This window comes from Pelobates fuscus, chromosome 9 (assembly GCF_036172605.1).
Source record: "Pelobates fuscus isolate aPelFus1 chromosome 9, aPelFus1.pri, whole genome shotgun sequence".
Lineage (NCBI taxonomy): Eukaryota > Metazoa > Chordata > Amphibia > Anura > Pelobatidae > Pelobates > Pelobates fuscus.
The window spans coordinates 101658126-101713855 of record NC_086325.1 but is presented as its reverse complement, the minus strand read 5'-3'; the positions used below and the strand labels follow the sequence as shown (position 1 = coordinate 101713855).

Sequence of the window (55730 nt, the reverse complement as noted above, 5' to 3'; positions counted from 1 at the left end):
CCTTTTAACAAGTTTTTTTTTTTTTGTTAATTGCATAATTTTTTTAACAATGTTAGCATATCGAATTTTCGGGAAAACATATCCTCATTATTAAAGGTAATTCTAATTTTCAAAGAAGAACCAATATATTTTCTGAGGGCAGTAATATTCCAAAATTTTTCAGCTGTATTTTCAACAGGCCAAAGGGAATTACAAACAGACAAAGGAAAATGTACCTTTCATTCATACTATACATAAAGTGTCCCAGTATTTATGAGGGATGGAGAGGAGCCGGAGTCAAAACGCAATCTAGAGGACATGGGATATAAACACAAAATAGGAAAGGCAGCGGGCGGGATAGCAACCAAGTGACATGATGGGAGAGCAGCAGAATTGGAAGGTGGGAGTGGAGTGTAACCCTTTAAGAGAGGGTGAAGGATAGGTTTGTGAAATAAATGTTACTCTGGGAGGTCATAGGATAAGAGCCTTCATATACATTTGCCCTGTGTCCAACAATGTTTGAAAACCGAGAGTTAATAAATATTATTTCCTTTTAAAAATTGATGTAAGGGTTATTATATTAAAAAGTTTTGAGGTGATGATGGATGACTTGACGGCAAGGGTGAAAGGTTCCGTAGAGAAATTGGAGAAGCTGTGGGAACCGTGGGACAACTGTGACTTGGGATCGAACAGAGACGGAAGTGGATAGGCCCATGGCCTATGACCAGGTGTATCCAGGATGGAAGCCGAGCCTTGATCACTACTCGGTGGGCCCCCCTCCCCCCCTCCACCACTTATAGCTTCTTCGCTGCTAGCTGGTGCTTCGCCCTTGTCTTTTTCTTCTCCTCTCTTCTCTTATTCCTCTGGGAGGGTTACTCCCCCCCCCACCTCTTTGTACTTTTCCTATGTCTCTATTTTCTTTTTATTGCTCTTTACTCTCTTCTCTCTAGCCTGATTAAAGGGTTTGAAGGAACAGCGGAGCCTCTAGGCTACCTCACTATAATGCCATCGAACACTGGCAACCCTGATATTGGGCTCATAAAGCTCAAAGTTAAAAATTTCCTCGATAGGAGGCAACCCATGAGAGGCCCGGGACCGGGTTATAGTGGGGAATACCGTTATGTTTGACTATGTATCAGATTGAGTGCCTCATGACTGTACCCAACGAGGTGGCTTCTGCGTAAGCATCACAGATAAAGTACACTTGATCCACCAGATGAGCAAAATACACAAAAACCTTGATGGGAAGCAAGTTATGCAAAAGTTATACAGTGGTTTGAAAGTACGTTTGCTGTCAATTCTTGTGTGTATAAGCCTGATCATTCTGAAATCTGGCTTCTGCGCAAGCCTCATAATCGTGATATTCTTGCCTTACCTGTCGAGTGCAAAAATAAAGAATTGAAAAAAAAGACAGTTGTCCTTTAATGACACCATGGCAAAGAAAACAAAAAATGCTACAACAACATAGCAAAATAAAATAGAATAACAAAAAGGAGAAACATTAGGAAAATAAATCAAAACAAACGAATCTACTGATACTCGGAATGCATTCCTCAAAAACACTCTGTTTACAGGCCTCTGGGACACTCTGTATACAGGAATAAGGTAATAGGATACTCTGTGTACAGGATCAGATCTATGGGGTCGCAGGGTACATGGTAGACTTAAACAATAGTTGGGTCTTTGGCCTAACAGCTACTTCCCCTGCAGGTTGAGCCCTTGCGTTTGAAGGCTGCTGGGATGTAGACATGTGCAATTCGTTTCATTCCGAATGTTAATTCAGATGAATTCCGGGCTATTCGGAAATTTGGATACTCCCCTACGTCCAAATAGCTGAATTTCCGAAGTTGAAATGTCCTGAATGGCAGAAAGGGGAAGGGGGGGGGGACTTATTGTCCTCTCCCCCCCCCGGCCCCCACCCCCTGAGCGGTGGATGGGGGACCTAAAGTAGAATAAGGGGGGGGACCTATAAAAAAAACAGATGCTGAAAAAGTGATCCATCTTTACCCATGGAGGGCACCGCGCAGACTGAGCTCCGCAGAGCACTCTGGTTGGTTTAAGCCAACCAATCAAAGTGCTCTGACAGGTAAGTCTCTACATTTACCTGTCACAGCACTCTGGTTGGTTCAAAATCCAACCAACCAGAGTGCTCTGTGTCATTTTACACAGCGTGGGAAAGTTCTTTGGAATTTTCCCACGCTGTGTAATTTGACTCATAACTCTCTGATTTGGTTGCTTTCCCAAGACATGAAATGGTAAGATTCTTTTTTTTTTTTTTTTTTTTTTTACAGGTACTTAGTTATTGTTCCCACTCACTATTTTTAGGGTGAGGGGGTTAGGTAGGGGTTTATTAATTTTTTGGGGAGGGGGGTGACTAGAGGTTTGGGGATCCCTAGTCACCTGGGGGGGTAACATTTTTATTTAGGGCCCCCACCGCTCAGGGGTAGGGGCCGGGGGGGGAGAATAGGTCCCCCTACTTTATTGTTAGTTAGGGCCTCCACCTGCCGCTCAAGGGTGGGGGCTGGGGTGGAGGACAATATGTCCTCCAGCCAGTCACTCCTGTGTAGCGTGGCCGAGCCGCAGACCAGGGGGAGACGTGTAACCTCTGGTGCGGTCTGACTGGAAGTGCGTGCAGGGCATGCCAAACTGCTTCTTGTCAGACCGGGGAGAGGTTTTTGCCATGCTACAGACAATGGAGGTGAGGAGACACATGGGGAAATAAGCCCCACTGAGTCCGGTAATAATCCCTAGTTGAACGGGTGCCAAGATGGCGGACGCACCAGGCTCCCTTACACGCGGCCTGAAACGGATACAGCCTGACACAGAAGGCCCCGGAATCAAAGCAATGGACACTCTAGAAGATATCTTTAACAGATTCTGGGTTAAGCTGTCAGACGGAGCAAGGCAAGCAAAGGCCACACAAATACCACATACGGGGGAACAAGACAGCAACACAAGGAGGTCTGGGAAACCTCTCTAAAGGGCGCAAACTTGTCCCACGCTACTCTAACCAACACACGCTGCCGACCTGGGCTGAGAGCAAAGAGGGTTTCGGCCACACACCCAGCGTGCTACCAGGCGCATTCGGTGATATAGACTGACAACACGCAGTGCCCACCGCAACATCCCTAACGGGAAGACCCAGGACCACAAAAGATTCCAGGCTCATGGCAGTAAAGTACCTGCTCTCCCACAACCCAGGGCTGGAGGGGCATCCTGCCTCCCCAACGCTTCACTGCTCCTCAAAATGGACAAAGCCCACACCTCAGATGCGGCCCCCACAGGGGAATCGGATGACTGTCTGGCAAAATTACTCGCAGGGCAGGCTTGGCTACCCACGAAGTACGTCCACCACAAATCAAACCGGACTCAATTACCAAGCTCTGCTTAAAATGTCGCCAGACCGGGCGGCATACCTAAGCAGCCTGAATACATAACAGACCACACTCGCCCTAGTTTGTTCTTCAGCATATAAACCACACATGATGTTACACTTAAAGGGACACTATAGTCACCTGAACAACTTTAGCTTAATGAAGCAGTTTTGGTGTATAGAACATGCCCCTGCAGCCTCACTGCTCAATCCTCTGCCATTTAGGAGTTAAATCCCTTTGTTTATGAACCCTAGTCACACCTCCCTGCATGTGACTTGCACAGCCTTCCATAAACACTTCCTGTAAAGAGAGCCCTGTTTAGGCTTTCTTTATTGCAAGTTCTGTTTAATTAAGATTTTCTTATCCCCTGTTTATCACCTGTATGTGATTAAAGTTCAATTTAGAGATTGAGATACAATTATTTAAGGTAAATTACATCTGTTTGAAAGTGAAACCAGTTTTTATTTTTCATGCAGGCTCTGTCAATCATAGCCAGGGGAGGTGTGGCTAGGGCTGCATAAACAGAAACAAAGTGATTTAACGCCTAAATGACAGTGATTTGAGCAGTGAAATTGCAGGGGAATGATCTATACACTAAAACTGCTTTATTTAGCTAAAGTAATTTAGGTGACTATAGTGTTCCTTTAATTATCCTGTTTCCCCATGCTGTCAGATGCATAATTTTCTCTCATCATTATCTAAATCACTTCTCTACCAGCCTATATCTCAATGTATGCCTTGACATGCTTACCTAGCCTGATCACTATATCTCACATATGACTGACATCATGTCTTACATTATTGATAGGATGAGAAGTTTGAGCTACGTCTGTGGCCATGTTATTTTAGTTTGTCTCACATTGCCATGTCTGCACTTACCCCATGCCCATTTTATCATACACCTATGCTGTGGCTGAAAGGATTGCTCTGACATGCTTGTCTAGCCAGTTCTGACTCTCGAGTGTTTTCACTATTATTTAGTCTACTTACGTCAACGCCCATTACTATCAGGTAGCTTACCTACCACTTATGTTTTTTCTATCTCCTGTCGTATTCTATAATATATTATAAAATAGTGCACGCCTTATCTAATACTCCAAATGTAATAAATGACAAATGCCTGAGGATTGCAGTTGGGGTACCTCAAGCCTGTATGTACTAATCTGCTTCACTGCAAAAATACAAAATATTATTTTGTTTAAATTTAAAAAAACATACATTCAAACATACAAACACTGCTGAGTGCTAAATACATTTTTAAGAAAATGCAAAAACTGCTCAATGCTAAATACATTTAAAAAAAAAAAAAGGTGTGGGTATTTTTTACATTTTAAAATTGGGGGGGGGGGGGGGGGGGTAGGGGGGTGAAGGGGAGAGGATGCCAAATATAAAATCTGCCCCGGGTGCCAAATGCTCCAGGTACGCCCCTGAGGCTCACTTTACATTAGATCCACCACTGGCCCACACAACACTACTAGCAGCAACACATACTCAATTCTGTAAGCCGGCACATATAAATGTTACCTTAAACAAAATAAGGGTCAGCACCCTAAGAGACTTCAAAACTTTATTTCGGTATAGTGTTACCAAAAGGTTGCATACTCCTGACTCAGGAAAATATTTTTCCATGGAATCCAGACCAAGTGGAATAATGTAACATCCATGAAGTAACTGTTCAAGTGTTACATCCACTTTAAAAAGACACGCATCACTTGACATATTTTTATTTATTTTTTAAACCAGCAAGCAAACACTTTTAACCTTTTTACACTTGACACAAGCAATTTTGCGGTTTATGTTCAACTGCAATTTGTATCTCTTTCATTTATTGTACCAACATATATTATATACCTTTTTTTTTTTTTTTAAGACAAAAAGGGAATTAATTTGATGTGACAAACATATAGAAATTCTCATTTATTATAATAAAAAAATAAAATAAAATAAAAAGCAAAATAATGGGGGCTGGTCACGGAGCACAAGCTGGGCAATGATGTGCAGTGAATCAAAATCCCTCTCTTCTCCATCTTATTAGTTGTTGCAAGATGAAAAGGTCTTTCAAATGTACATGTGCGACTCTGTCAGGCATTCCCAATGCACTTTTCAAGCATTCCTAGGGATAAGACACTGATTGGATAGATAAGTGACAATCCTGGAGTGGGTGTGGGGGGAAATCATATCTACCGGTCATTTTTGCCAGATATTCTACAAGTGGGCCTTGATAAAGATAATAGCCTTGATACCTTGAACGTTAAGCTATCTGCTTTGTCAGCTCTTTAAGGCATTAGATGGGCTATCACTTCTGATGTGGCAAGGTTCATGATGGTTGTTTTGACAAATTTGACCTCCAATCAAGCAAATCTAACCTCCTTAGGACTTACCTCTCACAAAGATTCCAATTATGCTACTTCCTCTTAACATAATTTTGTTGATAGCGCTTACCTTGGGAAGGAGAGTTTTGGAATTGGGGGTTCTGTCTTCAGAAGATACTTATACCTCCTTCCAACAGGATAGAGTGATTATACGAACAGTACCAGATTTTAAACCTAAGGTGATGTTCTCTCTCCATTTCAATCAAGAAATTGTCTTCGCAGTATATGTTCCGTCTCCTACCTCAGATGAAGAATGTCTACTCCACAGTTTGGATGCCGGCGTGAGGTGTTTGTCGGTTTACTTAGACAGAACCAGGCCTTGAAGGAACTTTTCAGGCTTTTCATTCTACCAAGTAGTCATGACAAGGGCGGAAAGGCTTCGACCACAACTATTGCTAGAAGGATAGTGTCTGCAATTTGCAAAGCTTGTGATGTCAAAGGGGTTCTGGTTCCTAGAGATCTGAAAGCGCACTCCACTATAGCTTTATCCACCTCCTGGGTAGCTGTAACACATTTCATCTAATCAGATCTGCAAGACTTCTACTTGATCATCACAGAATAGGATTATCTGACATTATCACTTGAATGTCAGATCATGTAAGGATTCACTATTTGACTCCGCTTCTTAATTTGTTGGGTGTTAAAAAAAAAAAATAGGATATTCCTGCATTTTTAGGGATTCTGCTTACTCCCTTGAACTGATGGATCAATTTATTCTAGAACAATCTGGAAGAAATTGTTTACATCACCTGCCTGGCACACTAGGTGCTTAGATTTTGCTGATACTTTTCCTACAAAATGACTTGTCTGCCAGGGATTACAATACTGGAATGGACATTCTATAATTCAGAAGTGCCCAAAAAGGTAGATCTCCAGATGTTGTAAAACTATAACTAACATGATGGTTTGCAAGTCTTCGGAATTCCTTTATAATTTTAGCATAATGGAAGCAGTTGTTTTAAAACATCTGGGGATGTTACCCCTGCTGTAAATAAACACAAAACAGTTCCAAAGCTATATACACATTTAACAGAAGAAATACGTTTGTAAAGCCTTTAGAGAATGGTAGTTTACTATTTCATACATTGAGAGACCATTGTATGCTTGTTTGAACACTTTACTGCTGAAGATGACCTGTACCCTTATCCAGCTTAAATAGCCTTGGATGCGAATTTTGGCACTAATTGCTGAAGTACTGCACATGAGATGTACGTCTTTACACAAGCCGCAAATCCGTCTATTCATCACTGGATCATCTGAAGTGGAACCTCAAAAACGTGCTCTAGATCTAGCAAGCATAGACTTACACCTAATGAAGTCCATGCATGGTGCACACCTGGATTTGAAAGATCCATTATTTAGTTGTACACTTAAAAAACTAAATAAGATCACAGAATACACAAACAATACCCTTTCCCATGGAGTAGCAATAGCCAAAACCCCATCTCAAATAATTTAGACCCTGCAAAGTTAATTGTTTAATTTAGTCCCCCAACCTTGTGCAGTTCTGAGGTTACCTTCCTGGTGTCATTTCTTAGATTAATACTGTAATGACTATTAATCAACTGATTGCTGCAAACTCTTATGTAATATTATAGCTGCACTCTGCAAAAACAACAGTCCTCAGTTCCTATAGCAAAAGTAGAACACTGATTAATCTCCCTCACTGAATCAGTGAAATGCTTCCCAATTGTTCCTCCTTTGAACTCCTCCTTGAATAAATACATTTAAAAACCTACACAGAAAACACATTACATTTTTTTCTTTAGCATTTGGTTTAAAAACTTATGTTTTTCTGTAATTCAGCATAGTACAAAAACAGTGACACTTTCAAAACAGATTATTTTTGAACACATGGGGACAATAACACAAACATGTGACAAGCAGCTGAAGTGAACACTCTCACTGCTATATTTAAACCACATATTTCAAATATTCATCGGGACTATTTCAGTTTACTTTCAATATTTAACGAAACAAAAAAAATATATAAATAAAAAACAGCAATAACCAAAATATATTTTTTAAGCATAAATACTTTATTCCAAAGCATAAAATACACTGAATGTCTGGTGTTTTAATTCTTATTAGCAGTAATGTCTTCTATTCAGGGAAAAGAGCTTGAAGTCACAGCATGATTCAAATCAACCCAAACGTAAACACAAGATTACTAACTGCCCAATATATTGTGAGTAGGGAATATAAGACGAAGACTAAAATAAACTTGATGTCTTGAGATGGTGAAATCAGCGTGTTCATTTTAACAGAGTTCAGGGACCAGGAGCAAAGAGTAGAGATAGTTTCAGATTGGGAGTATACTAGTTATGAAGATGTAACAAAAGGGTAAGGTATCACTGTGTTAAGGTGCTGTGCTCAAGATTAAGGTCCAGCCTGGGTGGAAAGTCTCTGCTGAAGAAATCTGAAAGGGATATGTGTAGAAAATATCCACAACAAGGCTATGACGAGAGATTTGAAGGAGGTTCAAGGAATGGAAACTGAAAGATGTAGTGGAGATCAACTCCGCATGGAGAGTCATCACAAGACGATGCTGGAATTGAGGTTGAAATAACACAAGTTCTGTTCCATTAAGGTGGCTTAGCAAGAAGAGTGGCCAGCCACAGATTAAGAATCAGCGCATCAGAAGGCTGTGTTTTGGACCATCCACACGTTCCAGCTTCTCAAAATGTTTCCGGGCATTGCGGATATTGATGAGCGTTGCAGCAGAAGCTGTTGGAAGAAAAAGAGTATTAAAGCACGCGTGTTACAGTGAACAATAGAACAGATGACAAAGAGATAAAAAGTACAGATAAAAATAAAAAAATAATTAAATCACAGGAGGTGTTTCTTGTTGAAAGGCAGGCAGACAGGGATAATGAATTATTACATAAAAAGATTTCAAAATCAAAAATGGGCTTTGACTCACGGATAGAAGGATCAGACATCACAACCATAACATAAGTGTTGGATGTGAAGATGTCTATGAAGGCAGCAAAGTTGGAATTTCGAACCTCCATACTCTGGAATGAAGCAGCCAGTTTACTGTGCAAAAAGATAGATACATATGTGTTAAAAGTGCAAATGGTGACAACCTTTACTAGATTCTGCAAACAACAGCTCTTACCTGCAGCTCAGTTTGAACTGTTTAATGATATTGCTGATCTTTTCGAATCTGTGGATATCCCTCTGTTCCCTGCACTGATAATGGGATATAACCTAACAGACACAGACAAGCAAAACGTTATCTCTCTTCTCTTTCAAGTAAAATGTTATTAACCATACAGTTTTGCACAAAAAGACCAGTCTGTCAAGTTACCAACTCTTACCAGAAATGTTGCTCTTTCAAACAAGAGCACTTCATCCGCCTCAATGATCTGAGCAAAGCTCCGCAGGTTTGATTCTAGCTGCTGCACATTTGGAATGAGCTGATAAACTATGCTGGACCAAGCCTACAAAGAAACACATATATGAAGGGACTACTTTTTTTTTAAACTCTTATTAATGTTATATATCTGACGGAAAAACAGCCAGTTAAAATTACCTTGTACAATGTCTCATCCCAAATAGATGTCCTAAAGCAAGCACAGTCTAAAGGTCGGGATAGACGCCTTAGATCATCCTCCCGCTCCTTAAAAATCTGTAAAGATATAACAAAAATAATGGCAAACTACGTCAGTATAGGTAAGGCAAAACATTTTCCACTATCACCCGTTTTATACATAACACAAGTTGTCATCTCCCTTACGAAAATACATTTGATATGACGTGAAAAGAAATCAGTGGTCTTGAATGCACGGGCGAGCCTCACACCAAAATGCACATTAAGTGCGGTGTCACATAAGGGGTCACGTAACTCTTTAGCAAAGATATCAGTTACCTTTCAGTTGGCCTCCCAGCCTCGCTTTAAATCACTGACTGCAGTGAAATCTACTGGCTTCACTAAGAAAAGCAGTAGTCAGCTGTTATGACAGCGATAGTATCAAATGGAACCACTTACACAATTTGTAGCTTTTTCCTAATCTAAAAATCCTACTTAATTAGTACTATAGGCTTCTAACATGCAATGCAAGAAAAACTTAACCGTGATTTATTCCCTATTTAATACAATTACAACATCTTAACTTACATAAAATGGGGAATGAAATTATACAGTGTTTGTAGTGGAGACGGATATATATATATATATATATATATATATATTCGCAGACCACATTCTCATCTCTTATTTAATAACTGGCTCTAATGATGTGAAACGGTAATCACAATGAAGTTTTTTTTGCTTTAATCCTTACAATATAAGTTTTAGTGAGCTTATCAGAAAAAACATTTACATATAGAGAAAAAAACGTTAAAAGTGCATGTATGTGTATAACACAATATAAACAGGCTGGATTAATATAGGAGCTGATGGAGCTCCAACTCCAGGCCCAAAATGGACCCAGTGTTATTCCATATAAATGTATCCCTTCATTTTTTTTTTGTGCTATTGCCTTGACTGTAAATACCCACGGGAATGAGGTCCTCAACTCCTGTTCACTTCACTTCCAAAAACGTATATGCATTATATGTGAAAGTGAGTAGAACAATAGATCAGGGTTTTGAAGTTGAGTGATCTGCCTGGATTTTGCCAAGTCATTCAATGCAGTTGGACAAATAATTTTTTTTTTTTTTAAAAGTCAACATAAAAGTCAGAATTTTTTTGGGGATGAAAATATTTGCCAATGGATTAAATGCCAACTTAAGAGGACACTAAGCAACAGAACCACTACAGTTTAATTTCCGTGCAGTGTCTACAATGCAAACACTGCCTTTTCTGTTAACAATAAAGCAAAGTCAGCACATAACACTGACTTATTCACCCCCACCCCCAAATGTTATGACAGTGTCCAAACTCCATGCAACCACCTAATCCCTGTGTAAACTAACCAGATCCCGCTGATCCTCCTGCACAAGATCCATTTTGTGCACAAGACAAAACACTTTGGCATCAGGAGAGTTTTGAAGGATGGCTTCCAAACAGGACTGATAGTAGTGCATGTCCTTTTCCAGCTCCCTGCTCTCCACATCAAACACATAGATCAAGACCTCTACATTGCGAAAGATGTTATCACGTTGACTCGTGAAGTAGTTCTCCATGAATGTGTCCTGACTGTCAAAGGAAGGAATTAAGTGAAAAGGTTACAGTGGATATAATTGACAGTTCCAATTAAACAGAAGAGAATCTCCATGAAACCTATTATGCAGTGATTTAGGTGTAGTGACAAATCACCTTTGGAACATACATTAGAAAGTGCTGAAAGTGATTAAACAAAACAAAAGAGACTTACCCACCACAATCCCATAAGTTCAGCACCAGATTCCCCAAAAATCGCACATGTGAATGCTCAACATCAACTGCAAGAGAGATATTAGAGAACAGAACATTATAATGCAAACTAGTAGAAAATCTTGAAACTAACCTGCATAACATAGCCAAAGAATGTTCTTACTAGTTGCTCCCAGCCGACGTGTATCTCTGGCAATGTAGTTTGCAAAGATTATGGATCTCATACTGGTCTTCCCAGATCCACTTTTTCCCATTAACAACACCTGTTTAAACACAATATGATGTTTGAGTGTCTTTTGTTTGAGTGTCAATTTGGTATTATCACTTGTAATGATAAACAATGTATGTTTTTTCTTTATAGGGAGTTGATTGGACATGTACACAAGAATGCTGCTGAAATAATGGTAAAGCTTGTAACTCTAGACTTTATATGATGCTGCATACAGATACAACATGCTCAAAAGCCAATGCAGGATAATAACACAAACCTTAACACATGATCGCACTAAATATCTTGGGATGCTACAAAAAGGATCTGGAGATGGAAGGTAGCATATTATTCTGCTACATCCACTGCCATTAGCCATTTGGAGGCAAAAAAAAAAAAAAAATTACCATAAGCATATTTTTCATCTGTATGCTCTGGAAATTTTCTAAAACACACAGTATACATTAATTAGTGACTACCTGAAGATTAATGTTTCATCCCCGTGATTTGATGAGGACAGGTTTAATTTATCTTTTAGGATACTAGCAATGTCAATCTAACAGTCTTATTCCTACATCTAATAATATGTGAATCCCACATAAAAAATTGAATGAATACCATCCACCAGAATACCCTATAAATGAGTACCTAAACTAGGAATTACTTTTATAAGGAAATCCAACCAAAACCCTTTGTCACAAGAAAATTAACAAACCTGCACTATATAATTACACTGAGGAAATATTATTTTAAATGGACACTATAGTCACCAAACAACTTTTGCTAAATTAAGTAGTTTGGTGTATTGATCAAGCCTCTGCAGTCTCCCTGCTTAATTCTCTGTAATTTAGCAGTAAAATGACTTTGTTTCATTTGCACTTTTATAACTGGGAGCATAAACACAGCCTTGACTGTTAGACAGCCAAGGAGGCTGTCTCTTATAGAGATTAATTAAATCAATGAATCTCAATGAGGAAAGTTCAGTGTCTGCATGCAGAGGGAGGAGACACTGAATGTTTGGATGCATTTTAGGCAGCCATGACCCAGGAAGGATCTTTAACAGCCTTCTAAGGAGTGACCAGTGAAGTTATCACTAGGCTGTAATGTAAACACTGCTTTTTCTCTGAAAAGACAATGTTTACAGCAAAAAGCCTGAAGGAAATGATTATACTCTCCAGAATAAATTCAATAAGCTGTAGTTGTTCTGGTGACTATAGTGTCCCTTTACGTAGCAGATGTACTGTGCACACACCTGGATTCCCCCTTTCCCATTGAGCCATACTACAGCTCTTTGAGAAACATAGGAAAGCTGCAATCGTGTGTGAAGGATCCTCAATGTGCTTGCAAAGGCTGCAAACAACATATCTGCAGCTTTGCAAGATGGTGTTTCCTATATCCCCCAATAATAAAGGCATTCTTTCTTTGAAGGTATACATAGTAATTGTTTTTTTTTCAGTTGAATGTTCCTTTAAATTTCATATATAATACACAGATTTATAAACAGAAAACAAAAGAAGATCTACAGATATATGATGCCAATTACCTGCAAATTGAGATATACGCTCAAATTCATCTAATTTTGGGAGTGCGATCTAAAGACCAAATTTACTGGTGTTCATACAATACCACCCTGTGTGCTTTTTATAGCTGCAGATTTTGTTTAGTTTTCTGTAGATGAATATTGAAGATTAGGAGGAATCATGAGATCTCTATAGATTTTAGTTTATAGGTACTTAATAGATCTTCTTACGTTTTTCCACTGGTGACCTAATATAAGGTGTTGTATATTCATATACTTTTTTTTTTTTTTTTTTTTTAATTATTATTTTACTGCATTGGTAAACATAATTGATAATATTTATTTATGAAATATTTTACCAGGAAAGATACATTGAGATTTCTCTCGTTTTCAAGTATGTCCTGGGTCCACAAATCATTGCATTGTTACAGTTAGTGTACAATAAAATACAAAAACAATATTAATATACAATATATACAAAATAATAGTTTTTTGTTTATAAAAATAAGAAACATTACCTTCTTCTTCATGGCTGCACTTGGGACAAAATAAATATGCTGTATCTATAAAAATAAAAAGTGCAAATTTGGTTATGATATATTTATACGGTAATTAAAACAATTCCATGACTTCGACGTAGAGTCTGGTAACTAAGCAAGAGCATTAAAGACACCGCCCAGACTGGTCCCATTTAAATTTATAGCAGCACTTGCAGTCCGTAACGTTCCGACACTATTTTTTTCTATTATCTGCTGCCCCCTTTTCTTACCAAGTAACTTTACGATTACAAAATATAACCAACTGACTCAAAATAATATAAAACTCCTGTTATCTATGTTCAGCAAAGCAAGCTACAATTAACACATTACTTGTACCAACCCCTGGATCTCAGTACAGTTGGGTACATTTCACATCTTACAAACTATGTTTTGTTGCATCAATTTCAAATCCCAATAAAGATGATCAGGGAGACAGAAAAAAACAACCATTTTTTTGTTCTACCATCCTTGCAATAAAACAATGTCCCCCTAAGATGTCATTGAGCAAACTGCAGCTAAATACTGAAACCTAATAAACCATTCTATCAGCCCTGCCCTGCCTCATTGTATTGGGCGCCATTATCAGACCAGATTCACCCCCAGACATCAGAGCTCCCACAATCTCACACATACCAAGATCCGGATGTTCTACAAATCACATGACCGGTCACATGAAAGGCTGCGGAAGTTGAACCAGACGCAGAACGCACGCAATACACTACCACCTTCCGTCTGCAAGGCGCATGCGCCTGACGTCGGTACACGTGACCATTGTAGCCCCGAGACATGCCGGGAATTGTAGTCAGGCGAGTACTCTTTAAGCCACCTAACAGACAAAGTTATGTTAGTTAAAAAATAAAACAAAGTTAGCTAATGTAAAATTATATGGCGATGGAATGAATTATACAAAAAGGATGGTGTCTGCATCAGTATAATTATAGTTAGATATTTACATGTATGTCCCTAAACAGCAGTGTATTACCATGGCAGTCAAATTATTCAGCTTACAGCTATCGATCACCGCAATTAGTTCATACTGTAATTTAATACAATATGATTCTCTCCGTAATAAGTAGAGAGCTGTGAGGGTCCGACACAGTGACAGCTTCTAAAGTACTGATAGTACTGCCCAATGTATGGCCTCCCATATGGTCTAGCGGTTAGGATTCCTGGTTTTCACCCAGGCGGCCCGGGTTCGACTCCCGGTATGGGAAGTTTCTATTTTTTTTATTTTTACACAATAATTTATTATTGTGTTATACTGATACTTAAACATGCATAATTTTATTTCTCCACATTAAACCCAAACACCCAAAGCCTTTTTTGTGAATTAAATTTTTATTCAGATTTTCAATAGTATACAGACAAACAAGAATAAGTGTCTCGAAAGTGGTTCGGTGAAACTCGCAGGTTTCAATAAATGGCACATGAATGTTGTCAGATACAGTACTAGAGAGCCTCGAGAATCAATAGACCAATACAGGGAAACACGCAGGTTTTGGCATAGCGGTGATCCGAGGGGTTCCAGTCTGGCTGCGTGGCCCGCGAACCCGTTCGGTAGGGGGGAGGGGAGGGGAGGGAAGGTCGGGGAATATGCTTTGGCGGCACGGCATACTATGCTGGTCAGCTTGCACAGTCTCCCAGATGCGGGGGAGTGTGGCACCCCGGAGTCGCGTGAATGTCTGCTTGTCGGTGAGTGTGAGGACCTCCATGTTGTGGTCAGAGCCGAGTTCACCTGCCTCGAGTCAGGGTAGCTCCAAGGTCTCCTACCCGATGTGGTCGTCTCTCTGGGTTGTGCACCTCGTGGTGTCGCTTGTTTGGTCGGGCTGGGCTTGCCCCTCTGAGTCTTGTGTCTCGGGTCGAGTCGCCGGCGAGGGAGTCGTGGAGGTACTGGATTGTTGTTGCTCACCTTGCGCATTTCTGAGAGAGCCCTTCGCCGGAGCTGGGTGTTCCCGGTTGCAGTAGTAAGGGGAGCTTTTGTTGTACTCCGCTGGGCTCCTCGTGGTGAGTTGTGTGGCCTCTCAGTGATCAGTGGTGCGTGCCCCTGAGGCCGCATGCGAGCCCTCAGCTGCTTCCAAAAGGAGGCGAAGATAACATTCAACCTGCGTTCAGTGTCCAGCCATATGCTTTGTGAATAGGCTGTGGGGACAGCGTCCGCCATCTTGGGAGCCTGCATACCAGTAGGTTTGGGACCCTGTGTCCCTTTCGTTTGTACACCGCTTCGTAGTGGGAGTTGATGGGGGTGGACCGGGATGACCCCCACCGGTCCAGAGGGGGGGAGACGAGGGCCCAAGTCTTGGCTCTTTACCAGTCGTGGGGTCAGGAGAGCGGCCGTCCCTCCCGCACCCGCCATGTTTGTAGGCCTCACCATCGTGTCGGGTGATTGGGGTTTGATGTGTCACTCGATTAGTGCACCCCGATGTCACTGCTCTCTGGGTGGCCTTTCTGACTCGGTTATGTGCCATTAGGGCTATGAAAATCATAGAAATTTGCTGATTGCAGCGGGAGCTGCTGTAGTGTGCTTCCACTCTGCTCCGAGGTCAAGCCCCGCCCCCAGAATTTAACTTTTTTAAAGGGACATACACCGGTTTTTTTTTAGCGTTCAAACGTTTTAACATTGAGTATAATAAAAGTAAATAATTGAGGTTAGGACTCTATCAAATATTCTATACTCTGCCCTTGGGTTTTTACGTCCAACATGCATTATCTTGCACTTATCCACATTAAATGTCAGTTGCCACAACTCTGACCATTTTTCTAGTTTACCTAAATCATTAGCCATTTGGCTTATCCCTCCTGGAACATCAACCCTGTTACATATCTTAGTATCATCAGCAAAAAGACAAACCTTACCATCAAGACCTTCTGCAATATCACTAATACAAATATTAAAGAGAATGGGTCTAAGTACAGACACATGGAGGTACCTGGGGGGTGAGACACATTTAGGGCTGGGTGGGAGGAGATACAACACTTATGGAGACACTATGTGTTTGCTTAAATGGAATCTAGTGTGTGCATAGGGGATGTCAGAAATGTAGTGTGTGTGTAGGTGGTGCAGCGTCTGTGTGTAGGGGATCTAGTGTGTGTGAAGGACTCAGGAGTGCGTATAGGAGATCTAGTGAGCGTGTGTGTGAGTTGTGCAGCGTGTTTGGGGGCTGCTGTGTGTGTGAGGGGTGTAGTGTGCATTTGTGAGGAGTATAGTGTGTGTGGGAAGGTGCTGTGTGTGTGGGAGGGTGCTGTGTGTGGGGGGGGGGGCAGTATGTGTGTGTGAGGGCGCTGTGTATGGGTGCTATGTGTTAAGGTGCTGTCCGAGGGTGATGAGTGTGTGTTATGGTGCTGTGTGAGGGTTCTGTGTGTGTTAGGGTGCTGTGTGAGTGCGAGGGTGCTGTGTGAGTGTTAGGGTGCTGTGTGAGTTAGGGTGCTGTGTGAGTGAGGGTGCTGTGTGAGTGTTAGGGTGCTGTGTGAGTGTTAGGGTGCTGTGTGAGTTAGGGTGCTGTGTGAGTGTTAGGGTGCTGTGTGAGTGAGGGTACTGTGTGAGTGAGGGTACTGTGTGAGTGTTTGGGCGCTGTGTGAGTGAGGGTGCTGTGTGAGTGTTAGGGTGCTGTGTGAGTTAGGGTTGTGTGTGAGTGTTTGGGTGCTGTGTGAGTGTTAGGGTGCTGTGTTAGTGAGGGTGCTGTGTGAGTGTTTGAGTGCTGTGTGAGTGTTAGGGTGCTGGGTGAGGGTGATGTGTGTGTTTGCAAGGATTGTGTATTGGGGGGAGGCAGGTAAATGCCACTATTGATGTCTTTTTTTATTTTATTATAAAAATAAATAGATTATACCCCCCCTTCCCTTCTTACCTGTAGCCTGGAAGGGGGGGTGGGAGGCTGCTGACATCCATCCCTGGTGGTCCTCGTGGTAAGTGAACTCTAGCCCTTTGGGGCTAGAGTTCACTCTCGCGAGACCCGGTCGGTTGCCATGGCAACGGTCCGGATCTCGTGAGAGAAATCCGGCGGAGCTGCAAGTTAGAGCTCCGCCAGGTCCTCTCTCCAGGCTGGCTGTCTCCCTCCCTCTCTCCCCGCCGGCGGCCGCATTTAACAGCATGTGGGCCGGTGAGGGAGATCTGTTGGCGCTATATAAATTGCAATAATAATAATAATAATAGCGCCGGCCCTGCATAGACCAGCTGGATTTCCCCAGCCTCGGCCCGTGGCCATCGCGGCCCACTGGGCCTGTCTCATTCCCCCCAAGCCCCTTAATTTGTCTCACCCCCCAAATCCCCACCACGTGTCTCATTCCCCCCAGGCACCTCCATATGTCTTTCAACCCCTTCCACTCTTACCCCTCTATGTGTCTAATCTCCCCCCCAAGCGTCTCATTTGCTCCCCCCAGTCCCTCCATGTGTCTCATTTCCCCCACAAGCCACTCCATGTGTCTCATCCCCCACAGCCCCTCCATGTGTCTCATTTCCCCCACAAGCCACTCCATGTGTCTCATCTCCCCCGAAGCCACTCCGTGTCTCTCAGCCCCTTCCTTTCCCCTGCAGCCCTTCATTTCTCTCTCCCCCATAGCCCCTCAGTTTTTCTCTCCCCTCCTTTCCATTTCTCTTTCCACCCCCCCTCCACCCCTCCCGCCTTGCAGCCCCTCAATTTGTCTCTCCCCTCTCCTTCCCTAAAGGTATGTCACTGTCCCTAAAGGTATGTCAGGGGTCGCAGGCACCCTGGAGTGACGGGCCCGGTCGCCACTGCGACCCCTGCAACCGTGGTAGTTACGCCACTGGTCCAAGGAATATGATCCTCCTTTCCAAATAATAATAATAATTATTTTTTATTGTTTGGTTTGTTTTTGCTGTGCTTGAGGTAACAATAAAGCTTGCTATGCCACAATAACAATAGCAAGTGAATCCAAAACATACATATGCATATAAGAAAATGGCACACTTTTTAAATTAAAGCAGGCATGAGTATCAGGCTCGTCAGACATGTTTCACTGGTAGGTAACACAGAAGCTAAACATGGGCATCCTAAGTAGTTATGGAAAAGATAGGTCACAGATGCAGCTCAGAGATGTATAGGACTTGTCAGACAAGTGGATGAAAGGTATTAAACATGCCAGTTATCAGGAAAGATATTGGTGTATAACAAGAAATAACAACATACTCTTTGGAAATTATAGATTAATATATGTTTTTAGATGTATATATGCATATGCATGTGGTGAAGGTTGGTTGTGGTGTGTTGAAACCAACGTTCGGGTTGGCCTGTAAATAAAGTGGGCCCACCAAGATGTAATGTTTGATAAAAGGAGTGGTGGGAGGGATGAACCACACAATGACAGCCCATAGCGGGGGTGCCTAGAGCTAAAATAGGCCAGGTAACCCCTCCCACAACTCCAGGATCCATCTTAACATTTGTGGTTGGGGACAAAAGCCGAGTGAGAGAGTAAGTTGGATGTGGTGAAAGTTGGTTGTGGTGTGCATTAACTAATGTTTGGGTAGACCAGGTGGGTTTCAGATATGAATGAAATTAGAATGTAACGTCTGGTGATTGGTAGAAGTAAAGCCTAATGAGGGTTGGATGTAACGTAAAGTAAGGAAACGTAAAGTATGGTAGTTTGAATTAGCAAGGCCAAATGAACGATAAGTGAATAGTAGATGTACCAGATAAAATAGTACCTTGTAACTTTAAAAGCGTAAATGATATGTAACCTGACATTATGCATAGTAGGAATAACACATAGTAGGGCCAAAAGCGGGCCGAATCCTTAATCTGGCGAATAGGGCTAAACGGCATTTTCCCAACAATGGTGGGAACAACTGCCAAATTATGAATAGTAGATATGTGGGTGCTGAATAAGGGTCTGAGCATGTATATATTGACCTAATGTGGCCAAAAGAAATAATGTTATACTGTGCCGAACTTATGATGCAGTTGATTGTGCGCTGAATGCCTTGATTTGACAGCAGTGAGGCACGTTGTGATCCAAATTGGTCTTTGTCGAAAAACAGGCAAACATCAGCGACATCTCGCCAGCCACAACATACCTGTAGTAGGCATCATACTCAGGGCACCGTCCGGACTCGATCGATGCCTTTCTTTCTATACCGCAACCGAGGCTCTAAGGCCTACCGCGCAGACGGCCGGCCGCAAGTGACAGCGGGAGAATACTGGGGAGACCTGGACTTCACAAACCTGCTACCACCCTACCTCCCGGGCAGTGAAATGGGGAGAAAGTCCCTAAGGACACCCGCGAACGCCGCGAAAACGCAGCGCGAACTAGGCCAGATGTGGCCGTCACAGACTCCAGCAAGTGACTCCAAAGAATCCTCTAGAGAGAGAGACTCGACATCCCAGCAACCGGAGAGCGGGAACTCACCCCGGGCCCACTCCAGGCCACCCAAGAGACTGCCAGCACGTCAGGGCCCCTGGCTCCTGCCACAAAGCAGGACATACAGGAGATGCTCACAGGCCTCCAATCCAATCTCAAAGCGATGTGGAAAGCAGATCTGGCAACACTAACCACAGAGATACAAACAGTAGCAGCACGCTCCCAAGCCACAGCAGCAGAAGTACTGGCCCTGCAACAGGACTTCCAGGCACTAACAGACAAGGTACTCCAAATCCAAACAGCCCAGACTGAAACAAATAGACAACTGAACACTCTAGACGATAGAGGCAGGAGAAAAAATATAAAGATTAGAGGAGTCCCAGAAAACATACCCCTGGAAGAACTGCCGCACTTCGTGAGACGGCTGGTGGCATCCCTCCTACCGGCGAAACAAGCTAAGTACTTTACGTTTGATGGGGTGTATAGGATAGCTAAATCCCCTACAGCCCCAGCCACAGCACCAAGAGACATCATCCTCAGGTGCCAAACTGTTGCCGACAAACTAGGCCTAACTGCAGCGCTTAAGGGGAAATCCCCATATGATTTTGAAAACAGCCATATCTCTTTCTTTCAGGACTTGAGCAGGGCTACCTTAATTTGGCGCAAGAGCATGCAACCCCTCACAAGGGCATTACAAGGGGAAAACCTGACCTATAGGTGGGCAACTCCAAAAACCCTGTGGGTTACTAAGGACGGACAATCCTTCAAAGCTACGGCCCCGACGGACGCACCAGCCCTGCTGACAGCACTGGGCATCCCCGCTGCTGGAACCCCAACACCGGGAACAACTCACCCCCACCCCGGAACGGATGCCAAGTCATCTACACTAGCGCCGAGAAGGAAGCAGGGACCTACTACCTGAAGAGACGCTGACAACCGCAGGGCCCCAAGAGCATCACGCACTGTTTATTGTTGCAAGCCAAGGCTGCTGGGACTTATAAGTTAAAATCATTTTAATCAACCAATGTTCATTTGACAGTTTATTTTCCTTAGTTCTTTTATGTTCACACCTGCCGATACGCTCCACTTACACGACCGTAGTAGGGCGCCAGGGCCTCTACTGACCCGGAACCCTCGACACACGGGTTTGGTAAACCTGCCGGTGTTATAGTGTAATTTAGAAATAAACAAAGATGTTTAAATGTCTATCTGTTCCTGTCCAAATTAGAGAAAATTAGATTGCGTATACGCAGAAGTAATTCAGACTGACACACGGAGTTCAGGTTAAAATAACTTCGAGGAAATTTATTGGCAAGTGAAGCAAGAGCGGGCTCGCAGGCCCTTTTAAGGGGAATTTTGCATCATCATTGATTATCGAGATATCAGTAAATAAACATCATTAATTGGATTAATTGTTAAGTGTCTGTGTTAGTGTCCACCCATTAATATGATTAATTGGCTCAAAAACTAAGTGGTTAGCTAGGTGTCCACCCACCGAGAGGTGGTATTGTTCTGGACACGGGTGTGGACGGATGGCTCAAGCGCCATCTTCTCCAGCATGAGGTTTACTCGGTGGAAAGGGGGGCTTGGGCGTCATTTTACGTAGTTAGTGATGTCAGTCTTGTGATCAGGTGCAAGGTTCTTTTATGAATAGAACATTTCATTAGTACAGTGTTCTCATGGCCTTCAGATTATACTATGTTGCAAATTACAGGAGATTCAGCAATTCCTGGGTTAGTCATGTCTTTATAGAAAATACAGTCTCTGTTCATTGTACTAAATGTTGCTGGGAAATTCTGTCATGTAATGTAGTTTAAAATGGAGAATCTGTCATGTAATGTGGACAAAATGGAGGGTCTGTCACAGTGTGAGGTTAAAAATGGAGTTAGTACAATAATTCAATACAGGTTCAACAAAGATTTTTAATAATTCTACATCAGTCCCCCCTATGAAATGTTAGATTCTAAAAGATAAACTTTATTTGTTAATACCAGAAGACGTGTTAGCCCAAAGGCACAGAAACCCCATGGCCGCTAGCTAGGTGTTAATGCAAAGTGCAACTCTGTCCCTTACTCTGACCCTAATAGGCTAACTCATCGTCAGCATGGCTCTCGAACACTTCACTCCCATGGGTGGCCCATGGTGGCTTGTCCACCACTTCTCCACACGGGGTCTTTACCATTCACTGACAGATGCTGTCCCTAAGCTGGTCCCTTCCTAGAACTCTCGCACTTTATCAACAAAAGGGATAGTTTGCAGCGGTATACAGGGTGAGTTGAGATCTTGGAAATCTTGGTCATCAACTTCGAGATGTGGGAAAGTGGGTGCCGCTTGGTCTACAGTCTTCATGAGGGATTTTCTCAGACAAGGGAGGACACAACAAACGAGAAGAGCAAAGATAAAAAGAAAAATTAGTATTGCTATACCAATATGCATTAAAGCCCTTTGCCATCCTGTCATCCAACCAAACCATCTTTCCCAGGCATCTTTTATCCCAGAATTCCTTTTTAACTCTTCAGAGAGCTCATTCAATTTCTCTATGGCTAAGGTAACTTTACCATTAGGGCCTGTGTTTTCTGGGATGTAAGTACAACATGTCATGGTGTCGGGCAAAATTTTACATACTCCTCCTTTCTCGGCTAGAATCATATCTAAGGCCATTCTATTCTGGAAGGTCATTTGGGATGTTGCCTGCAACTGTTCGGCTAATCCCTGGAGGGCATCCCTGGTGTAATTAACAAAGCGCTGTTGGTTATAATAAATGTAATTTATCCAATTCAAATTCTTGTTTGCGGTAACTATGGTAAAAAGTGATTCAAATCCTGCAGCAACTTCATCTCTTGCTTTAAATTCATTGGGCACCCCCCTAGGCACCCCAATGGCATCAATATAAATGTGAGGGTCAAAACTTCCTTTTACTGGGGCTTCGCGCTTAACCTTGGCTGGGGTGTGTTTGGACTCATGGGTGTCGGGGTGTGTGTCAGAGATAATGTGTATAGGCATAATGACTTTAGCCAAAGTACACTCCCCCCACCATTCCTTGTCCATTCTGGATCTTAGCTGTAAATCCCCACACAACCAGTAAATATCCCCTAATGATCTAGTATGGAACTGTAACAAGTTCATGGAGACATTTCTGTAGGTAGCACAATACCCTTTAGAGAAGTTACCCAAGAATTTACCAATTCCATCATAATTAGCATAACAAGTGTAGTTACCTTTATATACTGTAATACCATCTGGGGGTTTGACATCCTTGGTTAGAAGAGGATACTCTACTGTCCATGCTCTACATATGGACCTGTCGAAATCGTAGTGATAGGCAAAAAGACTCAAAACACATTCTTCTAAATCTACTGGCAGGGTTAAAGGCACGGTGCCCAGGTGAGGCCGGGCACCGCCACACACATAGCATGCGGTTTTGTTATGCTTGTTGGCATTATATTTCATCCATTCTAACCATAGATTAACATCATTAAAACCTGTTTCAGCGCCCATGGTATCTTCAAAGGTGGGGTTAGCGATGGCCATCATGTCCTTAAAGGACTGGATGTGTGGTTTTAATGGATTTGAGACCATATGGGTGGCCCCTTGCCACTCGGAAGAGTTACACATATCTTTAAGGTAGAAATGCCCTAACTTGTTATAGGAACCTTTTTTCCAATACATTCCCATTACATATTGGTCTGCATCTGTTGGACTTGGATGCTCAATATTTAGGATTAATTTCATTGGTATACCCCCTCCAGGCTTTCTCAGAGTCATTCTTTGGAGAAGGGATCTACCCTGATCATCTACTTTAGATAAGGCACTTTTTGGTTTGTAACCCCAGGCAGGCCCGGCATTCCATCCTGCCGCCACCCAATGGTCACAATTGTGCCCCCACTGTTTGTCAACTACACAAACATAGGGGTCCTTTGCATGAGGGATATCTCTATAGATATTCTGAATCTGTGATGTAGGGAATGGGCATTCTACGATATCACAGTAATCAAAAGTATAAGTAGCCACACGGGTACATGATGAATTGTACCAGAAGGTGTACCCACTAACATCTTTGGTGATGGCTACTTGCTGGACCTTAATTAGATTAATTAAGGAGATAATGTACCAGAGGTACATGGTTGTGCGGTATCTGCTTCCTCTGGGGCAGGAGACTTCTTGCAGTGGGAAGCGTGGATCCAGTGTGGCCTGCCGGCCAATTTGACAGAGGTTGCGGTGATCAGGAGAACTTGGAACGGTCCGTCAAATCTTGGTTCCAGGGTATTTTTCCGCACAAATTTCTTGACCAGAACCCAATCTCCGGGAAGCAGGTTGTGGGTACCTGTATCCAAATCGGGATCTGGAATTGAAGAGAAAACTTGGGCATGTATTTTGTTTAAGGCACTTGCAAGTTCAGTTACATAGTCTACTAAAACATCAGATTGAAGCTGCAACTGTTGCGGGTAATAACAACCTAGTCTGGGTGCAGTCCCAAATAGAATCTCATATGGGGATAGTGAGTGCTTCCCTCTAGGTGTGTGCCTAACGCTGAATAAAGCTATTGACAGGCTTTCTGGCCAGGGCATCTTTGTTTCTTGTGACATTTTTAACATTCTGGCTTTTAGAGTACCGTTCATGCGTTCCACTTTACCACTACTTTGTGGGTGGTAAGGGGTGTGAAAGGCTAGGGTCACTCCCAGAGCAGTCCAAATTTCTTTAGTCACTGTTGCTGTAAAAGCTGGGCCCTGATCACTTTCAATGACTTCTGGAAGTCCAAATCTACATACAATGTCTGTAAGTAGGCGTCTTGCAGTTGTTTTTGCAGTGATATTGGCCACTGGGTAGGCTTCTGGCCAGCCTGAGAACATGTCCACTATTACTAGTGCATATTCATGAGACCCACTCTTGGGCATTTGTATGTGGTCAATTTGAATTCTCTGAAATGGGTACATGGGTTTAGCCAGGTGTTTGAAAGGCACCTTGGTTGGTTTTCCTGGGTTGCATTTTGCACAAATGACACAGGCCTTACAGAAGCTGTTGATCAATGTTGTGATTCCAGGTGCTTCATAATACTTTTGTATAAGGGCGACCATTAGGTCTTTTGACAGATGTGCAGGTCCATGTGCCCATTGGACAACTGCTGGATACAATTTTTTAGGAAGGCAGAATTTAAAGTTGTTGTAGTATACTCCATCCTTTAGGATAGCTCCTTTCTTCTTCCATTTCTGGATTTCTTCGGGGGTAATCGCAGCTTGCTGTTCCCGCAAAATTCTTAGGTCAGTAGGAAGGGTTTGTAAGGTAAAAATAGGAACTTCTTCTTCTTGTCCGGACACTTCTTCATCCACTTCCTGCAAATCTCTTGCTGCTTGCTTAGCAGCCTGATCAGCCAAATGGTTGCCCTTTGCTTCATCTGTATCCAACTTCCCATGTGCCTTGACTTTCAAGACGGCCACTTCTTCAGGAAGTAGGAGGGCATCCATTAGTTCCTTGATTGCAGAGCTGTGTTTGACTGGTGTACCGGCAGTGGTAAGAAATCCTCTTGTCTTCCAAATGAGGCCGAAGTCATGTGCCACACCCAGAGCATATCTTGAATCTGTGTAGATGTTGGCACGTTTTCCTTCGGAAATTTTGCATGCTGAGGTCAGGGCTTGCAATTCAGCTTCTTGTGCAGACATTGCTGGTGGTAAAGATGATGACTTGATAACTTCATCTGTTGTGGTTACGGCATATCCTGTGTGGTATTTTCCTTCTTCATCAGCATACCTTGAACCGTCCACAAACAGGGTGAAATCTGGATTTGGTAATGGATTCTCATGCACAGTTGGTAAGTGTATTGTCTCCATTTTCATCTGTTCAAAACAGTCATGAGGTGTTTCTGGGTCATAATCATTCACTATGACCAGATCTTGAAATTCTTTTTCCAGGAAATGGCGTGGCCATGCTTCAAGAAGATCAGTTGTTGGGTATTTGGCAATGCCATTTTCCTGTAGCTGTGATTCATCCATGGTGGCCCATAATTTTGCCATGGGCCCAAGATCATTCCATGATTTTGTTTTTAACTTGGTAACAGGGACATGTGGAATAGCAGTATCCCAATGACGGTACAGGTAATTGAGTTCTGGGGGTAGTTGGATCAGGACCATGCTATTGCCTTCAGAGTCACAGTAGAAATCTTGAGCAGTGAGCTTCACCCCCATCCAGTGATAAAGCTCATCTTCATAGCAAGGTTCAGGAGTGATGTTTGGCTTGTACCACGTGGTACAGAAGGCATAATCAGGGCCTTCACAGAGAGGTGTTTGTTCTTTATAGAATGTTAAATCTGGATGCATTCTCTTGATGCATCCGGCGAGAAGGTAGATGTAGGTTTCATCCATGATAAACCCATAGTAGATACCCCCCTCAGGGAGTGGAAGAAGAGTGGATGGATTAAGAACTTGACATCTCTGTATGGTAATGTTGTCAGGTAGTAGAAGGTGACACTGTAGACGCAGGTGTCTGGCAGGAGACACATGCTTGAGCTGGACTTGGTTGATAATGGCAGAAATGTCATGAGGGGCCAAGACAACCAGAGGGTGGCCGAGGACCAGGTCTGCAGTTCTTTCAATAAGTTCTCTTGCAGCAAAAACAGCCCTAAGGCAGGAAGGGGTCCCTCTGGCCACAATATCCAGCTGGCAGGAGAAATATCCAATAGGCCTCTGGCGGCCTCTTAAGTCATTTGTTTGGGTAAGGACTCCTGTAGCATGGCCTTGTCTTTCAGAGACAAATAATTTGAAGGGTTTGGTATAGTCTGGTAGGCCTAAAGCAGGAGCAGATGCAATGGCACGTTTTAGAGTGCGGAAATTGTCCAGAGCTTCATTGGTCAGGCAGAATGGGTCTGACTTGAGTGCATCATAGAGAGGTTGCATAAGCAGAGAGGCTTCAGGGATCCATGCTCTGCAGTAGGAAATGAGGCCTAAGAAGGCATGAAGAGATTTTGAAGTCCTTGGAGGTGGAATATCCAGTACTGCTCTGACTCGGTCCCGAGTGAGATGTCTGGTACCTTGAGATAGGCAATGACCAAGGAAAATTACTGAAGGTTGACAGAATTGCAGCTTGAGAAGTGAAGCTTTGCATCCTTGTTCTGCCAGATAGCAAAGGAGACTAATTGAGCAGTCTTCAGTTGTGGGTATATCATCTCCACAGAGCAGTAAATCATCCACATACTGGAGCAAGACAACTTCCGGGTGGTCTGCTTGCCATGGGTCAAGGATGGAGCACATGGCTCTTGCAAATTGACTTGGAGAGTTTTGTGCCCCTTGGGGCATGACAGTCCAGGTATACTGTTGCATCTCATGGGTGAAAGCAAACAGGTATTGACAGGTTGGATCCAGTGGAACACTGAAGAAGGCATTAGCCAGATCAATGACTGTGAAGTATTTAGCAGATGGTGGGACTCCAGAGAGCAGAGTGTGAGGGTTTGGTACAAGAGGGGTGTCCAGGACAGTTGCTTCATTAACAGCACGGAGATCCTGAACCATTCTGTACTTCTCTGGCTCACCTTTTGGAGTTTTCTTCTTCACAGGAAATAATGGAGTGTTACATTCTGATTTACATTTCACAAGAGCACCCTTCTCCAAGAGTGCTTTGATTTGAATTGAAATAGCTGCAGCTTGAGCTGGTTTTAAAGGATATTGTGGTTTTCTTGGTAACTTTGCTCCTGGAATGAGCTTCACCACCACAGGTGGAACTTTTAGGTGACCTATGTCCTCTGGGCCTGAGGACCATAATTTAGCAGGCACCTTTGTCTTTAACACATCTGGAAAGTTGGACCTCTGTTCCGCTGCTTCCCCACGGGGTTCTTCTAAATGCAGCATCAGAGGCAGGGAGCACAAGGCTGAGGTGTCTGATTCAGATAGAGGTGTAGACATTTCTACCTGTCCATCTGGAGTGAAGGTGATAGATGCCTGCAGGCGTGAGAGGACATCAGCGCCTAACAGGTTAATTGGGCATGTGGAGGATACCACAAAACGAGCAAGCAGGCTAGGATAGTTGCCAACTCGTAATGGAGTTGTTAAAGGACTGTGTCTTGGTTGGCCATCCACTCCAACACAAGAGACATCAATATTTGACAGAAAAGATGGGTCTGGCAGGTCTTGTTCTCGTAGAACACTTCGGGCTGCACCTGTGTCAACAAGAAATGTGGTAGGTTGACCTTCAATGGGTAAAGTCACTGTGGCAAGTGGCCCCCCCTTATCCCCCGTAGACACTGCCATGACAGGGGTTAATGACACAGGCTTGCCAATTTCCTAATCATCAGGTTCCTCAACAATTGGAACTGTTTTTGGGGCTTTGGGGGCAGGTGCAGCCTTTGTCACCTTCCTGGTTTCTTTCTTGGGCTCTGGGCATTCACCTCTAAAATGTCCTTTAGCCCCACAATTAAAGCAATATCCATCCTCTGGTCTGGTGCCTTTTGGGACAGGGGTGGTACGGGACACCATGAGAGGAGCAGAGGTGGACCTTCGGGGGGTCTGGGCAGATTCCAGACCTCTAGCAACTAAGAGTAAGGTATCCAGAGGGACTACCTTATATTCGGGGCGAGCAGCAATGATTCCCTTGCGTATGGAGTCTTTAACACCTTGGACAAATGCACCAGACAGCATTTGTGAATGAATCTTGTCAGTAAGATCAAAACCCAAGTCTGTAAACATTTGGAACAGTCTTGCATGAAACCTTTCCACTGATTCTCCTTTATCTTGTATAATATCAGTAAGGCCAGCAGCCTGATCTGCAAGTTTGTCCTTAGCCCATTCTTTCAGTTGGTTGCAAAAAGTTACTCCGGAGGGGTAATCAATATCACTTACAAGCAGATCTGTACTAAGGTGGCGGGCCATGCTGGGCCAATATGCATCCCCGGCTTTGATAGCACAAATGCTTAGTAAATCACGCCATGCTGCGGAATAAGTTTTTTGAATCTGAACTATCCCTCGGTAAAAAGGCATAGGCTGCTTTTCTGGATCAGGGAGTGATTTCATTAAAGCACTAGCTTGGGTAGGATTAAAAGCAACATACTTAGGAGGGGCCCATTCTCCCCGACCTTTATGTCCAAAAGGATCATCGATGGAACGGTGGGCCGAGGGCCCCGCAGCCTCCAATGAGTCCTGGGATACCTCGTCATCCTCATCCTCATCTGTGGTCTGGGCCCTTCTACGTAAGGGGACCACCTGAGGTGTCAGAACCGGGGGAAATTAGGGATTCCCAGATGCTGGGGTGGCTAGTGCTAGTGAGTTGTGAGCTTGGGGCGAATAATCATCGGGAAGTACCGGCATCAGGGGCGCCGGAGGACTGGGGGCCGCCATATTGGAGGCGTGAAAGGAAGCTGCGTTAGGGTTAAGGGAAGAAGTGGCGGCCATGTTAGATGTGGGCACATCCGGGGCAGACTGTGCCGGACTGGGCATGACCGGGGCCTGGGGAGTGGCTTGGGGAAGGGGGTATGGATAATTTGGATAGGGCAGGGACATGGGGTATGGGAAGGGGTATGGCCAAGCCATCTGGGTGGGGGCTGGGGCGGAACCTGGGGAGGGCAGGAAAGTTGGGTAGGGATTAGGGAAGGAGGTGGGAACCTGGGCCGTGGGAGGGGTAAGTAAGGGAGAGGACGGAGAGGGATTAGTAGAGGTGGGTGTAGAAGGAGGAGCCGGAGCGGGTGCAGTAGGATTGGCAGTAGCAAGGGAGGAGGGGTTAGTGAATTGGGTGGATGCAGATGGGAGGGTAGGATTATCAACGGAGAGAGAGCGTAGGGAAGGAATGGTAGATGAAATGTTCGGATTAGACACAGAAGGTAGTGTAGGGATGGATGAGGATGATGGGAATGTTAGGGATGGTGAAGGGGAAAAGAAAGATCCATCAGAATTCAGGACCGGGCAAACAGGGGAGATGGCGGGATGGGTGTTGGGAGGATTGGGAGTGGGGAACATAGTCAGCTGGCTATCACCTATTGCTGACTGAACCTTGGGGATAGACATCCCCTGGGCGCCATTTTGGGGCGCTGGCTGAGGGAATGCCCCAGCAACACAATTATTATGATACACAAACAATTTCACACCCTTGTGATTAATTTCTTCCTCAACCCAACCTTCCTGCTGAATAGCCTTCGCTACTCTGTACCATGCTTCAGCAGTCCTCAATAGATCGTTATCTGTAAGCTTGCCTTTCTTCTCTGTCAGTAATCTACGCCAGCTTTCTGGCTGCAATCTACCACATGAAGGCACAGCAATTTTACACACTTTAGCAATCTTTTCAACACATTTAACCATCTCCTCTCCCTCTCTGTCTTCAACTAAATCACATGCGAGCCAGCCCCTACCGGGCTTACTCAATTCCTGTCCCATATCCCCCTATACAGGCGTCCCAGATATAGGGAAAGGAAAATGAAACAGAACGTCTACAATGCTCGACTGCCACTCAAGAAGGGTGGGTCCCCCTCAAGTGCGTCTTCCCAAAACGTAGACCAGTCACTAAATCCGCCTACCCGAGGTGGTAGTCACGGATTGGAGCGGGGTGAGAAGTGTGTGACCAATCACTTCTCTATCAAGAGAAATAGGAGTGGATAGAGTAATAATACAAGAAGTATAGGAAAAGTACAAAGTAAGGTGAAATTTTAGAGACAGACACAGGAGTTTGAATGACTCCTCCTTTAACAAAAAAAAACTCAACAATACATTTGAAATACAGTGCATGCATCACAGTTCAAATAAAATCAACAGTAATCCCTTTCCTTTACTCGTGTGACCAAAGTCACCTCCCTCAACCTCGTAGTGTCCCCGCTCGGGGAATGACTTCCTCAAGTCTCACTACCAGCGGCCACAGGAAACAGCAACCATCTCCGACCCGAATCCTGTATAGCCTCCCTCGTTACAGCAGTCCACAAAGTGTGGCCACCACTATCCTCACCCTCGTAGCGCCCCTATGAACCCACTCATAAGTCTCACTACCCCGTGGTGATGGAGACAGCAATGCCTGCCCGAATCCACACACCACAAAAAAAAAAAAATTGGAATTCCACCAGCCTCAGCGCTCGAAGCTGGAGGTTACCACCTCTCTGCAAGCAGAGTTATGTGCACAATGAGGCTAGCTAGGCTGATCAAAGTGACACCATGGGGAATCCCCAGGAAGCAATGAGTCTACACCCCTCCACAGATTCCCCCTCCTCTTTTTCCTTACTGCTGCAGCTACCCAGCACCTAAAAGAGGTAAACAGGCAAAGAAGACCCCCAGGAAAACTTCCATAGGTCCACCCCCCTTTTTCCCTACAGCCACAGCCACGTGGCTCGTAAAAGGAGTAAACAGGCAACAGAGGACTCCAGGCAAATCCCCCGGGTCCACCCCCCTTTATCCCAAAAGGGGTAAACAGACAAACATAGGACCCCCAGGCAAACTTCCACTGGTCCACCCCCCTTTTATCCCAAAAAAGGGGAAACAAATAAACACTCAACCCGGGCACTTAAACTAGAACAGGCCAATTCAAACACACCCAGGCAACAGATAGACTAAATGCAGGTAAACAAGTGAGTAACAAGACACCGGGCAAGATATTACCTGTCTTTGATGTCCTCCCGGGAAGCAGTCACAGACACGTGGACGGGTCAATCAAAGGGGCCGGAACATACCGGTGGCTCTGCAGAAGTCTCTACCGTGTACTTGGAGGTGATCAGTCTCCCTTTTCTTCCCCCTGGATTCCTCCGTCCAACAGCGTCTTCCTTAGGACGGCTTACTGGCCAGAGGCCATAGCCCGATGCCCCACGTTGGGCGCCAAATTGTTATAGTGTAATTTAGAAATAAACAAAGATGTTTAAATGTCTATCTGTTCCTGTCCAAATTAGAGAAAATTAGATTGCGTATACGCAGAAGTAATTCAGACTGACACACGGAGTTCAGGTTAAAATAACTTCGAGGAAATTTATTGGCAAGTGAAGCAAGAGCGGGCTCGCAGGCCCTTTTAAGGGGAATTTTGCATCATCATTGATTATCGAGATATCAGTAAATAAACATCATTAATTGGATTAATTGTTAAGTGTCTGTGTTAGTGTCCACCCATCAATATGATTAATTGGCTCAAAAACTAAGTGGTTAGCTAGGTGTCCACCCACCGAGAGGTGGTATTGTTCTGGACACGGGTGTGGACGGATGGCTCAAGCGCCATCTTCTCCAGCATGAGGTTTACTCGGTGGAAAGGGGGGCTTGGGCGTCATTTTACGTAGTTAGTGATGTCAGTCTTGTGATCAGGTGCAAGGTTCTTTTATGAATAGAACATTTCATTAGTACAGTGTTCTCATGGCCTTCAGATTATACTATGTTGCAAATTACAGGAGATTCAGCAATTCCTGGGTTAGTCATGTCTTTATAGAAAATACAGTCTCTGTTCATTGTACTAAATGTTGCTGGGAAATTCTGTCATGTAATGTAGTTTAAAATGGAGAATCTGTCATGTAATGTGGACAAAATGGAGGGTCTGTCACAGTGTGAGGTTAAAAATGGAGTTAGTACAATAATTCAATACAGGTTCAACAAAGATTTTTAATAATTCTACATCACCGGGAGGCACCTTAATGCACCCTCCCCCCCCCCGATACCCTAGGTTACAGGGATAGAAATCACTGGGGCACACAAGGGTCACCACTTACACGCTGACCTTCAAAGCAAGGGTCACACCTCCAATGGAGACCAATAACCCCACATAATCATAGCCTAAGTCATGCGGCTCATCACTTGCTCCCCACATAGGAGACTACTGCAGCAGACACGTAGAGCGTCAGGAAGGAGCAACATCTCCATGGCACACCACAAACAAAAGTAGCGGGCATACCTACAGACAAATCTCACTCGGCACTCCCAACAGAGACACACTCACTATGGAGATACATTACAAACACATAGGTCACCCCGGTATAACCACACAGCCCAACCAAAACAAAATGTGCGACTTATTGAATGCCATGTTAATTGTATAACTGTGAATTTTAGACCACATGAAAGTGGCAACCACAAATGATCTGTATTATGCAACATGCACCAAAAATAAAGAATTAAAAAAAATAAAAAAATTGGTCTTTGTCAAGCTTGTCAAAGACCCATTTGGGTCCAAACGTTGCCGGAATCACTGTGTTCCTAATAAATGAGGCCCCAGGGAGAGTGCGCAGCTTAGCGGACAGGGGCACATGTATGAGTGTGGGATGGATGATGCATGATTGGCTATGTTCTACGTGTGGGAGTGTGAGATGTGAGGAAGTGGATGGTGACAGATCAGACTGACCTCAGTGCCACTTAGGAGCCGGGCCAGCAACAAGTTTCCCGCCCACCCTCCCTTTGCTGCTTTGGGCCCGGGGGTTGTCACAGCGAGGTGGGGGTGTGTCCTTGCCAAATAAGGGATGGTTTGGTAGATTAGATGAAAAAGGGGGATAATGGCCGGGTCTCATCCTCCCATTGTCTCTTATGGTGAACCTGGAGGAGGTACCAGGTGGCTGCTGAGGAACCACAACATGCAGCTGTGACTTAGAAGAAATAAGGGAGAGAGGGTAAAGAAGAGGAACAAGTATAACAAGTACAGTATACAGGGCCGCCATCAGGGGGTGACAACCATAACGGTTGTCACGGGCCCGGCGGCCCTGGGGGGCCCGGCGCCTGGGCCCCACGTGTAGCGCACGCTAATGGGGCCCATCGGGTGGCCCACTCACTTAGGGCCACCCGATGGGCCCTGTATCTTCAGGGGCCCGGTCAGGGCTGCGGCCGTGCAATAGCGCTACCGGGCCCCTTTAAAAAAAATCTCAGCGGCAAAGTACTGCTGGGAGGAAGTGCCCGTCACTTGAATGAATGTATGTCTGTGTGTAAGTATGTAATGTCGGTGTGTGTGTGTATGTGTAAGTTCTCATGCATGTGTCTGTATGTATGTTAGTATGTGTCTATCTGTCACTATGTATGCCTATGTGTCTGTATATGTGTGTATGTCTCAGTATGTGTGTGTCAGTACGTATGCCTTAACGCGTATTTCTGTTTCAGTATGTGTGTCTGTTAGTATGTATCTTTGTGTGTGTGTGTGTCTGTGTCCTTTTGTATCAGTGTGTGTTTTTGTGTCTTTGTGTGTATTCCTGTGGGCGGGATTTGGAGGCGGACCCTGTGGGCGGGATTGAAGGCGGGCCCCAGACACTGAGCTGAGTTAGGGGCCCCAAAATTTCTGGTGGCGGCCCTGACAGTATATGAACCCTTTTTTATCATTCTTATCGTTCAGGCAGTTTCTGTTCTCATTCTCAACCCCTTTAGTCAATATAGCTGTTCTTTCCTAGTGCATGCTAGTGGGAATTATACATTTTCTATACACATTCTATACATTTTCAGAGTAGAGTTGAAACTTCCATATTTCTCCTCACAGTGTGAATTGCTGCCTGACAAATCATTGTCACCGGAGGACACCTTCTGGCCAACATGTGCTATAAAGTGCAATGTGTTTCATCCTAAATGTCTTGTATTACGCCCCTGGTTTGTTATTTCTGTTTTATGAATTTAGTTTCCTTTACTTTAGTTTTTGTTCAATGCTTAATCTTAGCTCAAACTTTAGATAAATTATGAGAAGTTTATTTGCTACAATACAAATTATAGTGAATTAAAATCAAAATGACGAAACGTAGGCAAAAATAGTTGGTCATAAAAAAATTCCCCAAGTCGGCTATGTTTTACCATGTCTACCATTTGGATTCCAATATACTAGAACTCTGACTTTAGTGAAATCTCCTGCGTATATATACCTATCACATAATAAATTTGAATGGCCTTGTAATAATAATATATTATGCATTTTATTATTTAAAAGTATCTACGATGCCGATACAACCCGACAGTCCTGTTATAACCAAAAATGTGCTTAATGTACCATGCTGAAGTCTTCTTTGTAACGTGATTACAGTGTTGCTAATTTACCATAGCCATTACGGCACAAGTTTGTGAAATTCTCACATTTTGCACTGAAAATAAAGAATTAAAAAAAAAAAAGTATCTACGATGTTATTTGGTGTCCGTGATGGGCCTTAGAAAAAAAATTACAATAACAAATAAATGCAGTTCAAATACAAAGTACATATGTTTCCTTTGATGCGTTTTGTTATTTCCACTACATTGTTCTTCCCTCATTCATAAACCACAAGAACACACCCAACGGCGGAGTCCAGCCCAGTTTTTTTTACATTATTACACAGTCTGTCTTCTCAGAATCACTAGACAAAGCGGCAATCCCACACTAGTAATAAGATGAATCAGTGTACACAGACTATGTAGAGATTGAATCATATATAGACGAGAATACACAGAAATGGACAGGAAAGGTAAGGCATGTCACAACTCTTTTTTTTATTATTTATTGAAAGATTCATTTTGTATCAAGGACATATACACAACAATGTACAATGTGACATTTTAAACCAAACCAATAGCGCATTGTAGTGGTTATGGTGCCAGAAGTGCCCTGGCTTCCTGTGATTATAAGTAGTCAAAATGAGAATAGAATTAGTGCTTGAGTGGTTAACATGCTTTGAGTGTTCATTTAAATTGTATATGGAGACAGTCATTTAATAAAAAAAAAATTCTTGAACTATATGTATGGCGTTTGTATCTGTGTACTGTATATGAAATAGATACATATTTTGGTTTATGTTCACACCACATCCACATACACCATTGCATTAACTTGTACCTTCCCAACAATGTTTGTTTATTTGCTAACATTTATTTTGCAGCCTGCAAAACCCTTTATAGTACAGATGCTTGGTCTAACTAATTCCAGGGACATCCTTGGGAAAGTGCATTCCAAGAAATGCCATCATGCTGCTTACAAATACCCATATGCAGACTGTTTCAATTCTATTCCATATGTGCTATTTGTATGCTACTCACACAATTTTTTTCCATTTATCTTCTCATATACCTACCATATTTTATCATATGCCATGATATACTCCAGCAACTAAAAAAAGGAAGGGACCAGGCACACCACATCACTTCCAGCAGCATTCAATAGGGACACAGATAAACGATTTTGCTGACACAGTAGTCTTTCTCGGCTTGTTGTGTCAGCCAAACATTGAACATTGAACGTTCTTTATTAAACTTTCTTTATTTAATGCAAATGCATGTGATTTGGTGTGTCTTGTCCCTTCCTCCATTGATTGGCTGCTTGGGGTTTGGTTGACCTAGACCAGGCTTCCCCAAACTCTGGCCCTCCTGATTTTGCTGAACTACAACTTACATGATTCTATGAATGAAATAGACAGGCTGAGAATCATGTGAGTTGTAGTTCAGCAACATCTGGAGTTTGGGGAAGCCTGACCTAGACCCTTGAGCTCCCTTTTCCTCATATTAAGTACAGTATCAGGAAAAATAATGGTGTGGGATTTTTAAAAAATTGGTAAACTCGCATACCTATAGATACATTCTTCCACAAATATACAAAATCTAATTCTCTCTTACCCACTTGAGAACCATATTTCCTTACATGCATGTAACAGTTACTGAGGGTACAGGTTGAGAGTTGTTCGTGCATTATCTGCATACATGTATGTATTTGTGTTCGTGCCATATGAGTACATATGTGTCTGTGAGTGATCAAGAGAATGTATCACTTTAATGAGCCAGGCTGATACTCTCAGCCTATCACTGACTGCCCATTTAAAGAAACAGTACTTGCTGTTTCTCACAGTGAGCGGCCAGTGATAGTCTGAAAGCCTCAGCTCAGGGTCTCAGTCTAAACCCGGCTCCCAAGGCAAACCTTGCGAATCTGCGCAGTGACCACAAAGAAAGACAGAGAACAAACAGCAGATTATTCAGGTCAGTTATAAACCAAATAGAGATTACTCCTCAACCACTGTTTGGTGGAAAAAACTTTTTTCAGAAAATGTTAAACTGTGGTAAAATGACATCAGAATTTTAAAATGTAGGTGCTGAAACCTCTGTGTTAGAACGTTTATCAAACTTTTTATTTTTTATTGCCCAATCTGTTGCTATTTAGTTTGCACTATTTAGAGAAGTAGCTTATATCTTTTTTTTTATTTTATTTTTTTAAATGTTCCCTTTTGGTTTAGATTACTGTTTTTTTTTTTGTTTTTTTTTAATACCATAAAATGTACAATAATGCCTGTGCCAGGACAGTCTCCTCTCAGCAAATAAACTCCCTCTTCTGTAGTATTCTTATGGATTTGGTTCTAATAGATAAAAACATTGCATTCCTATGCTACTTGCATTACAATCCCAGGAATGCTAACTCAAAGCTTCTCTAAGAGTGCATTGCCGTGTTCTGTGCCATAACGGTGGGCATGGAGATATAGAATGTGAAGACTATCAAAAAGGACAGGTTGCAAGGAGAAACTGTCTGGCAGTGAATGTTTGGCCAAATGTAAAGATTGTTTTCTTAGAACTAACTAGTTTTTTTTTTTATTGTCCGAGAAAATGGATAACATCTACATCTATGCACCAAAACCACTGCATTAAGTTTTACTGGTTTTGCTGCTTTTTTGCTACTTTAACATTTCCTGCCACCTGCAAAACACGTCACTGTGGTTTTTCGTTGTTTGCCTCTTGCACCCACATTTACTTCCGTGCTAAAACTCATTATTACACCATTGTAACAATGACATCTTGTAATATTGCGTTTATACACATATCATCTTCCATTATATTAATATGCATAAGTGATATTTTAAACTGACTGGAATGTTTGCATTTCACACAGTTTATTCGTTTCATTTTCCTAATTGTATCTACAGTGTCTTTAGGTGAGGACTTGGCTCTCACTCTAAGTGAATTCGATGACGCCCTGCAAGACTTCTCAAGAGGTCCCAGGGACTCTGAAGACCAGTTACGTCAACTGAAATTACAGCATCTAGCATCTTGCAGTAATGGCAACAGTGATACAGACAGTGAGTAAATATATGACTCAGAAGTCCAAAGAGTAGATTTTTTTTTTCCTGAATACGTATAATATTTGGATATGTATTTAACTAATTTGCCAGGGCATTCTACATACTAATCATGTTTTGTTCCTATTAGGTGGAAGCTCTTCAGTGGTGGGCAGCTTAAGTGCCAGTGAAGAAAACCTAAATCACTCAATAACCAGTTCAAAACACCAAACCAACGGTATACTACCACTGAATAACATTTATGCTAAATGACCATCAAAAAATAAAAAATCTTCAGGCCTTTTTATGTCTTTGAATAACGAAATGTATCCCTGCCCTTATTGGTGGGTCCAACTGATGGAACTCCTCAACACTGGCAGAGATTTACCTAGTTTGGACACTCCAGAGGTGTCCTGGGGTTTAACCCCTAAATAGAGAATAGTGAAAGAATTTACTTAGACCATCTGGATACCAAATCCGGAGGTCTATAGTAAGTACTGGAGTAGGAAAGATGGGATTACCAAATCAATTAATGATAGGACCGTAAAGAGTCTTTAGCAAAAATAACAAAATAGGTGGTCAAATACACGAATTGGGTAAAAAATCTCGCCACAATGGCTCACCTCAAACTATCTTGGTCAATGGGGTACTTTATAGATTTGTCTTAAGATAGCTACAGATATTAGACTTTAATCATGGAAGGTCAATTCTGATAGCTACAGACAGCAGATAGGCTTAGCTCCAAGTTGCTAAGTAAAGTATTGACTAGAAACACTGGTCTTAAGGCTGGGAGCAGACTTAGTTGCAAAGCTCTATAGGCCACAGCTAGTGTCTGTGGAATTATCTAAATAGAGCCAACAGGATTAAAAAGTAGTCTTGCAAATAATCAACAGTTCAAAACTGCAAACATACCCATCCATATAAGGGCTAGATAACTGTAATGAGACCTACTTGTAATGTCTAAGGCTCTCAGTATATCTTACCCATATTATATGAAAAGAACCGGGGGGGTTGGTGGGGGGGGGGGATGAAACAGCTTGCAGGACTGTAGTACTAAGTCTAAGAGAATATAGTTAACTGCTCCCAGGCAACATGTCCACCTCATCACACTGGACATGTTGCCTGGGAGCAGTTAACTATATTCTCTTAGACTTAGTACTACAGTACTACCAGTGTTTCTAGTCAATACTTTACTTAGCAACTTGGAGCTAAGCCTATCTGCTGTCTGTAGCTATCAGAAGTGACCTTCCATGATTTAAGTCTATCTGTAGCTTTCTTAAGACAAATCTATAAAGTACCCCATTGACCAAGATAATTTGAGGTGAGCCATTGTGGCGAGATTTTTTACCCAATTCGGGTATTTGACCACCTATTTTGTTATTTTTGCTAAAGACTCTTTACGGTCCTATCATTAATTGATTTGGTAATCCCATCTTTCCTACTCCAGTACTTACTATAGACCTCCGGATTTGGTATCCAGATGGTCTAAGTAATTTCTTTCACTATTCTTTTTATGTCTTTATCTATCTTTTACATTAGTTGAGTGCTATTTTTAAAATTATTTATTCTTAATGGCAAAGCACTGAAAGTTCCATACAATCAGAGTTATAAGAAATATAGCAAGATAATTTGACAAATGATCGATATAGATAATATTAATAAATGTAGACCAGTACTGAAACCAAAAGAGAGAAAAAATTGAATAGGTCTTATTAGTATCTGTAAGCCCACTTCCTCAAGGTCCCCAGGCGTCCCAAGTTTTGCAGTACACATTATCAATTTGTCTTTAATTTGATTATCATACATTTGAAACAGAACAGAGCAAAAGATGGAGGGGGATAACAAGAACAAGGGTTTATAATCACCGGCTTGAAATTCCGCTTGTTCTACTGTTTGTTCCATACGTTATTCATCCCATTTCTGCTGCCATCTAGGACTTCCCCAACAATTCTTTAGGTTAATGTCTTACACTCTACCCTCTGCCAAGACATCTTATGACACTGTCTTCACAAATATTCTTTTGACTCAGGCCCAGTTGCTTAAGCTCTTAGTTAATAGGTCCATACACTCCATTGCAATGTGTCATGACAGTGTTATTTTTTATATTAACTTTCTTTATTTCATATTTTGCCAAATAAATATTTAATTACCATTAAATATAAAGTAATGGTTTCTCAGTAGGGCATGTGAGAGGATCTGGATGCATCAGGTAGTCTAAAAGAAGGTTGAATCAGTTAAAGGAACACTATAGTCACCTAAATTACTTTAGCTAAATAAAGCAGTTTTAGTGTATAGATCATTCCCCTGCAATTTCACTGCTCAATTCACTGTCATTTAGGAGTTAAATCACGTTGTTTCTGTTTATGCAGCCCTAGCCACACCTCCCCTGGCTATGATTGACAGAGCCTGCATGAAAAAAAAACTGGTTTCACTTTCAAACAGATGTAATTTACCTTAAATAATTGTATCTCAATCTCTAAATTGAACTTTAATCACATACAGGAGGCTCTTGCAGGGTCTAGCAAGCTATTAACATAGCAGGGGATAAGACAATCGTAATTAAACAGAACTTGCAATAAAGAAAGCCTAAATAGGGCTCTCTTTACAGTAAAGTGTTTATGGAAGGCTGTGCAAGTCACATGCAGGGAGGTGTGACTAGGGTTCATAAACAAAGGGATTTAACTCCTGAATGGCAGAGGATTGAGCAGTGAGGCCGCAGGGGCATGTTCTATACACCAAAACTGCTTCATTAAGCTAAAGTTGTTCAGGTGACTATAGTGTCCCTTTAAGGAAACATCTCGCAAATGTAGAATTTTTACTTTAGTAAGTATATTGACCTATGTTTGGCAAGCATAGCTGTATCTTTCACTGTTTTGGGTATTAATGTAATGTAAGCCTATAAGTGAGCATTTGGAAAGTTGTCCTCTTTGAGAATATTATTGTAGAGCCATAGCAGGAAAAAGAGAATACATGAAACCATTAGGTCCCAAGGACTTATTGGATTTGAGGAGATGACTGCAACTGATATTTCTGAATTATTATATATTTAGTTAAAGTAGATTAAGAAGACATGGCGATTTTACTTTATAAATTAGTATTAGTGAAAGTATGGAGATTAGGCTGTTTATAGGCAGAGTAGAAGAGGTGAAAATTTCACTGATGTGAATTGGAAAGGAAATAACTAGTCCCTAGCGGTCATTAACTATCAGAACAGGAGTAGAGAGTGAGTTTGGCCAATTTCTCAAGCTAAGGGGAATCTATTTTATTGGATTTCCCCATAATTTCTGTTTAGACCACAACGAAGATTCACATACTTAATTTATAAAGAGTGCTATTTTTAACTGTCATGCTTAATGTTGTAATGAAGACATGTGACACTTTATTTAGTGCTTAGTTCTTGATTTTGTAGACAGTTTCTGCGTGCTGATGTAGTTCCTCGTTACCTTTAAATAATAAGTAATCTGAATAATTTAGCTTGTTACATTTCATTTGAATAACTTTTTTTTTTTTGCTTATAGTTAGAATTCCCTATGCAGTTTATATTAAAGGGTTAATCCAACGCTGCATATTTGTGCCAGGAAGCGGTACACGTGACTTAGGCAACCAAGAACTGTTCATGAGGGCCTAATGTAAATTCTGGGCACATTTATGTTTCTCCTCCCCATCCCTTTGCCAGGTTAGAGTGCACACAAACGCTCTGAGGAAGCTAAATAGTCCAATTGAACCAAGCTTTGCCCGGCACTGGATTAAGGCACGTAAACTGGTTTAAAGAATAATGCTCAGTGGGGTATTATTCATTTAAAAATGGTTTTTAAGTGTTCTCGACCCTCTGTTTAGTATGTGGACCTCTACTGTTCTCATTGTGGATGGATGCGACTTGTGCAATTAATAAATATAATCCTATCTGCTGGTTTAAAGAAAATATTTGAACAGATCTGTATTTTTTTTTATTTTTTTTTTGCCATTATTGTTTTGTAATTTTTGTAATGTTTTGTAATTTGCAGCAAAGCTTGGTGACACAAGAGAGCTGGAGGATTTCATTGCTGATCTGGATAAAGTTCTTGATGGTGAGTACTCACAAGCTTAACCTGCTGAAACAATTTATTTTGACATGCTGTATTAGTATTTCAGTTTTTGCAGTGAAGTGAAATAAAATACACACAATACACACTTATTACCCTTAATAGGGTACACATGGAGTGGGCATGTTACAGTGCTACTGCCCACCCCATGTGTACCCTGCTAAGGGTTAATAAGTGTACCCTGTAAGGGTCACTAAGTGTGTATTAATTACAGATTTTGTGTTTAACTGAAAGAAGCTAGGTGAATTGTTAATGTAGGACTCACCTAAGAGGTTTGCTTTGACGTGGCAGGTGAGCTTATAGTTTAATGGCCATTGGAAGGATACTAAAAAATCCTCCAGTTATGTAAATGGGCATAGGGATTTTGGATAGTGCACGGGTAACACTTTTTTATGGGTTTTTTTTTTTGTGGCTTTAGTCTACATTTTAGCCAAAGTCTCTACCTTAGTATTACTTGCCTATTAAGTTCTGGGGTTCAAATCCTGGTCACTGAACTGGAGTCTAATACACATTTTCTGCGATTGTACTTCAAGGTCGATTTGGTTTTGGGTCGGGCTTTGATTCGGCTATCTTAATAGTTACCTATGGTGTAAGTATTTTTCCTCCAGAAGAATTTACAAGAATTCACAGTATTTACTGGTCCCATGACTCTGGGTTATTTTAGTAGTTTTAAAAACTGGAAATACCAACAATATAGGTATCGGAGCCCTGGCTTCTCTACCCTGCATATGCGCAAACAGAAGCCTAAACTGCAGTTGTATCCAGGTTCACATGAAGACTTAGACCTCTGCCTGAGTTCACTTCTCTTCCAGTGAGATGCAGAATGTGACTTTTCTGAGAATCCTGGGTAACACGCAAAGTGGACATTTGGTCCTCTGTGTAATCTCAGTGGCTTTTGCCTTTAGTTCACTTTACCCTATGAACCCTATAGACAAACAATCAGAATGGCTTGTTTGGTAGCTATTCCTGATTTTCACCTTCTAGCTGTGCTTGTCTGTAGGCTTAGTTAACGTTTCCATGGTCATTTCAGAGTGGTGTCATCACCTGTTTTTGGCATTTCCTGTACATACAACGTCACATATTATCATTGGATTACTCTTACACACTGCTTTTTATATCTTAGCTGAAGGCTTTATCTTGTCTTTACTTCTCAGAAGGGTGTTGTGTGTGTCAAATTCTAGCCTAGTTATTATTAAAGCAGTTTTACACTACATGTTTTTCAAAGGTAATGAGTGTTTTGGTTTAAGTCTATTTCTAGCATCTTATAGGAAAAGTGTGTTTTTTCACAAAATAAGAAACACAATTTTACTTGAACCTTACCCCAGTGCATTTTAGCCTAATTAATCATGCTAAGAATCAACAAGAATCTCCCTCCTTGCCTGCAGCTGCTTACTACTCTAAAAACATAAAAAGGCTTTTGGAGAGTTGATTGGCACGTAACTCCAAAGTCTGCAATTGTCTCCAAGCAGTGGCTTACACACAATACATGGGGCCCCGGTGCGAAACTGATCCGTTGGCCCCCCTCTCACATCCGTTCCCCCCCGACACATACATACAGACAAAGACATACATAGAGACACACACATACACACACATACACCCCCGCAACAGACACATACATACACAGACACACACATACACACACGCCCCCGACAGACATACACATAGAGACACACAGAGACACACACACATACAGGCTGTATGTGTGTGTCTGTATGTATGTGTGCGTCTCTATGCATGTCTGTATGTATGTGTCTGTGTGTGTCTCTGTATGTATGTGTGTCTATGTATATATGTGTCTGTATGACACAGACATATACATACAGAGACCAGGGCCGGATTAAGAGCCCAGTGGGCCTGGTGCTGATAATTATGATGGGCCTAATTACAAAATCTTATTGACCAAAAACACTAAAACAGTCCTACCTCCTAAGCGTCATGTATCTGATGGAGATGATGCTGTAGGGAAACTCATAGGATGCAACTATGAGAAAACACATACCCTTTGCTAATCTCATGCTCTCATCTTTCAAGTAAACCCATACCCCCTAACAGCAGTGTCCAGTAAAGCAGGAAGCCTATGGATGCGGTAAAAGGGTGGGCTACTGACACAAATCACATAACCAGAACGTCCGAAAGGGCGAACATACACAAAAAGGGGGAATGTCTGTGTCCCTATGTCTCCCAGTCCCTTAGTGTTTGTGTCCTCATGTCTCCCAGTGTCCCCATGTCACTAGGGGACATTGAGAGACATTGGGACACTGGGAGACATGGGGACACAGATACTAGGGAACACTGGGAGACCTGGGAAATCTGAGACTCTTGGGGACACTGGGTGACAGACACGAGGGGACACAGGGAGACATGGGGCACTGAGATACTGTGATATATAGGGGACACTGGAGACTTGATAAAAACCTGGGTACAGGTCAAAATGTTGTGGTGTTCAATAAACCTGCTTAAAGCTATCACAGTGAGTGCCTGAGATTTTTTTCTTTTATACTAGGGGACACTGAGACACTACGGGCACAGAGACACTACGGGCACAGAGACACTACGGGCACAGAGACACTATGGGCACTGAGACACTGATACATAGGGGACACTGATACATAGGGGACATTGGAGACTTGATAAAGACCTGGGTACAGGTCGAAACGTTGCGGTGTCCAATAAACCTGCCTAAATCTATCACATTGAGTGCCTGAGATTTTTTCTTTTATACTAGGGGACACTGAGACACTAGGAGACATGGGGACACAGAGACATTGGGAGACTAGGGGACTTTGGAAGTCTAGGGAACACTGAGACACTAGGGACACTGGCACACTACAGACACAGAGAGACACCAGGGACACATGGCGATACTGAGATACTAGGGACACTGGCTGGGAGACATGGGAACACTGCCATGTCTCCTATGTCTCAGTCGCCCAGTGTCCCCATGTCTCCCTGTGTCTCCATGCCTCTCAGTGTCCCCATGTCGCCCAGTGTCCCCTAGTGTTTGTATCCCCATGTCTCCCAGTGTCCCTTAGAGTCTGTGTCCTCATGTCTCCATGTGTCCTGATGTCACTAGGACACTAGGGGACACTTAGAGACATGGGGACACTGGGAGACATGGGGACACTGAGACACTGGGGACAGTGGCTGGGAGACATGGGGACACAGACTAGGGGCCACTGGGAGACATGGGGCCACTGTGTCCCTAGTGTCTCAGGGCCATGGGCATCCGAATGGGGGGGTAAAGGGGGTACTTGGCCCCCCCGGATTTTTCAGCTTGTGCTGCTATTTTTCGTTTTAGTGTGAGAATACAGTGCAATACCAGCGCTGGCCAGTAGGTGGCGCTGTGAATGGAGAAAGGCAGGAAGCTACAGCTTATCCCTGCCTCTCTATCATGACTGAAACCGCAGGGGAGCAGCACAGAGGCAGCCTACAGAGCAGGTAAGTGAGGGATGGGGGGTGGGGGAGACCGCATAGAGGAAGGTAAAGTAGAAGGAGCAGAAAGGTTCTGCAAGGGGCAGGAGGGGCCAGCAAGGAATAGAAAGGGGCAGCAAGAAGCAGGAAGGGGTCAAAAGGTTTTCAAGGAGCAGGAGGGTAAAGTAGAAGGAGCAGCAAGGAGCAGGAGGGGTCAGCAAGGAGCAGAAAGGGTCTGCAAGAGGCAGGAGGGGTCAGCAAGGAATAGGAAGGGGCAGCAGGAAGGGGTAGGGACGGTCTGCAAGGAGTAGGAAGGGTCTGCAAGGAGCAAGAGGGGTCAGCAAGGAGTAGGAAGAGGCAGCAAGGAGTAGGAAGAGGCAGCAAGGAGCAGGAAGGGGCAGCAAGGAGCAGGAAGGGGCAGCAAGGAGCAGGAAGGGGCAGCAAGGAGTAGGAAGAGGCAGCAAGGAGTAGGAAGAGGGAGCAGGGAGGGTCTGCAAGGAGCAGGAAGGGGCAGCAAGGAGCAGGAAGGGGCAGGAAGAATCAGAAGGAACAGAAAGGATCAGCAAGGGGCTGCAAGAAGCTGGAAGGGGCAGAAAGAAGCAGGAAGGGCAGTAAGAAGCAGGAAGGGCAGTAAGAAGCAGGAAGGGTATGCAAGAAGCAGGAAGGGCCATCAAGAAGCAGGAAGGGCCATCAAGGAGCAGAAAGGGATCAGAAAGAGAGCAGAAGGGCACAAAATAAGCAGAAAGTAGCAGAAAGGTAAAGGAGCAGAAGGAGCCTCAGAAGGCAAAGAAGACTGTGTCAAATGAAGGAGAAGAAAATGAGATTGGAGCACTTCATTCTGGACACCACATCATTAGGCGTTGGTACCTGGGCCTGGCAGGGAAACTTTGGACCTTCTCATCTCCCCAGGTAAAAACAAACAATATCAGTGTTAATGTGTTCACTTTTATTTACTGAGTGTCAGGAAACACAGAGGGCCGCTGGGTAGGGGTGCCGCTGATTGGCTAGATGGGTCAGCTAGCACTCTAAGCCAATCAGTAGCTCCCCATTCATAAAAACGTAAAACATTTTTATGAATCGGGAACTAGCGATTGGCTTAGAGGGTCAGCTGACCACTCTAGCCAATCTGCAGCACCCATGCCTGACGTCAATCTGCACTTCCTGACACTCTGTTTCAGAAGTTGAATACCACTGAGCGACCTGGAGATCTGGAGGTGAAGGAAGCCTTTGGGGGTAAACCATTTGAGAGCGGTTTAACCCCTTCAAAGAAAGAGCGACCAGGGGCCTCCTTGCATCACATCATTTTCATTTAGATAAAGTTGTTATGGTGACCAGAATGTTCCTGTAATTTGATGAAAGGAACACTATAGTGTAAGGAATACAAACATATATTCCTGACACCATAGTTGTGAAAACGCTATTCACCCTGGCTTTATGTGAAAATGACTATGCTCCTTCCCTTTCATGACACTGTCAAAAAGGGGCCAAGCATGGATGTCATTACAATTATGTCCCCCCTCCCCCCCGGAAAAATTCCTGCGGACGTCCATGCTCAGGGTCCCCATGTTACCCAGTGTCCCAATGTCTCAGCGTCCCCATGTCTCGGAGCTGCTGTCTGGACTCTCTGTGCAGAACTGGTCCCCGCGGATCAGTGAGTAGAGAGAGGCAGGGAGGGAGATGCCGTAACTTCTTATCACTGCCTCTCTCCACACAAACAGCGACCCCTACTGGCCGGCGCTGGTATTGCAGAATAAACTATGTTTATACTGAGACAGACATTTGTATTGCCGGTATTACTGCAATACCGGCACCGGCTAGGCAGCCTCAAATACCTGAGAAATACTTCTGAGAAATACCTGGCAACCCTAAGAAATACATGAGAAATACCTGGCAACCCTAAGAGTAGTGTGTAAAAAAAAAAAAAAAAAATTTAAAAAAAAAAAATTTTTTTTTTTTTTTTAAACCAATGGGCCTATTCCATGGGCCTGGGCCTGGAGCTGCAGCTCCATCAGCCCCTATGTTAATCCGGCCCTGACAGAGACACACAAAGACACATACATACAGACACACACACACACACACATACATACAGACACATACTTACAGACAGACACACAGACATACACATACAAAATGTTTAAGTCACCCTCCTGTTTCCTGCCTTTTGCAGGAGGGTGACTTCCCTGGGGTCCAGTGTGGGCTCAGCCTGATGGGAATCAGAGTTCCCACTCTGACTCCCTCCTCCTTCCTCCCGCGCTGCTCTGTCAGATAGCTGGGAGGAGTGATGTGCAGTCACTTCCTCCCAGCTCTGTCTGACATCATCACAGGGGGCCCGGTTGCGCTGTTAAAGTGCCCAGCGCTGACCGGGCCCCCTGAAATCCGTCTCCATCGGGTGGCCCTGACAGCATGGGCCACCCGATGGACCCTTTAACATGCGGACCGGGCGGTTTGCCGCGTGGGCCGGGGCTGTAAAAGATGGTGGCAGCTGGTACCCAGTCGCGGGGGTCCACAGGGCAGCCGGGCCCCCTAGAGTGCCGGGCCCGGTTGCAGCTACGACCCCTGCGACCGCGGTATGTACGCCGCTGTCTCCAAGAACTTATGGAGCCCTGACATCCTGTTCAGCCTTTACTCCAGTGGAGCATACAAGATCTAGCGAACCCATTCACTAAACAGCAACTTCAAGGCTCACAGAGTTGGTTCCCCTGCGTGGCCTGGACTCCCAAACATATAAATGAAACCAAGAGTGTTGTACTCACCTGAACATGCATACATTATAAGGGTGCTGCTGCAAGGTCCTGCGCACTCACTCATTCACTAAACAGCAATCTCAAAGCTCACAAAATGTATGTTCTACGTTACGTATCCTATAAGCCTTAGGGCAGTGGTTCCCAACCAAGTCCTCAAGTAACCCCTACCAATCCAGTATTTAGGGGATTACCCTGTTGTGTCTAAAATGTTTTTTGGTTTTTTTCTAAAAACACCTTAGATACAACAGGGTAATCCCTGAATCTTAGACTGGAAGGGGGTACTTGAGGACTGGGTTGCCTTAGGGTAAGGGGATAGACCAGAGTGCTAGTCAGAGAAAGATCCTTGCAAAGTATGGAATTTGGATATTAATAAAACGTTATTATGTCACTGTATGTGCCAAAGTATTGCTTCTGAAGTTATACTTCCTGAATTAAATTCAGGGAAGATTGCCATATGCAAAGCACTACAACTTCTGTATAACTAACTGGATTCAATCCTTCAAAAAGTCCCTTGTTGTAACTTATAGCTTAATTATAACCACAATAGATTTTGATTATCAGGTTAGACAGTGTCCCAGCCTTAATAAAGAAAAAAAAGAAGGGAAAAGGGAGAAAAAAAGAGACAATATTACTAAAAAAAAACAATAAATCTGAGTAAATAAAAATCCAATAAGCGAATGGATAGGTCTACCTTAACGAGATATATAAAGTATATCCTCTAAAGCACTGGTTCCCAACCTGTCAAGTCCCCAGCCCCGACGCGGCTCGCGGCGACCTTGCTTACCTCGTCACCGCAAGCCAGGGGCGTACCTAGAGCATTTGGCACCCGGGGCGGACCCTGAGTGTGGCACCCCCCCTCCCCCCCCCCCCCCCTTTGTAAAATGCGCCAGTTTTGTAGAAGGGGAAGACCAGTGCTTTTGTAGAAAGGGGCTGGTGAGAACCTTCTAGAAAACTCCTGCCCTGCCCCGTTCTACAAAGCCCCTTGTCTCGCCCTTCATATAAAAACCCTCTACCCCGATCACATAAATTTCATACACTCCCTACACATAAAAACCCTGCACCCCGATCACATAAATTTCATTCACTCCCTACACATAAAAATCCTGCACACCCCCTTAATAAAAAACCCTGCACACCCCCTTAATAAAAAACAAAAATGTGCACGACCCCTCTTAATAACAAAAAACCTGCACACCCCCCTTATAAAAACCCTGCACACCCCCTTAACAAAAAAACAAAAATCTGCAGTGCACATCCTCCCTTAATAAATAGAATACTGCAACCCCCTTAATCAAAAAACCCTGCACCCCATTATTTAAACCTCCCCCTTTAATTCTTTAATCCACAGCCCCTTTAATTAATCCACACACCCCTTAATTAATACACCCCCCTTAATTAATCCACACCCCCTTAATCCACCCCCCTTAATTAATACACCCCCTTAATAAATCCTCACCCCCCCTTTAATTAATACACCCCCCTTAATTAATCCTCACTCCCCCTTAATTAATACACCCCCGTAATTAATCCACACACCCCTTAATTAATACACCCCCCTTAATTAATCCACACACCCCTTAATTAATACACCCCCTTAATTAATCCACACACCCCTTAATTAATACACCCCCTTAATTAATCCTCACTCCCCCTTAATACACCCCCCTTAATTACTCCACCCCCCTTAATTAATCCACACCCCCTTAATTAATACACCCCCTTAATTAATCCACGCACCCCTTAATTATTACACCCCCTTAATTAATCCTCACTACTCCTTAATACACCCCCCTTAATTAATCCACACCCCCCTTAATTAATCCACACCCCCTTAATTAATCCACTCACCCCTTAATTAATCCACTCACCCCTTAATTAATCCTCACTCCCCCTTAATACATCCCCCTTAATTAATACACCCCCTTAATTAACCCACACCCCCATTAATACACCCCCTTAATTAATCCTCACTCCCCCTTAATTAATACATCCCCCTTAATTAATCCACTCACCCCTTAATTAATCCACTCACCCCTTAATTAATCCTCACTGCCCCTTAATACACCACCCTTAATTAATACTCACTCCCCCCTTAATTAATACACCCCCCTTAATTAATCCACCCCCCCTTATTTAATACACCCCCTTAATTAACCCACACCCCCTTAATACACCCCCACTTAATTAATCCACACCCCCCTTAATTAATACTCACTCCCCCCTTAATTAATACTCCTCCCTTAACTAATCAATACCCCCCCCTTAATTAATACACCCCCTTAATTAATACACCCCCTTAATTAATACACCCCCCTTAATTAATACACCCCCCTTAATTAATACTCACTCCCCCCTTAATTAATACACCCCCTTAATTAATACTCACTCCCCCCTTAATTAATACACCCCCTTAATTAATACACCCCTCTTAATTAATACACCCCCTTAATTAATACACCCCCCCTTAATTAATACACCCCCCTTAATTAATACTCACTCCCCCCTTAATTAATAAACCCCCCTTAATTAATACACCCCCCTTAATTAATACTCCCCCCTTAATTAATACACCCCCCTTAATTAATACTCACTCCCCCCTTAATTAATACTCCTCCCTTAATTAATCAATACCCCCCTTAATTAATACACCCCCTTAATTAATACACCCCCCTTAATTAATACTCACTCCCCCTTAATTAATACACCCCCCTTAATTAATACTCACTCCCCCCTTAATTAATACACCCCCTTAATTAATACACCCCTCTTAATTAATACACCCCCTTAATTAATACACCCCCCTTAATTAATACACCCCCCTTAATTAATACTCACTCCCCCCTTAATTAATACACCCCCCTTAATTGATACACCTCCCTTAATTAATACTCACTCCCCCCCTTAATTAATACTCCCCCCTTAATTAATACTCACTCCCCCCTTAATTAATACACCCCCTTAATTAATACACCCCCCTTAATTAATACACCCCCTTAATTAATACACCCCCCTTAATTAATACTGACTCCCCCTTAATTAATACTCCCCCCTTAATTAATACACCCCCCTTAATTAATACTCACTCCCCCCTTAATTAATACACCCCCTTAATTAATACACCCCCCTTAATTAATACACCCCCTTAATTAATACACCCCCCTTAATTAATACACCCCCTTAATTAATACACCCCCCTTAATTAATACACCCCCTTAATTAATACACCCCCCTTAATTAATACACCCCCTTAATTAATACACCCCCCTTAATGAATACACCCCCCTTAATTAATACTCACTCCCCCCTTAATTAATACACCCCCCTTAATTAATACACCCCCCTTAATTAATACTCACTCCCCCTTAATTAATACCCCCCCTTAATTAATACACCCCCCTTAATTAATACACCCCCCTTAATTAATACACCCCCTTAATTAATACACCCCCCTTAATGAATACACCCCCCTTAATTAATACTCACTCCCCCCTTAATTAATACACCCCCCTTAATTAATACTCACTCCCCCTTAATTAATACACCCCCCTTAATTAATACACCCCCCTTAATTAATACTCACTCCCCCTTAATTAATACCCCCCTTAATTAATAGGATTTAGGGATTACCCTGTTGTGTCTAAAGTGTTTTTTTTTTCTTTTCTATAAACTCCGTAGACACAACTGGGTAATCCCTCAATCTGGACTTGTAGAGGGTGCTTGAGGATTGGGTTGGGAACCACTGCTAGTAATAAAAGAAAAGTATAAAAGGATAATAAAAAAGATATATACTATTTATTAACATAAAATCTATAAAACACACATAATACATATATCATAAACAGCAGAATATTAACTCTGAGGTAGCAGAATAGCAGCAGCAGCAAATACAGCAGTAGCAAGCATCAACCAACAATGGGAGTTCACTAGTAACTACAAAATATAAAGCACCAATAGCAGCCAATAAGTCCAAGGTGCATAAAAGTCCCAAAGGGAAAATGTCTTATACCCACTTAGTGGATGTAGTGGGTGACTCTCTTGATTGAGGAACCTGTAGGTAGTAAAGTTCAATGCATGTCCCTAGGTTATTCCAGCTCCAAGAATAGAGAGACAGGGTCCAGATTGCCAAGAATAGAGAGATATGGTCCAGGTTGTCAGAATAGAGAGACAGGGTCCAGGTTGCCAAGAATAGAGAGACAGGGTCCAGGTTGCCAAGAATAGAGAGACAGGGTTCAGGTTGTAAGAATAGAGAGATAGGGTCCAGGTTGCCAAGAATAGAGAGACAGGGTCCAGGTTGTCAGAATAGAGAGACAGGGTCCAGGTTGTCAGAATAGAGAGACATGGTCCAGGTTGTAAAAAATGGAGAGGCAGGGTCCAGGTTGTAAGAATAGAGAGACAGGGTTCAGGTTGTAAGAATAGAGAGACAGGGTCCAGGTTGTAAGAATAGAGAGACAGGGTTCAGGTTGTAAGAATAGAGAGATAGGGTCCAGGTTGCCAAGAATAGAGAGACAGGGTCCAGGTTGCCAAGAATAGAGAGACAGGGTCCAGGTTGTAAGAATAGAGAGATAGGGTCCAGGTTGCCAAGAATAGAGAGACAGGGTCCAGGTTGTCAGAATAGAGAGACGTGGTCCAGGTTGTAAAAAATGGAGAGGCAGGGTCCAGGCTGTAAGAATAGAGAGACAGGGTCCATGTTGTAAGAACAGAGAGACAGAGTCCAGGTTGTAAGAATAGAGAGACATGGTCCAGGTTGTAAGAATAGAGAGACAGGGTCCAGGTTGCCAAGAATAGAGAGACAGGGTCCAGGTTGCCAAGAATAGAGAGACAGGGTCCAGGTTGTAAGAATAGAGAGATAGGGTCCAGGTTGCCAAGAATAGAGAGACAGGGCCCAGGTTGTCAGAATAGAGAGACGTGGTCCAGGTTGTAAAAAATGGAGAGGCAGGGTCCAGGCTGTAAGAATAGAGAGACAGGGTCCATGTTGTAAGAACAGAGAGACAGAGTCCAGGTTGTAAGAATAGAGAGACATGGTCCAGGTTGTAAGAATAGAGAGACAGGGTTCAGGTTGTAAGAATAGAGAGACAGGGTCCAGGTTGCCAAGAATAGAGAGGCAGGGTCCAGGTTGTAAGAATAGAGAGACAGGGTTCAGGTTGTAAGAATAGAGAGACAGGGTCCAGGTTGTAAGAATAGAGAGATAGGGTCCAGGTTTCCAAGAATAGAGAGACAGGGTCCAGGTTGTAAGAATAGAGAGACAGGGTCCAGGTTGCCAAGAATAGAGAGACAGGGTCCAGGTTGTCAGAATAGAGAGACATGGTTCAGGTTGTAAGAATAGAGAGACATGGTCCAGGTTGCCAAGAATAGAGAGACAGGGTCCAGGTTGTAAGAATAGAGAGACAGGGTCCAGGCTGCAAGAATTGAGAGACAGGTTCCAGGTTGCCAAGAATAGAGAGACAGGGTCCAGGTTGTCAGAATAGAGAGACATGGTTCAGGTTGTAAGAATAGAGAGACATGGTCCAGGTTGTCAGAATAGAGAGATAGGGTCCAGGTTGCCAAGAATAGAGAGACAGGGTCCAGGTTGTAAGAATAGAGAGACAGGGTCCAGGCTGCAAGAATAGAGAGACAGGGTCCCAGCCGTGTCTAAGTGCAAGCCTATGGCCTGAAGGTCACTTAATACTAGACAGGAACATGCTATTGTCCAAGATTATCCCAAACTTGTGCCAGTCTGCATTCCATAATTGTTTAATTGTTTAATTACATGTAAACAGGGTTAGCAGAAAAGTCAATTTATATTTTTCCTTCAATGAGAAAAATAAATTATTAATCTTCCTTCCTTTTTATTGTCCCACAGATCTCTGAAAAGAGAAGTTGTAATTTCAGAATGAAAGTACTACATCCTGTTTATTTTAAGACTAAATATAAACATTCCTGCAAAAACATCTCCGTTGAACTCTCTATGATGTTGCGGACTTCAATAGACATCATGAGCCTGCTTTATTATTGAATTAATTTTTTTCACATTTTCAGCCTTTCTCAGTTACAAAGTTATTATGTATGTATTATAACAAAAGTAAGATATATTGTATAGCACTAATATACTGTACTAAGAAGGAAGTCCTTTTTTTGTTGCGAATGGATACGTAAATGTCTTTGTGGATATGTGTGCATGTTATCCATGGAAGTTGAAGTGGTATTTTGGCTGTTGTACTTCAGAATTCAATAATATATATTTTTTTTATTAAAATGCACAAAATAATCTAATGGAATGAAATATATCACCATTATGTATTCACTGTACAGCACATTTCATAAGTATTCACCCTGTTGGACATTTTCGCATATTGTGGGATTTGTATACATAACGCATTGAATTCAGTTCTGTTCTCATCAAACAAGAAAAAAAAATCTACATGTGCTGTGTTTCCCACATGCATACTTTAACTGGGATTTCATATGGATTTTTTCCCACTGAAATGGCTTCATCTAACCACGTGTTAATGAAGTCTAGTTTTGTGATGCCTCACAGTTGTCCCATTGATGATGTCCTCTACCTTGTTGATCTTGTAGGTCTCTTGGGCTTCTTCAGAATTGTCATTGGCCTCTTGTTTGCTTATTTGACGAATGCCCTCTTTACCGGACTACTGAGTGTTCAAAATATTTGATATCTTTTTAAATTTCAAACCTTGACTGTTGCTTCTCCTGAACTTTATTCCAGTCTTGTTGATAATTCTTTGTCCATCATTATGCTGTTTGTCTGGAAATGCTCTCTAACAAACAGTTGAAACTTCAAGAAACACGTGAATAGGTTTTAGTGACAAGTTAATTGAACGCAAGTGTAGTCCTTTCAACTAATCCAATAACTTCTGAAGATAAGTGGAGCTTTATAGCAACAAGGTGAATATTTCTTCAAATGGCAAATGCCTTTTTTGTAAGTAAATTCTGTGTCACAGCAGATAAATACATTACAATTTCAAAGTGTTTGTGCAGTCGTACGTAAGTTTTTCTGTGTTTGAGTATGTTTGTTCTTTTCTACAGCAGCTAAAACGGCACAGAATAGACAATATGTCACTCCAGTTTCTGTGAAATAGATTTTTTTTTCAAGAAAAAGAATATGATGCAATATATAAAAGATGTATAATGTTTAAGCATGTATTATAAGAAAATAGTGCCATTCAAAATATAGACATCCATAAAAAGCTTAATGTCTCTAGAACGCCACATTTGAGATTATTTTTTTTATAATACATGTTATCCTATATTATGTAGGATTTAATATTTTTAAAATGTGACCATAGTGCATAGAAGTAGAGTTTAAAACATGACAGTGTATAATATTACATCTAACATTGTAAATGTCTTAATAAAAGAGGCCAATAACATTTGTTCAGTTCATTTGTTTGTCATTATATATTTATAGTAGACTTAAAGGACCACTATAGGCACCCAGACCACTTCAGCTCAATGAAGTGGTCTGGGTGCCAGGTCAATCTCGGATTAACCCTGCCTGCTGTAAACATAGCAGTTTCTGAGAAACTGCTATGTTTACATTAGGGTTAGTCCTGCCTCTAGTGGCTGTCTCATTGACAGCCGCTAGAGGCGCTTCCGCCCGGCGCTGGAGAAAGGTAAGAATTTAACCCCTTCCTCCTCCTTCAGCCTGGCAGGAGGGGGACTCTGAGGGTGGGGGGGCAAAATAAGTTTGTTTTTCTGGCACTATAGTGGTCCTTTAAGTGGAGTTATAAATGCTGCATTTATTTTTTATTCTTTATTTTGTCGTGCAATAAGAAAGAATACAACGATGCAGGCAAAGCCACAATAGCTATTGCCAACGTATCAGACAGCATATGAATACATTAGTGTGGCATATGGAAACATTGCACATTTTATATTTGTCATACGATGCAGTTTTGTCTAGTATGATATCAACGTGTCAGGTGCTGGTGATTGCCTACAAGTTACAACTGTGAATGTATATCCTGACTGTGCTGA

General features: G+C 42.8%; 2 protein-coding genes and 1 non-coding gene across 3 annotated transcripts; 2 read left to right on the top strand and 1 right to left on the bottom strand.

Annotated features, from left to right (window-relative positions):
* Window positions 1-7751: 7751 nt before the first annotated feature.
* On the bottom strand, window positions 7752-14008 carry LOC134572213 (ras-related GTP-binding protein A). Its single transcript, XM_063431027.1, has 10 exons — window positions 13948-14008; window positions 13294-13338; window positions 11212-11311; window positions 11050-11116; window positions 10649-10871; window positions 9264-9359; window positions 9049-9171; window positions 8847-8938; window positions 8649-8764; window positions 7752-8452 (listed from the first exon to the last, which is right to left on the bottom strand). Exons 2-10 carry the CDS (start codon window positions 13303-13305, stop codon window positions 8355-8357), a joined length of 927 nt encoding a protein of 308 aa, XP_063287097.1. The 5' UTR covers window positions 13306-13338; window positions 13948-14008; the 3' UTR covers window positions 7752-8354.
* A 448-nt stretch (window positions 14009-14456) lies between these two features.
* On the top strand, window positions 14457-14528 carry TRNAE-UUC (transfer RNA glutamic acid (anticodon UUC)). Its single transcript has one exon. It is a non-coding gene; the product is annotated as a tRNA-Glu (tRNA).
* Window positions 14529-34846: 20318 nt separating this feature from the next.
* Window positions 34847-55131, top strand: LOC134572212 (regulator of cell cycle RGCC-like). The gene is made up of 5 exons (XM_063431026.1): window positions 34847-34948; window positions 37382-37534; window positions 37665-37751; window positions 41518-41580; window positions 53596-55131. The coding sequence occupies exons 1-5, from the start codon at window positions 34936-34938 to the stop codon at window positions 53601-53603; spliced, it is 324 nt and encodes a 107-aa protein (XP_063287096.1). The 5' UTR covers window positions 34847-34935; the 3' UTR covers window positions 53604-55131.
* The last annotated feature ends 599 nt before the right edge of the window (window positions 55132-55730 follow it).

Excerpts from the sequence above, each read along its gene's own strand:
- LOC134572213 (XM_063431027.1), bottom strand. Across the intron at positions 10,872-11,049 it reads AACTTATGGGATTGTGGTGG|TCAGGACACATTCATGGAGA; the intron begins GTAAGTCTCTTT and ends TTCCTTTGACAG. Across the intron at positions 8,453-8,648 it reads GATGTCTGATCCTTCTATCC|CTTCTGCTGCAACGCTCATC; the intron begins GTGAGTCAAAGC and ends TTCTTCCAACAG.
- LOC134572212 (XM_063431026.1), top strand. Across the intron at positions 37,535-37,664 it reads TGGCAACAGTGATACAGACA|GTGGAAGCTCTTCAGTGGTG; the intron begins GTGAGTAAATAT and ends TGTTCCTATTAG. Across the intron at positions 37,752-41,517 it reads TTCAAAACACCAAACCAACG|CAAAGCTTGGTGACACAAGA; the intron begins GTATACTACCAC and ends TGTAATTTGCAG.